At 41.1% G+C, this 72,089-nt stretch overlaps 1 long non-coding RNA gene across 1 annotated transcript; it reads left to right on the forward strand.

Moving 5' to 3' along the window:
• The first annotated feature begins 8,707 nt into the window (after positions 1 to 8,707).
• Positions 8,708 to 13,038, forward strand: LOC117244210. The gene is made up of 3 exons (XR_004496824.1): positions 8,708 to 8,813; positions 9,460 to 9,533; positions 13,000 to 13,038. It is a non-coding gene; the product is annotated as an uncharacterized LOC117244210 (long non-coding RNA).
• The last annotated feature ends 59,051 nt before the right edge of the window (positions 13,039 to 72,089 follow it).

Raw genomic sequence — 72,089 nt, forward strand, 5'->3', positions numbered from 1 at the left:
TCCATGTTTAGTTTTACTTGAGGAGGGTCTAGAAAACATCCTGTCTGGGTGGAGACAACGGAACAAGAGTGGGTGAGTACATGACAAGGGAAGGGCAAACAGAGAATCAGGGACTCTGGTGATGGTGAAACATCCAGGCAGCTTGAGCCAGCCTGTAGCAAACCTCTCTATAACAATGAACTCTCAGACAAAATAACTAACTCAGAAAAAATAGCTCCTTGGGCAGGTACCCCATTTTCAATCTGATGAGAATCTATTTAACAGGGCTGGATCTGAGCTGTTTTTTGTATGTGCTATGGTAGTTTGGTATCCAAATCTCTCTCAGATCACCTGAAAATTATGTCCCCTGAGTACAATTAAAAATTTCCACCTCAGAGCTGTATTGGCTGAAGGTGTAGATAACCTTTTCAAGGTCATAAAGAAAGACAGGAGTTAAACCTCCAGTGCTACTCTGAGCAGGGTGTCCTGCCACCCTGCCACAAGATAAAAGGAGATGACACTGAGGTTACCACACAGGTTGTTGCTGTTTTCAGGCTCTGTAAGGATTGTCAGCACCCAAAGCATAATGCATTCTACAGAGAATATCTGAGCAGTCCTTTTCCTTTGGCCATTTTACCTGGTGCACTGGATTAGCCAGGAGTTAAACTGTTTGCAAATAGCAGCTCCCTCACACTGCAGGGAGTTTCTTCTTTTTTTCCCGGGGACTTTGCCGCTTTAAAATAATCTGTCTATATTTCATCAGTGGACAAAGGAGAGAGAAGAGGAATGGACTGATGAGACCAGGGTGTTTTATACATCATGGACAGACACAAAGCAAAATAAAATGTAAATTTTAAGAGTCACTCAGACGAAACCTCAATCCCTGAGCTCACTCAGCTGGCAAAAGACAAACCCTTTGCTTTCCATCAACTCTTAGTTCACACCTGGAAAAACAAAATAAATAGGGTATTTCAGAACAGGTACTTCAAAGCTATTTTTACTTTTGAAATGTACCACTGAAAACAACACATTCTAAATAAAAGAAGAAAACAAATATTACCGTATTCACCAAGTTTTCAAGGAAGGAATATAACGAAATACTCAAATCTTGAAAGGTGTCTTGGTTTAACCTCGAGGAGCAAACAAATGCCATGCAGCTGGTTGTTCACTCCCCCACCAGAGGGACTGGGGGGAGAATCAGGAGAGTAAAACTCAGGAAACTTGTGGGTTGAGATAACAATAGTTTAAGAGGAAAAGCAAAAGACACACACACACACACGAACATGAGCAAAGCAAAAGAAAGAATTATTTCACAGTTTCCCATGGGCAGGCAGGTGTTCAGCCATCCCCAGGAGAGCAGGGCCCCATCACATACAACAGTGACTTGGGAAGACAAACACCATCACTCCAAATGTCTCTCCCTTCCTTCTTCTTCCCTCCTTATCTACTGAGCATGATGCCTTGTGTTCTGCAATATCCCTTGGGTCAGTTGGGGTCAGCTGTCCTGGCTGTGTCTCCTCCCAGTTTCCCATGCACCCCAAGACTTCTTGCCAGCGTGTCTGTACAAGAAGTAGAAAAGGCCTTGACATTGTGCAAACACTGCTCAGCAATAACAAAACCATCTCCATACTATCTACTCTGTTTTCAGCACAAGTCCAAATCACAGCCACATACCATTTCACTTTGAAGAAAATTTAACTCTACCCCTGTCAAAACCAGCAGGGACAGCAAGTCTAGTTTTAGGGTGAAAACATTTAAGTTTGATTTTTTTGTGACTTTGGTCAGCAGGTATCTTAGCAAGTCTGAAGTCAGAGGTTCTTTGTGGGCTCCAGACTGCTCTACCACCTAATCAGAGCCCTGGTCGCTTTGGAGGTCTAGTATGATGCCTTGTATATATACCTAAATTAGAGAAGCCATCAAAACAACCCAAAGCTTTGACTGGACACTGGAGCCTTTATATAAATGTCAAATAAGTAAATGATTCTTTCATTTGTGGCAAAAATCCTACTCTTTCAGTGTTTGATGTGCTAATTATAATCAGGCTGCTTACTGAATACATTTAGAGCAGGAATAGGGACAGAATGGAACTGGAAACATCATGTTTTCAGTAAATCATTTCTTGGAAACAGCTGTCTCCTTATCACCTAAAGATGCTCTCATCTTAAGTGCATCTGGCATTGTCAACAAATCCTGTGTCTTTTTGCTTGATTGATCATGGAGTTTAAAGAAGTGGTTATTTCCCTGATAAGTGAGATATCATATATATTCATCTGTTACAGAACTCCTGTAGATAATTAATCACTGCCATCAGCTTGTTACAACTTTTAAGGGTATGTGTGAATACTCTAACAGAACAAAAACTCCAGGTGGAAGGCTAATAGTACTTTTAAAATCAAAGTGACATTGTAGAATAAGTCAGCCTACTGCCTTTGTGGATTTGGTACTTGCCCCACAGGATCTCTCATGAGACACCATTCCCAGTAATGACAGGCTGAAGACACAACCAGTGGGAAGCAGAACAGTTGTGCTGAAATCTGGGAAACCATCCTGGCTGGAGATGCAAAGCTCTGTGGGTACTGCCACTGAGAAAGAGCCCTGTCTTGTCATTGCAAAGTGTGACACAAGGCTAAAAGCAGAACACAAAATGTGTCAAACACACACAGCATCCCACAGGCAAACTGCCTCTGGACCTCTGCAGTCAACAGTAGGTGTGATCATTTTATGCCTCCCATCATTCTTCCTAGCAGTGGGTAAGAGTGGACCTGCTCAACAGTGATAATAAATGTTCACTTTAGGAGAGGTGATTGTCACTCTGCCAGTTTGTCTGGTGCCTGTATTGTTTTCTTTCAAAGGTTTGTCTTTAAAAGCAGCAGCATAAGATCAACTCTCTCTTGCTGAGCTGTTGGGAAAGATGATAAGGAAATTTCTTATTTCTGCCAGCAGTGGCCACATCAGATAGCATGAAATCTCTCACCTGTATGTGCACAGCTCCTTGAGAAGTCACGGACCTCACACCTTGCTAACTGATGCTGTTCATCTTGATATATTACCTCCTACTGAATCCCTCTCTTCCAAAGCCTTTGGGGAAAAGTGCAGATAAATGGTGAAAGATTTGTTTTCTTCATCCATGCAGTTAATTCATTGGTTTGTACAAATACCTATGGGGTGTCTTGAGTCCAATTGGGCTATATTCATGCATAAAAAGTTTTGGAGGGACCAGTAGAAATGCCCAAATATGCTTCCTAAAGGATTTTATTCATAATCAGCTTCAAGGCTCTTGTTTGCAGTGTCTGTTCAAGATGTGGTAATAATAACTTCAACAGAAAAAGAAGTTTCAATATGAAACAGTCAGGAGAGCATTCTAGGAGAATAATTTTCAAAAAGAAAGGCTTGTTTTGCATGCTTCTCCAGATTTCTGAGTAGGATTAGAACTGTGTTTGTGGATAGAAAGGCTTTCTGGGTTTTTGTAGAGAACATTTACTTTTAGCAATGTATTTCTGAATTGCAACAAATTTGAAAACCATCTCATTCTGAAATTAGAGTGTTTTAGTTTTTGATTTAAAATTGTCGCAGCAGAACAAATAATAGGAATAAAAGCTTGGGGGAATAAAAAGCAAGGGCTACTCCCAGTCTTTTCAACAAAGACTGTTGAAAATGAGTTTAAGCATATGCACAATAAGTGGTTGAAGGGGGAAGAAGGTTATGGAAACAAGAAGATGGTGACAGTGGGACAAGTGGGACATTTGAGACAAGTTCTCCCTTGAATCACAAGAGGAGTTTTGCTTATGGTTTTCTCTGTCAATTGTACCTTCCACTAGTGAAACAGGAAAGAGCTCTGGCAGGGTCTTCAGATTGGAGCTCCTTCTCAGGAGAGCTCAGAACAGGCAATTCAGGCCTTGATGAAGTGAAGGATCTCAGCACATCTTTAATTTGACATTAATGAGTAATCACATCTTCAAACAAGAACAGTTTGCTCAAGTTTACCCTGCAAGATGGTTTTAAAGTGCCAAATGTCCTTTCTGTAACCTTGCTAAAAATTCAGACACGTGTTTTCAAAGGGAGCCCATTTGCAGCAGAGAGAACACTTGGAAATCATGAGAGAACAAAGATATTGGCTCCACTGCAGCTGAAGCCAGACAAGCAATGCACAGAGCTGTGAGGAAGAAGAAATAATGTAGGCAGCTCTGCTGGCCAATGATGTACCAAAAAGCCCCAAAGACTTGGATTTGTTTGAAAGCTGTTGAAGAATATGAACCCATACACATAAAAGGAGTTGCCTTTTTAGCAAAACAACAAAACCAAGCTGGCCCTGTCAAAGGAAGGAATAAAAGCAACTTAATATATTCTGACAGTGAAATTAGAAAGCAGACACGTATAAAAGCCAATGAGCAAACAGTGCAAGTCAAGAAATGTGATGTACCCTGTATTCTTTTAATAGTTTATTACTTAGAAGATTACATGATATTGACACTGGTGCTTGAAAAGTCTCCTGCTGTTTAACAGTACTCTGCAAAAAAATTCTGTAATCTGTTAATGCACCATATTGTCACTATAACCCAGAGTTTGTAGGGGAATGCTTCCCTTCCTTTCAGTATGTCTGTCATTTTGCTTAAAGAAAGAGAAGAAAGTGTGACTTCTCTCCACCCTTTTTTCACTGATTACATGCCCCTGCTCCCTGAGAGTTCCCTTCTGCCTGGGTTTTCCTCGCAGTTAGTCTTTCCTGGTGTTGCTCAGAGACTGCAGAGGGAATGTCAAGAATACACAGAAAATTGAAGCTGAAGCAGCAAAGCAGCAGTAGGTGGAGGGAAAGTTGCCATTTCCCATTCAGGCAAAGAGGTTCTGCCACAGCAGAGGGCAAAGGGCCCTCAGGCATGGGGAATGGCTCTTGTGCATGGGATTAGGGCTCCAGCTGAAGGGTGCTGAAGGGGGAATGATGTTGCTTCAAACAGCAGGCTGGAAAGATCATCCCTTGGCAGCATTTGGAGTTGGCAGTAAGGGATAGGGAATCGCTCCAGAAAAAGATGAACTCACCAGACAGACAGGAAATACCGGATCTTAGAAATGTTATCTAGTAAATGTCCAAGACATAGAAGTGGCTTTAGTTGGAGAGAAGGCCACATTAAGAAACAAGAATGAAATGAAGATAAAGAGTTTGGTGTTTTTGCTAAGTATCTGGATGCAGAACTGAATGGAAACATGGAGCAGAACTCTTTATTTTTTCATCATAAGAGTGCAAGCAGTCCCTGACAGTGCATTTCTTTAATATTTCTCTCCTTCAATAATTATAGCAGTAGCTGCTGGAATTAATTATGATTAATTTAATTATAGGTATAAACCAGGTCCTTTTCAAAGTGAATTATAGTTTCCTTCAATAGTATGTGGTGGTTAAGCACTGGTAATTAAGGGTTTGAAAGAGGGCTTGACAGTGCATTTTCCCATAATTGAAATTCCACTGCAAACCCCATAGTGTTTGCAATCCAGCACACAGCAAAGAGCTTTCTCTGTTTGTTTTTTTTGGTGGTATTATATATATATAATACATATATATATATATAGTAGGTTACCATGAAGGACTGCCTTTATGAACCTACGGCTGAATGCATAAGCTCTCTAATAATTCATTTAACATGTTTATCTCTGTAGTTCAGTCTGAATAGGGCAGGTAGGGAGATGATGGTGCTGTGAGTTTGAAACTCCAGTGTTGGAGGGGGGAGAGGATTTGCATTGAGCCTGAAGTGTCTGATTTTGACCCTCCAAGGGGAAATAGCTTTTTGAAGATTACTGGGAGAACATTCCTCAGGGATACCCAGTTATTTCATAGAAGATATGTTTGTGGATTGTGCACTTTTAAAAGCTCATATGCCAATTACACACTCTGCACAAAGCACAGACCCACCTCAGCACATGTTTCCCAGGAATACCTATCCTTCTTGGGCTGGCTGCAGGCATGCCCAGCCAAACCAGGCAGGTTTCTGTGGCTCTTTAACACTGTGAAAATGAGCAGGTTAACCAGCTGTTTAGGGAGCCATTAGTTTATTCAGCTTGAAGTTACCTATAATTTCCAAGTGTCTCCTTCTGTAGGTTTGAGGGCAATCCTCCATTTAGGTTCTATTCATAGCAAAATTTGTGACAGAGTGCACCAAGGAGAAAAAAGTGGTTTCTGGGGTTGTGACAGGACGTGGGTATTACTGGATACTCAATGACCAGCAGGGAATGGCTCAGGTCTCTCCAGCTTCCATGCAACAGCTCCATAATCCACAAAACTAGGGGAGGTTTGCATGCCACACTCCGTTGACTTAGTACTGGGCCAAGCAACCTGTTGTGTAAAAATATACATCCATTCCCTCCCATGGGATAAAATGACACCACTGGAAGCGTGTGAAGAAGGACCAGGGATGCAGTTCAGCTGATCACAAAAGTGGTGTCAATTAGGTATGAACTCAAAGGTGCAGGATCATGGGGGACACAGCAAATGCCAGTCCCTTCTCAAGTCTTCTCCAGGCTTTCCCCTCAGCCATGGAGGGAGGAAAAGTTTTCACATTGAATTTGTGGTATTTTGTCAGGTTGTCACAACCTTAACATTATTTAAATGTAATTTTTTAGTCTATGAATTTGAATTATCCATGGATTCGATTCATTACCAACACATGCCTAGTAGCCAGTTTCTAAATTACGTTGCTGCTGACTTGAATTATTATAAATAAGACTCTGCCAAATGTCAATTGATTATTCAGGAGTAATCAATAGAGAGAAAAGACAGCTTTTGTTGACTAACAGCAAATGATTTTTATTCCACAGTCCTGGAATTTAGAGTAAGGTGGTAAACCAGGCTGCATGCCAGACCCCCAGCAAGCAGATGTAAAAGAAAAGGGATGCTGGCCTCCTTACAAATTGACCCAGCAAGGCTGCAGTGGGAGCCATAAGCATAAATGCCTCTGAGAAAGGCTCACAACTGGTGAATCTGCAGATTTTCTTAGACTAGGTATGGTTTTTTTTGGTGGTGAGGTTTGTTGTGGTTTTGTTGTTGTTGGTTTTGGTTTTTTCCCCCCTAAAGAGAGCTCCTTCTGAATCCTCTCTGCAGCACTGTCATTGTGATGCTGGTGTGTCAAGCTGGCAGTGATTAGCTGCCAGGTACACACCTGGACACTCACTCCCCTCCCCAAAAGGATGGGGAATATGAAGTGAAAAATAGATTCATGGGTCAAGATAAAGAGAGAAGGATCACTTACAGTTAGCATCACTGACAAAACAGTCTTGACCTGGGAAAGTTTATGTGTTTTCCCAGAGGTGACATCACCTTGGCTGAAGAGCTCAAGAAAAAAAGGCAAGGAAAAATGCCTCAGCATAACTGAAAGCAAAGTTTTGTTGCCAGAATTTGTTCTTCTTTGCAAAAGACTTTCCTCTTGCTCACAGAGAGGAGGCTATCACCTCAAAACATGTCTGTCCTTTTGTCACCCCTCTCAGCATGAAAATCTGAATCCAAAGGGGAAAACAAATATATATGTATTTTGTGTGATTGGAAGGAAGGGTGCATTAGTTGTGTCCTTTTATATTTGCATACAGTTGCCAAAGGGAACATTTGCCACATGTCACAGTCATGTGTCTGGGTGGAGAGTTGTGTTTGCCAGAGCTTGGAACACAGACAGAGCTTTTTTTACTTGGGGATTGAGGTCCTGGAGCAGATTTTCTTCTGTTCCTGGGGGTTCGTGGGTTTTCCTTCAGCACAGGCCTCCAAAAGTGAAGATATTTAAACTGCAAAATCAAAATTCACCAGATAAATTCATCAAAATCCTCAGAGAGGCTTGAGGCAATAGCCAAAACCAGGGCAGATGAGGAAGTTCTCTTGTGGAAAGATCTGTTCTGTGCTCAGTAGGTCTTGCTGGTCATGCAGCATTGATGGAAAAGAGCAGCAACCCTGTCCCAGAGACATATCCAGCCCCTATGTCTACACACAACCAAATGTCCAGGCTTATTTTTAATGAGAAAATTAAAATACAGCAATAAAGTCCATCCCTTGTGTAACTTCATGAATTTTATTACAATCAAAGAGGAAAAACCTGTTATTGCTATGACAGATCTGCAGTCTTGTCAGTTCTCATTCTCACACTATCATGGTGCTTGCTGATTTCTGAAAGACAGTTGGAGTCCTACAACTTCAGGGTTCCCTGTGGAGGAATGAAGCACTCAAAATAAGCAAATAAACAGGAGACATGTTTCTAGATAATGTAGCTGCAAAGGGAAGCTTTAAAAATATGAACATAAGAGGCAAATTTTAGAGAATCCTTGAGAATTCTTAAACAGAGATGATATTCAGCCAGGGTAGTGTTTTTATATTTATTTGCAGTTGTTTTTATTTTTGTTTGTAGGGTTTGGTTTGGTATTTTGTTATTTTGGGATTTTATTTAAGTAAAAAAGTCCTCCCAATGAGAAAATGGTAGAGGTTTTTAGCTATTTTGCTGGGAAACATGAAAATCATGGTCTGAAGAAGTGTTACTAGGTCTGAGATCTTGGAAGCTTGTCTCAAATCATATCATAGGCAGTGAAAAATGTAAGCTTTGTGATTTTAAACTTGGGGCCAGATTGAAGTTTTAGGCCTCAGTGAGCTTTGGGCTCCCAGGTGCTTTGATGTTGGTAAGGGCTATAAAATCACCTCCACCAGTGTCAAAAATCTTGGAGTAGGTTGAGTGAGCTCCACCTGTGAAATGCAGACCTTGTTCTCACAGCAGAGGGTGGGAGCTTGGGAAAAGGTTGTGAGGACATAGGAAAAAAGAATGTTGGATTGGTGCTTTGGCTGTAAAGGAATAACCTGGATATTCCACTTTGAAGTGAAACAGGTATGTGCTTCTTGTGGGTGTCTACCAGCTGGTGTCTGCATTAAGAAAGGAATTAAACCTTCTTGGTTACTGTAGGTTAGTGGGAAAACCTGCATATTGCTGTGTTTGAAGTGAAATGGGGCAGTAGCAGCTGCTACAGAAGTCTGTCTTGCCCTTGCTTCAGCCTTCAGTGGGGCACTTGGGGGTGGCTCTGCAATAAGTCTGGAGCTGTGCTGCAGTGCCATGGGAGCTGCCCATGGCACTGCATGTGAGACATGCATGTGAGACATCACTGTATGTGAGACATGGGGAATTGCTTACTTGGGGTGGATGTGAAGAGACTGCAGGGGTTTTGGGGAGTTATTTTCTCCTGTACCCACAGTCCCTGTGTAGGGCAGGTGTGGAGCTGTACACCTCCCTATGCCCTGAGTTCCACCTTTATCCAGGAGGGCGGTGTGGATAGACCCCTGCTCATTTTTGGCAGTATCTGTGGGTTACTGTAGCTTTTGGCTTTACCCCAAAGTGAGCACAAAAAAATGCTCCAGCATCCCAAGCAAACCTGCAGCATATGGCATAGCAGGTCTGAAACCTCATCATAAAAACATTGTTTTCTTTGTGCCAGTACAGTCTGGGCCACTCTAACTAAGTATGCTACTGTTTTTTATAGCCAAGTCCTCATACCTGACCTCTTGGGAAGAATGTGTATGGCAAAAAAAAAGTCCAAGAGTGCCTTTGAACAAGGTGAGGGTACTTCTACTTTGTGCTGCTGCTGCTGATTTAAGCACAGATTGAAGAGGTGTGAAAAGCTCCTTGTAGAATTTAAATAAAGATACAGATTGGGATGTTTAGTAGGGAAAATTTTTGCAGATGGTGATGAGGAGAATGGCAGCCAAACCATTATAGAGAGCTGCAGGTTTCCTCCAGGCTACCAGCACATGCAAGCATCAGTATTTCAGCTGCCTTTAATTCTTCTTTTCTATGAGATTTTAACTGAATGGAAAAGAATGATCTTCCTGTATCTATGTGATCAAACAACCCCTTCTTATCTGGGCTACCTCTACACCCAGCGTGCTTATGGGACAGGTGAATAGGATGTGCTTTCAAACTGACTGCCAGCAAGTCTTTTGTGCTAGACATCCAAACACCACTGAAGTGACAAAATGTTCCAGACGTGTTGTAATTATGCGCACATGTGCTACAAAGGCTGCTAATATCAGAGTAGTTCAATCTGTGAAATATGTTGGCACATGAATGCTTAGCATCTTTCTGAGAGACTCATTTCTATAATGCTGTGTGCTGCACCAAAAAGTTTCTATGCGCTGGAAAGTTTTTTTTAAAAAAAGAAGAATTAATTGCTTGGCTTGAAATATAGTGGAATAACTCAAGAGAACTAGGCTTTTAAAAGTGACATAAATCAATGGGAGCCCTAACTTGGGATTTTCTGCAAGCAAGAGGCAATCAATGTGCTTGGAAGGGTTGTTTTCAAAAAGCACCTTGCTTCAAATTCTTGGAACAGCTTCCATGGCAATACTAGTGGTTTTAAAAGTTTTCTTTTCTTGTTGTTTATACCACACTTTCACTGAAGGTTTGTGGTGTGGGTGTTTCCAGAACTACCTGCTGATTATTCTGTTTTGTGGGCTATGGAGGGTGGGTTTAAAGCAGCAAATGCTTATTAAATTAACAGTGGCTTTCAGGGGAAAAACTACAGTGGATTGCTTTGTGCTTTGCAGTCCTGCAGTATAAGGCATGGCTTCATCTCATGAATTGATGGCTGGGAATATTGTACTGGAGGCTTCTGCAACCAGAGTGCAAGGACTCCCTGGTCCCAAGCAGCAATGCAAGTTTGCATTTTTGCAGCAGAGTCTAGACAGAGCACCAGGTGGCTTGGGGCAAAACTTTCCCAAATGGCTGCTGAACATTAACTGGTCTTTGTGATGCCAGGTAGTTCTGTTCCCCAAGCTGTGCAGCTGGCACTGGCTGTTGCTGCTTAGAAGTAGAGTGGCTTGAGTGACCTGAGCATGTTTGCCCTGAAATGGTGCAGGGTGGGTGCCTCTCTTGCACGTGTCATGTAAGGAATGTTGGAGAATAGTGACTTCATTGAGTGGCTTATAGAAGGAAGTACTTTGAAATGCGTTTGGGTACATTTTGTTTGGCAACTTCAACCTCTTCTTGCATCTTGATGGCTGCTTAAAGAAGTCTGCAGTGATTAAGATGCCCAGGTCTGTGGCAAATCTCACAGGGTGGCTACAAATAATTTTTCTCTGCCTGCTGTTCTTTCTAATCTTTTTAATCAGGGTGATAGTTTTTAGCCTGAGTGGTGCTTTTATCCTTTGGGGCATTTTGATATTGCAATGGGGAGCATTGTATAAAAGCAAAGCTAGTAAAACCCCAGTTTCTGTGCTAGTTGGTAAATGCTTTTTCAAGAAACTGAAGCTCTCCAATTCCAGGATGCTTTTCCCCTTTTCCCTTGTTTGTAAGTGCTTGGAGTACTGGCAATATAAGCACACATTCTCTATTTGAGCAGTGCAGGAAAATCCTATATGGATGAGATAAAATTAAATCTGTGCTGTCATGGCTGGTCAGTAAGAACAGCACATGCAGCACATCATCCCTCCTGTGCTGCCTGATAAAGTTTGCATGCAGTCATTACCAGTATCGGGGAGCTGAGCTGGAGCTGCTCAGTACTGCTGCAATTTGTAAATGGCTTCATTTAGATGTCACCAATGAACTAATTTATGGAAGGTGTAATTAGTGATGATGGGACTGCAGGTGGAAAACAGTAAGTGGTGACATTACTTAGTGACTTCATGAGGGATTTTGAATGTCCAGCAGTCGGCTGCTGCACGTAAGGGAAGAATGACAACAAATGAGGGAAAACAAAACAGCAACAACCAAAAAAACAACAAACAAACAAAAAGGCAAGCAACAGCAAAACACACAAAGAAATGGAAATGCATCAGGGAAGATGGATGGAAAATTAAAATCACCTGAGTGATGAATAACCTGATTTTAGGTGGTTACTTTCCAAACAGAGAGGCACAATGCAGCCATATACATCCTGTCACAAATGTACTGAGTCAAATAACTTCCTAGTGGTGCTATGCTTGCTACTCCCTCGAGGATGCTGGTTAATCTCTGGGAAAGTGGGCTCTCTGAGAAGGTGTGTACCCTAATCTAAAGCATTGCAGTGTAAATGGCCTGTCCTGAGCACCTCTAATAAAAGAAGTTGTGTGTGAAGCAGGGGATACAGAGTAGCCTGCCTTTAAAAACAGGGCTTAAGATGATTATTTGCTCCACCAGTAGATGCCTACCCTCTCATACCTGCAGCTTTGAGCACTGTGTTTCCTTGCTGTGTGATGCTCCCTGGGAGTGTGCAGGAAAATGCTCAACTATGGTGAAAAATGAGGGGGAGAAAGTTCTCTGCTGTGCTACCTGATCCTCACTGGAGGCTGTATTCAAAGGGATATAATTACTTGTATGTGGGTGCCAGGTTAGATCCCTGCAGAGACATCATATTGTGGTTATTGCACCATACCTGTCAGAAGCTGTTGGATTTAACCCTTGCTTGTGCTGCAGCACAATGAGGGGAAAAGAAACCCCCAAAATAAAGTGAAAAACTAGAGCAGAATTGCAGCCACTGTCTGCCAGTGGGGAGCTTTTCCAGCTTACTAAGGTTGTGTAAAATGACTTTCTGCCTTGTGAGTTGAGGTTCCTGTGACCCCCATAGAAATGTGTAAGAAATAGCTCTGTGTAGTGAGATAAGCACGTTGTGGGGGCATGAGAGGGAAACTGCCCAAAGGCAGCATTCTGAGCTGCTGGTGTGACTTGTCTCCTTATGTCTGCTGCAAGAGAAATGTGGTGAGTACCAATTCCATGCACATAGGAGCAGTGCGAAGAGGCAGTCTATAAAAAGTGATTCTGCAGTTGCTGTGGGTTGGTTTTTTTTTTCTGTGTTCTCTTGTGCTAGTGGCCTCTAATGAACTCTTGCAATATCCACAGTGTGTGGATGCATGAGAGATTGAACAAATGAACACTAATAATGTGCTCTTTGCACTTAGTGAAAAAAAAAGAATGCTTGAGGCAGAGTAAGACAAGTACCTTGAGGGGGGTTGAAGCAGAGGTGGCTTTTCACATAAAGGCCACCCACCACGAAACATCCACTGCAGCAACTGTTGGCTACTCTCCTAAGCTATTTTCTTTGTGGAAGGAGGGAATTGCAACACAAGCCTGATAGGAAACTCACATGGGACAGGCCAGAAAGAGGTAGGGAACCAAACATAACAAGTGTTCTTTTATCTGGGAGAATGGAACTACCTCAAATGCAAAAGGTTTACTTTCTGGAGGTGCTTTCTCCTCTTTGGGCCTGCACTGTTTGGCATTGGTAGTGACTTTTTCTCTGCCAGCTGGAGCCAATAGCTCTCCAATGCTTACTCCATTCTTTACCCTGCTATCAGGGTGGTGCATCTGTGGGTTGGGCTGTGTTACACTGCTCTTCTGGCACCAAGGGCATGAGGAAGCAAAATGTGCACCTTGAGGTACTTTGTGACTCCAAAGCTTGAGAAGCCCATCTATAGCCTCCCAACTGCTGAACTGGGCTGAAGGGGAAGGTGTTGTCTAAGTTGGCTTTGCAGTTTCAAGCACAGTAATTTCCCCCTTTCTTACATGCTAAATCAGCATTTTTATTTAATTTATTTATTTTTTTTTGCATACCGCTCCATTCCCTGGACTTGTGATTGATACTGAAATTGCTTTTCTATTCAATTAAAGAACTACCTTTTAAGTAAAAATGGTAGGAAGAAAGAAATGAAATAACAGTATCAGTCTTTTCTTGTTAGCAGCTTCATGTCCTAACTCAAATGCAATTAAGGGAAATTTCTGAGCGACTACCAATGTTTAAAATGCTGTGAATAGAGGAAACTCTATTTCAGCATATCTTTTGCCCTAATTGCAGACTGAAAATAATTGAATTATTTTCAATTAAATATTGAAATGCAACTTTCTGATTCTTTAAATCAAATTTCATACTTAGTTTTCCTGCAAAAGTATGAAATGTCACATTTTTGATGAGTTAAAAATTAAATCACCACTCATCTAAAATGCTGCTCTACCACAAAAATGAAACCAAGAAAACACATTTTGCTTCACACTTTCCTGAGCAAAAGTATTTTTACTTGTGTTTTGTAGAAATAATTTAACTGTAACAGAAGTCCTTAATAAGTTTTCTGTTAGTACCTTTGATTCAAGGCTGAACATTGGGCTTTTAACGCAGTGAAATTGCCCAAAGTGGGAAAATCAGACCTAACAAGGAGTTGATACAATTAAATCATGTTTTATCACAATAATAAGTCAGTATTTGTGCAGCCTAGGCAGTCTGAGAACTGCAAATTCTTCAAAATGAAACTGGAGATGGGATAGCTGCAAAATGGAGCAAAGCAGGATGTGCTGACCAAAGGAGCAGTGCTGGTATCTCAAAAACCCTTATCCTCAGAGGAAAGGGAGCAGTTCTGGTGGTTTGCAACCTGGCATGGCCATGCCTGTGTCCTGTCAGACAGAGTGAGAGAGAGCCCAGCACAAGCATAATCAGTTTAGCATTCCCCTTGGGTTGTTATAAACAAAATCAATATGTACTAATGACTGCAGCAATAAATTTCACCATGTTTCATATGGTAACATTCTGCACTTACCCAGTTGTTGGTTCGACAGAGAGCAATAGAATTTACCCTTTTAAAGTTGTAAATTACTATAAAAATGCTGAGCCTCATGATAAAATACATTCATGGATGATTTTAAGCTTAGGAAATATTGTAATACTTTCACTAAGCATACTATTAATATAAATAAATAGTATTTATTGCTTGGTTTCCTAGCTGCAGCTGGGTGAAGAAACATGGCATGCATGTTTATCATGCCACTTGTGGTTTCATAATGTTTATCTAAAATTGGTTCTCAAAGAGGCTATCTGAGAAGCTTATTTTTCCACATATTTGTCCAAAGAAAAATCTTCCCTTAACAGATTTCTAGCAAGCAAAATCTTATTTTTTTTTTCAAGTGCTGCTTAGTTTAGGAGATGCTTTTCTATTTAGACATTTCTTCTTGCCTGCATTTTTTATTTTTTCTTGCTGGCAAATAAGCACTTGGAAGTTGGATTAAATGTTTCAGCCCCAAATGAAACATTGCAGACTTTTTGCTCATATTATATTCCAAGCTTCAGCATTCAATGCTTTCTTCTGAATACAAATAGAGTGTTGAAATTACAGGAGTGTTTCTCAATGCAGAAATACAGATTTACTTTTGTCTACATGTCTGCTGCCATATCTTTTTCTCTTTTAAAATTTTGATCTTGTAGGGCAATGGAAAATCGAGGGGCTTTGGATTATACACTGAGGATTTCTCAGATAGACTGATTTAATAATGAGTGTTAATTTTGGATGTCCCTCAACTGTTTTTCAGTCACCTTCACAAACTCCACTGAACTGTGCACTCTGTTGGCCCTTGAAAGCAACTTTTAATCCACAGGTCTCAACAATGCTTTCAGAAAGGACCGAGATGAAGCACAGGAAAAGCAAAAGATAACACTTCTTTTAATAATTTAAGTTAAATGTCATTATTACTATAAAATTTGTAATTGTTTGTAATTGTATATCCAGGCAGGACTCTACCTCCCTCATCCTCAGGGAGGGGCAGATCCATCTGAGTGAACCCCTGCAACAGGCTCAGCTTCTGCATTAGTTTAGGAAGTTTTCATAAACTCATCCACTGCACTCCTAAAACAAGTCAGAGTTATCTGCATGTGAATAATCTGAATAATCCAAGCTTCCTATCCCTGAGGGCAAATGACATCTACTCCCCAAGTCTGCTTCTCTAGGATGATTTCTCATTGATCTGGAAATAAAGCAAGCTGCCAGAAGCCACAGTCTGAGTGTGTTATAGTTGAGAATAAATCAAACCTGCCATAGTATTGGCAAAGATCAAGTCTGCCCTGCTGACTTAAATTCTGTGCAGTATGGTTGCACAGCATTTGGTCAAAGAAAGCAATAACAAGTGCAGATTAATTCTTTGGCAGCTGCACCTCTGTGTGGGGAAGGGAGGAAATCTGGACTTGCTGCTGTGCTTCACAGCCAGCTGTTGCTAGATTTTGGCTCTGCAAAGCCAGACCTGCACCACCCCAAATGCAGTGGGTTTGCTGTAGTAGAGGGATTCTTTATTCATTTCCTCAGAATACCTGGTAAAAAGAAATATCAGTCTGCAACTTCACTGCCAGTGTCCCACACTGAGAGGACCTCTACAGTGCCCAGCAGTGAGCCTTTTGGATTTAAATCTCTCCATCCTGGAGAAGAGCAGTCACCAGGCTGCAGCAGAGCAGAGCCAGCAGCATCGTGTGGAAGGCGCTACTCAATGCACATGCTGCAGACACCTGATGGTTGATATCTCTGTTACAATACATTGCTCTGAGTTTTTTTCAAATTAAGCTCACTGGTATATACAAAAGGCCAAGCATGTAGACACAAAAATGTCTATTTTGTCTTATAGTGTCCTGGCTCTGAGATAATGAATAACTTGGATGACATACCATGCTCCAGTATCCCAAAAGAGTGGCAGTTCATCAGTACCACTCACCTTGCCCGGCTTCTCCTTATTTCTTTTGGGTGCTCTAGATAGGGTACAGCTTGAGAGATGTTGCTACCCCAGATCTATTTCCAGTACTACCTAGTAGCATTCTAGCAAGACTGTGGGGCTTTCCCTGTAAGTTCATTGCTTCATTAGACATAGCAGACAGCAGATGTGCATTCTCCAGGATGATTTCAGTATCTTTTCTTTTGTAAAAGTAACAATTATTACAGTTGAAAGAGCTACCATATCTGTGCAGAGAGAAAACATACTGAAAGCACTGCTGTCCTCAAAGGAAATGTTAGTGGCCCTGCACCATCCACTTAATGACAAATCCCTCCACTGCTGAGATTCTGAAATTGGGAATGTAGAGGCAGAAAGGGTGCAATGAAAGCAAATGTATAAACACGAGATTTACAGAAATCCAGGCTCTGCCCTGATTCTTTCCCCTTGTCATGCTGCACTGCACTGAGGTGTTTTCTTCTTTGGATTGGTCAGGGGTACCAGGGCAGGAAGTTGCCTGTGGGTGCCTGTCCTTGCTACAGTTTGCCCTGTCATCCCTTTCTGGGAATCCTTTAATCTCTCCTCATAAGAGCTCAGCCTCAAAGAAAGGAGGCAAATGAGCAGCATGAGTGCATTTGCCTGAGAGGGCAAAGGCTGCTTCTTCCCAAAATACATTCCCTGCTTCCATCACTGTACTCCTGAGCCCCTATTGACAAATGCTATAAGGTGCTATTAATGATAGGTGAATCTTCTTTGAGGTAGGGCTGGAGGTCTGTCATTTCTCTATTGGGGGGATGGAGGCATCCTCTGTGCTGGGATTTACACTGCAAAACATGTGCTGACATCTCAGCACTGCCCTTGAGCTGAGCTTTGCTGTTCCACCTGCAGCTGGATCACACACAGCAAAATGGTGACTTTTTACAGCTCTGTAGGCAAGCTGTCCATTTTCCATGTGAGCTGAGGCTCAGGCATGTGCAGAAAGTAAATACTGCCCAGTGTGGTGGCAGAGAAGCACCCCTTGCCAGAGCACAGCAGAAGTCTGGGCCAGACTGGTGCTGTCAGGGTGCTTGGGTGGGGCATGAAGCTCCTCACCTTCTGCTGGTCTGTACCTGAGGGATTTCCTAAACCACAGGAAGCACTGCTGTCCTTCCTAACTTGAGAAAGGGTTTTCTATTCATTAATTTCTCAAATTCACAGAAAGGTTTTGGCATTTATAATCTCCCATGGCTCAGCTGCAGAGCTCAGCCATACATCTTGTGAAAAGGTATCTCTTTTGGTCTGCTCTTGAGCTTAATGTGTTTTTTTATTTCATTTGATAACCTTGAGGTTTTGCATCAGAAAATTATGAGCAGTCATTCCCCACACTCTGCCATGCTGTTTGTGACTGTTATAGGCTTTTACCATATTATATTTTCCGTGCTGGAGTCCTATTCTTTTTAAGCCCCTCTCTGCATAAAAGCAATTTCAATCCCTCAACTCCTCTTGCTTCCCTTCTTTATACCTTGTCCAGATCTACTTTAATTTTTTTGGCAGGTGAGGTGGGCTCTCCTTGCAGTGTTCAAGGCACCATGGATTTGTATGGTAATACCAGGATGTCTCCTGTTTCATTCTCTGGCACTGTCAAACTGGGAAGACTGTGGGATTAAATAAAATGGTGCTGCAGGGTGTTAATGAGCTGGCCCTAATCCCAGGCTGTTACTTTCAGTGTCCTCTGCTGCAAGGTATGTTTTCTTGTATCAGAGTCCTGCTATTTTGGAATACTCAAACATGGGGCAGACCTGCCTGGGAGCTCAGCAGATTTCTTGGCATCGTGTTTTGGAATCAGCAAAAACATTCCTCTACTTTTCACATGTAAAATTAGGATGAGCAGTGATTTCCTGCTATACCAGGGGATTGAGTGGAAAAAAGAGCTGCTGTAAGTACATAAAACAGAAACATGATCTGTCCTGCCACTTTGTCTGTCCCTGCTGTCAGGACCTGAGTGGTATTTCCCTGGGAGGCAAGGAGCAGCTTGCATCTTTGCTCTTGCCCCCTACCTCCCAGACTCACCACCCTGCAGCCACAGCAATTCAAAGGCAAATTGCCATCTTCCACCCTGCTTCTTCAGCTAAAAATGTCCTTTGCTGGTGCAGTGTCAGCCCTGCTATATTTCATGTTTGAAAGCTATATTGGGAAGGGACGGGATCAGACAGCACATTACATTTCTAGTTTGTCAGCTGTCTCAAGGCTGTCTACAAAAATTAGTGTAATATCATAACTTGTCTGTATAGCATTACATCCCACGAAACAATAAATTGCATTTGAGTTAGGACATGAAGCTGCTATCAATGCCTATGTTAATTTTCCATGGTTTATTAAGAAAATCATAACAATGCATGCTATTTATGAAGGATGTATTCAGAGATTTATCTCCCTAGTTGCATATTGAATTAGAAGGGTAACATTAGGGACATACACTACAAATGCTAATACATTAATCTATCTTAGAGCCAGGATTGCATCACAAAAGGAATTAGTTTTGTGATCTCTTCATAGATCCGTTTTCAGGGCTATCCTTCACCAGCTCATTGACAATCACAGTCACCTGGACAGATTTGTGTTTGTGTCACTTTTCTTCTTGCTATTCTCTTTGCTATAAATAACAGGACACTGGGAATTTGAATGCTTACAGGGTCTGGGAAAATAGCTTGTTCTACTGCTTTAATCCTTACTTTTGGGAGTTAAAGAGCCAATAGTCCATGTTTCTTCCACATCTGTTGCAATAATCCTGATGGCGACATCATAGGGCACTGCAAAGGCCACATTCTCCTGCTGTGGCTGTCATTCACTGAATACATATGATAGAACAAAATCTTTACTTTTTGAACAGAGATGGGAGTAATTGGCCTCTCATATTTGAATAGTTACATTATCTGTGATCTCAATAAGGAAACAGAACATTTTTTAGGAAGTGATGTTGTGAAATGGCATGGAGAGGAACTTATGCTGTGTGCCTTTTGGGCTGGTTTTACAATAGGCTGCAGTGTAAGCACTTTAAGGCTGTCTCTTGTCTGTTTTGTTGCTAGAAAATCAGGAGATGTTTCCCACCGTGTTAGTTCTGATGCAGTTTTACAGTTTTGATGTAGGGAGTAACATATTGACAAAGTGCTTTGGAGTGTGCTTCATGAGCCCTACCTCTGGGTTGAGGTTTCAGTTTTCACACCATAAGCTAGGACTGCAAGTGAAATTCGGTTCTTTGATGAAAAACAGTGAGAGAAATCACCACGTATTTTCCCCCCCAGAGAACACACAGCATTCTCCAAAAATTAGCCTGAGATCAGGGAAATCTCTACAGCTGCTATTTGGTTACCATATGGGTAAAAAATTTTGTTTACTCTTCTTCCCAGACAAACTCAAATTGCTCATTTCCATCACTGAAACGGCAGTCCTCAGAAAATTGGCTTTTCTTTAGTACTGGCTGAACTCTGTGAAAGTGGCCTTCTCCTGTGCTCTACTCTGTCCTTGGGGAGACCTGAGCACGTGGGCTGAGCTGAGGGACAGAAAAATCTCCCAGGCTTTTCTGCATATGCATTTACAGCCTTTCCTGACATTTTCTGGATGCCTTAGCTGTCCTGAATATAAAGATGTTTAGGCAATGACTGTCCTTTGTGATGTTTACCTGCTGCTGATAGCAAGTGGTGCCCAGCTGCTGTCCACTGAGCCCCCCATAGCAAAAAATAAAATAAATAAAAAAAAAAAATTATTAAATTATGTTACTTCTTTCTCTGTTTTTATTTTTTTTCTTATTTTCCTCTTTACACAATGAAATGCTGCCAGTATGAAAGGATCTGATAGAAGCAGGAGGTGAATGATTTGACTTTGAAGCTCTGTGGCAATTTTTTATTCTGTAATTTCAATGAAGTTTTAAATGTCTAAATTAAAAGAAATGAATGATTTGGTTAGACATCACTAGGATTTTTCTTTCTCCATCTATTTTCCAAACAAATCCAATAAAACCAGACTAATAGTATGAAATATTTCTGACTCTTCTCTTCAGAATAGAAATATCTACTAAGAAAATGTTCTTGATCATCTTGCATATTCTGTCCTTAGTCACTTAATATTTCAGGCATATTTCACACACAAAAACTTTTGCTTCCAGTGAACTATTATAGGAATATGAAAAGTTAGTAAGTAATTATCAAATATTGTTGTGTGTGCTGGAAAGATTAGTACATGCCTTAGATGTACAGACAGTTGAAGCGCATCTTTTAAGAAAAAAATTACTTAAACGCATTAATCCTCATTTGACATTCTTGAGATGCAAATGTACATGTTAGACAATTCATGCGTGGGTGGGCTGGTCCTGGCTGGATGCCAGGTGCCCAAAAAAGCTGCTCTGTCACTGCTCTTGGACAGGGAAGAGAAAATATGTTGAAAGGCTCCCAGGTTGAGAAAAGGTTGAGGAAGAGTTCACTCAGCAATTTCCATCATGGGCAAAACAGGCCTGATGTGGGGAAAATTGATTAAATATATTATCAGTCAAATCAAAAGCGGATGTAGAGAAATAAAAATAAAACCTTAAGAAACCTTCCCCTCACCCATCCCTTCTTCCTGGCCTCAGTTTCACTCCTGGCTTTCTCTACCTTCTCCCTGCACTGGCACAAAGGAACAGACAGGAATGAGGGCTGTGGTCAGCTCATCACACATTGTGATTTTAAAACAGCTTTTCAAAAGAAGTCAACAAATATTCTAACAACTCACAAATTCCTGGAATTTTTCAGTCTTTCAGAGATTCCAATCTTGTTTCCACAGTAATGAAGTTTAGAGGTTACAAAATAACACAGCATGGAGCAAGTTTTTCCTCCTGCCTGCTCTCTGGCAGTGCTGTTGGGTCAGCTCTGGCACTCTGTTTGGTCAGGGTGAGACACTTTTGCTGCTTGCACAGGGGCAGGCTGGAGCTGAGGATGTAAAAGTAGCTGCTAGTGTTGTTTTAGTAGTTTTGAGCTCCATTTACCTGAGCTCTCTGGCCTTGCAGTGCCCACAGAGGCTTTCAGCAAATCTTGGGGCTCATCTGTGTTGCAATTTCATCTATGCTGCTGTGGAGGAGTGGCAGTAGATGGGTACCAGCAGCGCCTGAAGAGCTGGAGAAAAGGATATGAAGTCTTCAGAGTGCTTTTCCCAGGTAGTGAACCTCAATGAGGAAGGGTACACATCATTTCAGTAACTTTGGCACTGCTGTGAAGTGTTATTTATCTTAGTGTTTGACATTGCAGGAGACTTCAAACTGAGAACTGGCTTCCTGTGGTCCTGTGATTTTCAGATTTTGCTCTCTGCCGGAAGCTGATCCTTTGGAAAAGTTATAGATTAAAATTATTCAATCCTTTATAGAATCATGGTTTAGGAAAAAAGGAAGTCCCCTTTCTTGGACCCAAATACATTATGGGAATTTTCATTAAAAAAAGTAAATCAGAGAGAAGCTCTGTCCTCTACCTGTCATTTCATCTCTCCTTGGCAAGATGAGACAGCCTTAAGGTGAGAGTAAAAGTTTCTCATAGTCATTACCAGATTTTCTTTTCACATTATGCAGTGCCAGTCTCTGTGCAACCATTTTGTGCTCAGGGCTTATATGAAAGAAGCTGAAAATGAGCACCTAGCAATGTAAAAGGGCCCTTCTGCATTAAATACCCTTAGTACAGCAAGGAGCAGCGGGTGGAGGCGTGTGTCTGAAGTGGGGCAGCTTGGTGTAAGCCATTTTTCTCCCCACATATCAGTATTTTGGGACCCTGTAACACGCAGACACCGTTGTTTGACATCACTCACGCTTGTCTCCAAACTCTGTCACGTATTTCTGAGCGTGCAGCCACTCTTTAGGTGCCCTCTCCAGCCACAGTAAGCAGTGAAGCTGCAGTTGGCTGTACATGTTAATTCATGGCTTTGCAGGTTTGCCTCTGTAATCACATAACTTGCAAAGGAGATGGCTGCAGCTGACCTGTGAGCTTGAATGTGCAGGAGGAGGTGAGGCTGCATCCTGCCATCGTCACGGCCTGGGACAGCACAAGCATGCTGCCCAGGCTGCACCTTTGTGTAGTCAGATGAGATGGGGTCTGCAAGCCAAACAGCACATGTTGATGATCCTTGGGGGGTTTTCCCACTGAGATGTCTCTCTTTGTCTTGGGAAAAACATGGCTTCACTCACATATGTCTCAAAGTGTTCAAGCATGAGTGGAATGTTCTTTTGGAAGACTTGTCAACTATATATCTGCATAAATTTCTGCTCATTTCATCATTTATCTCTTCTGGCTAAATATCTCAGATTTTTCAAAGGTACATGCTTGACTAGAATTGGTTTGCAATTTAAATGGTTCTTACGTTAACATAAATATCATCAGACTCAGGTGGATTTATTTAGTGTGCATGAAATAGCGATCAAGCCAACGTGTCAAGTAGTTCATCCCAGACACCCCAGAGAGATAATGCTTCTGGCTGAGGGTTTATCTCATCTCTATTGGTTCAAGTTAGAGTTTTATTTCTTTTGTGTCAGATAAATTTGTTGATCAAAAATGCTGATTCATCTTTGTCTTCACTTTTCCTCATGCTTCAGAAGACTTCTGATTCAATGTAAAGAGTATTTTTAGTTTAGTTGGGGAGATCCAGGGAGAATTATGGATTGATTTATCCCTGCACTGGGTAGTGCTGGTAGAATAAACTTGAGTTTTCAGTGTTAACTCATTATTTTTGGATGCCTGAATCAGCACACTAAAAGAGGCCTGATCCTTATCATTGGTGCCCCTAAATTTGAGCCTTCTGAATTGGCATTCATATTTGAGGATGCCACAATTGCTAATTCCTGTATTAATTAGGAATCTGCTTCTGAAATTTGGAGTCAACCAGATAATTTTTGTTACTTTGAGCAGATGAAAGATGCCGAAAATGGTGCTTGTAGACTGCAGACCCTATTAATACTGGTGAATAGGCTAAATTGTAACACAACTTAGGGAGAAACCTTTCAGATTTTTGTCCATCCAGAAGTAGAATGGTCTCCTTTAAAGTTTATATTTTTATTTACACCTCTTCAGGCAACAAAGGCTGAAGTGCAATGCCACGTAGTCTAAAGAAGCAAGAGTGAGATTTAACTCATGAGACAGGGCAAGGAAGCAACCAAATTGATTGACTCTGCTGGCTCTCTGTGTGATCTTCTGAATGGGATGTCATTGTCTGTTTGAACCTTTGGATTGTGTAAGGGCATAAAAGCCTCAGGCTCAGATTTTATTTAGGATGGGTTTCTGATATGGGCATAAACAACCTGCAGATCACACAAATCAAATAAATGTATTTCTGAAGAGACTTAAGATGAGTCCAAATAATGCTGAGCTCTTGTGTGACACACACACAAGATGTGTGATTAAATCTCAAGACAAGGTTGGTAAAGCTTAGATCTACGATGGTGAATCTGTAACAGCAATTAGAGGACCGTGTACTTGGCAGCTGCAAGATAAATGGATAGTTTACCATACTTAAGGGACCTATGAGCATAATGTTTATTTTTTGAGGTTTCAGCAGTGCCTGATGCTCATCAGCAGGAAAACCTCATTGTTAAAATGAGGACAGTTTGAGGCTACTGGTTCTGACCTTTTGAGTTGGCATGAATAAAAGCCAGGTTAATGAAATGTGTTGCTCCTGTAACAAGTTAAGAAAAAAACCAAACTTGTCTGCTGCTGGGAAAGACAATAAATGCCACAGAGATTTATGCAGAGCTTTGGTGTAGCTCCATAGTCATGTGAGCTATCTGTACATAGATACTGGGGAAAAGAAGTCACTGCTTGGATCTAGTGCAGCACACAGCTCCTGATGTCCCAAGGTGACAGATAACAATAGTCATAATGATTGTGACTTGCTTGACACGATCCATTTAACATCCTTGCCCTTATCACTTGCCAGCTTCAAATCCACAGTCCTGAAGTGCAATCAGGAAAACCACATTTGACACGGCTTGTGAAAAAATGGCATGAATCCCTCAGCACCAAGCGCTTACATGTGTGTTAGGCTGACCACTAAGCACCCACTCACCGAGGAGCACCCAGAAAAATTGGCAGCTAATGAAAACCCTGGAGCTGGCACAGAACTGATAAGACTGTTGGGTCCCTGTTTGTGTTTTCTGGGATCACGCCAGTGTAACAACACAAACTCTTGGAAGCAGTAATTTTTAAGCTCAAAATATTAACATAAGGCAGGTATGAAATTGGCTAGGGACTTCAGTGTCAGTGCTGAACAAAGGAAGGTATTTCTTGCTAAGAATGACTGTTGTTTGTTGGATTACTTGCTCCGCGGTAGTGCTGAGGTGTTGGCTCTGCAGCCACACAAGCAGCTGGATGTCTCTCAGGAAGGCAGCGGGAGGTGCATCCCTCAGAGCTCCCAGGCTGTGTCTGTGAGGCGGCAGAGGCGCTCCGCAGCCCGTGTGTCTCAGCGTTGTGCCAATTGTGCACAAACCGCGGCCAGCGAGCCATTTATCACTGCTGTGCGAGCCAAAGCTTTGCTGTTGTTGCAGGCACAGCTTGCTGCTATGGGACTTGGGGGAGGTTAGTTTGCTGCTACACCTCTTTGCTCTTCCCGTTGCTTGTAGGGGTAAAATCCTCTTGGAGGAGCTAATATTCCCAGCGGGGAGCAGGACAGTTGGGATGTAACACCGACTGCCTTCAGGGTGACCTAGTGAGCTCCTGCTTTTAGTGCACAGCAAGAACTCCCAGGGCTTTAGGATTGGGTGGTTTCGGGATGGGATCTGGAATTGAAGAGATCCTCCTTGTCAGGCTCTCCAGCCCAGAAACTAAAACTGGCTTTGTAGTTAATAGAGGTACTGCTACATGGGACAGAAGGAAAATTATGGGGGAAATTCATACTTGGCTTGTGCCTCCCCACGTCCCTCCTAAACACAGGGAACAGAAATGCTGCAGCAAGGCCCATTTTAAAGGCACATCTGGTTGTTTTCTTTCTAGCCTCACCTTCCCTGGAGTAAAGTAAAATACATTTCTTTGGCTCAGTGCAGTCTAAAATAAGCTCTAGTTCCAATAGTGTTGTCCTGTGGCAACACTCCTGGCCTCCACCAGCTCGCCAAAAATGCAAAGCACTTCCATAGCTCCTTCCTTGTCTCTGTTGGCCCCACAGGGGAGTTTCGGCTCCACTACAGCATCCTGAATGACACTGGGTGCCCAGGCATTGACACAGAATCTATCCTTGTGTCTCTTTCCAGACTCAGCTGCTTGGAAGGATCATGGAATGAATGAAAGCCTGCAGATAAAATTTCATAGTGGGTGACTTCTTTTCAGGGCCATTAGTGAGACTGAAAAATCAGACTTTATAATATAAAGCAATCTTTCACCTGCACTCAGGACAGCTACTCTAGTTCCACAATATGTTATTTAAAGCCTGTTTTATAATAGAATTTGGTATTGCAGTATGTATAATTTATAATATATTAAAACCCATTTCATAATATGTTTTAATCTCTGATGATGAATAGCTGGGACAGTCTTGCAGGTTCTGTATTATCACTATGGCAACATTCTTTAAAAAAAGAAAAGTAGGACAATTGAGAGATACCAAGGACTGGTCAAGGAAAGAATAATGACACTTGTCAATTTGCGTTTTTTCCTATAGTTTGTTTTTGTCTTGGAAATGGCATCTATTCTGATATTTTTGCATATGTTTTCAAGAAAACACTTGCAGCATTACTGAAATGTTGCATTTCCTTTAACCTTTGAGGGCTCAACTGTGAAAATATTTGTTTTCCATCACAGTGCTAAATGACTTAGCCCATCTATGAGGATGAGCAGAGCTCAGCAGGTATTGGTGGACTGGAAATATATCTTCCGTTGGATTTCCAATGTTTCTCAAAAATCCAAATAGTATTTTGAGTCCAACCTAACATGCTTAATTTAGCAAAATGGGATTTGTCTTCCGTACTAAACGGTTGGCTGTTTTTAAAAATCAGGGTGCTTGCTTTGAAGGCTTGCATTTTGACAAAACCTCTTAATAGCAATTATTCTTTTCCTGAACAGTGCTCACCAAAGCATATTCATCATTCATTAGCAAAGAAAGAAGAAATCTCAATTTGCTTGCCTTTCCAAGCAGCAGTCGTGCATCTCTAAAAATATCACTGCAGTGTCTCAAGTGATAGGGATCAAAAAGCCTGGAGATCTATGGATCACTCTTTGCTTATCAGGTGACACAGGAATCATTCATGGAAGACTGGTTTTTGTCATTTACCCTCAATCAGGGAGTCTCTTCCTGAAGAGCAGACTTCTGAAGGTCCCAGATATCTGAGGGCCAAACACCAGCAGTGCACCAGGTAGCCTTTTGAGATGTTTCTGTTGCTGGGTGCTACTCTTAGTCTCATGCTTTCAAGCATGGCAAAGATACTTTTTGAGAATGAGAGTTTATGGTTCTAGTGTTTTCTGAGTGGGTCTTCTGTCAAATGTTCCAGGCATGAGTTCCATGTCCATGGGGAACACAGTAGTGGGAACTGAGCTATGTGGAGGTCCTGTGCCCTTTGTACTTCCTACGTGGTTTTCTTAAATACACCAGGCATCTATTTCAATCAATTCAACAAATAATGCTACTCTCTCTATTCTTTGTGATTCTCAGCACAACTGGTTTCCTTCAGCCTCCAAGCTCTTCTTTTCCAGGACTACCCCTTGCCATCACAGGTTTTAACACTTCCTTTTCCTTCTCCACCTTTTACAGAACAGACTCTGACTGTTCCTTCTCCTTCATGAGCTAAAGTTTTTCTAGTGCTTTTCTGCACCCAGCCATGTTTTGACTGGTGGCAGGTCATGAAAACCAAAGGCAGGTATTTAATAGCCCTGGTTATGTCTGCTGATATGAGGTTGAAGGTAAGACTACAGGTAAAATGTCTGGGGACATCTGGGCATTCATTTTTTCCCCTGTTTATCCCAAAGCAGAACACAGATGTTGACCTTTACCTTACTAATCCACCTGCTTACTCAGGCTTTTGCTTGAGGGGTGACAGCAAGTGAATTTCTGCCTATAGGGCAAATTCCAGGATGTATCCATTACTGTGCCATTGACATTTGCCAGACAATTCTTATGTTTTCAAAGCAATTTTGTTCATGTGCCCAGGGAAATTAGCAGTGAACTGTTACTGTGGTTTAAAAAGCATTTGTGGAATAAAATTTCTTTTAACTCTTCCTATTTAAGTCGTTGCTTGCATAAAGGTACTGATTAGAGAGGAGCTGGAATCCTCATGAGAAATAGGAATAGTGAACTTGATGAGTTTTTATTCTGACTTTTTTTTTTTTTTTTTTGGTTCTGCAGTTACAAGAAAGCCTTTTGCCATCGGCACCTCATCCATGACATGGATCACAGTCTACAAATAATGCTAGGATTTAATTTTTCCAGTTTCACTGCTCTTGTAAGACATCTTGTAAATGTGCAGCTCAAGCCTGTAACTAGATATCTAAACAGTGAGGAGACAGTAATTTTCCAGTGAAGGAAAACCTCTATAATGATGGGACTGGTGGCATAAAGATCCAGCTTTACATTAAGTCTGGTGCTCACACTGCAGCTCTTGTCTGTTACCTTAGAAGAAAATATAGCTTGTAAAAATCATGAGAGTGTATGAAAATGGACACATTGAGTCTCTTAGCAAACAAGATTATAAGTCATGAATCTTTCTGATTTGGATAACACTGCTGATGGGGTTTCTTGGGGTTTTCTCTTTTGTAATACACATTGCATTTGAGAATGAAAACCAGCTGAGAGCAGTATCACATAAACCTGTTTTCCTGTTCTTTATGGAAGATGAGTACTTTCTTATCCCAGAACCACTGGACCTATTCATAACTGAAACCTTCAAAGTTTATGAACTGTGAAATTAGGTGACTAATAGACAGGTGAATCATTAGGCTGGATGCATTCAGAAACCTCCTTGTTCCTGTTTCTTGTATCTCCCTGTAGGCAAACACATTTACTTCAGCACAGAAGAAAAACAACATTTAAAACTCCTCATGACACTGAGGTCCTACCTAATTGCAGGAGAATGGGATTTTTGCCAGGACACAGTGAATGCCTACTGTATCTGTCCATTTATTTTCTCAGGGTGTAATGCCTTGTGCCTCTCTGGGTCATCCACAGGCATGTAGGAAGTTTTACTGTTTTCTTTGGTTGTTTTATAATTTTGGTGGGTCTTTGTTCGGGGTATGTTTGGTGCTTTTTTTTTTTTTTTTTTTTGGAGGGAGTGATTTAGGTTTTGTTTTTTTGGGGGTGGTGGAGGGTTTGTTTTTTGGGGGTCTTGTTAGTTTTTTGTGGGGTTTTTGAGGCTGTTGGGTTTGTTGGATTTTTTCAATGTGTAGGGGAAAACCTTTGTAGCCTCTATCATTTTATTTCTTTTTTTACACCAGTCTGTCCTGTGCAAAGAGGTCTAAATGAGTAGAGAGCTAGCAGCAGATTTGTTTCAGGTACTCCTGCCACAGGAATATTCTGATAATAAAATCCTCCCAGCTGTTTGGAAAAGCTTCAGCATTCCCTGTAAGAAATGTCTGACACAGTCCCAGGAACAAAACAACTCAAACCAAGCCAGTCAATAGCACTTCATTTGCTTACTGGAATGAAATCTCCACAAGTGATTTTGGAGTGAAGAGGGGACTTTACATTGCAGTTTTGCACATGTCCTGGCTTTTAGATTTTATGTAGGGTGTGATTTAGGAGCATTGAAGTGGTCCCCATCTTTATCAAAACTCCCCTCCAACTTAGTTTCACCAGTTATTTATTGTCACATGTGGAACAAGAGTTGTAGCCAGGCTGTATATCTTAGTTAATTAAAAGGAACATCTGCTTACTGTAACGCATTATATAAATGGTATTTCCTTTGTATACCAGGCTGCATGAAATAATCTATTGGCTACTGACCCAAGTTCCTACGTGCCTATCAGATAACCCACAAAAAGCAAAAGATCTGACATCATGTGTGTCCCCTCCAGGCAACATATAGAATAAATACTGTAAGCTTACATAGGAGCAGGTGAGTCCAAGAGAGCAGGAGGAGATCTGCACATTCCCAAAGTACAAACTTAAGTGGTAACAGATGAATCCAGAAAGCGATTATGAACCCCAGAGCTGATTCATAAACTTCTCAGGCTGCAGCCTCTAATGTCTGAGGGCAAAACTGTCTGCAGTAAGCTGGTTTTCATATCTTTATTGCAGGAATAAGTTCAGTTCTTTATATACTTAGGGAATATGGATGAAGATTCTGATGTTGTTGAGTGGTCTGAATGCTCAGTAACAGTTAAATCAAAATACTACAGTTCAATGGTGAAATCATTAATGAATTAGATAATTTTTTTGGGTTTCATGCAGACTGAGCATTCTCATCTGACCTGCCATATTCTGTAGATCTTGTTTGCATAAGATATATTTCAGTACTTGCTTTTTTTTTGTTTGTTTGTTTACAGAGCCTGAATTTCATGTGGGACTTTGTAGGAGGAAGAGTTGGATCTAGAGTCAATAGTCCAGGGGATTTTTGGCTGTTGACTTGTCTGTTCTTTGCTAGAAGTTATTGCCTGAGGTCTTTTGTTGCTGGGTAAATTCTGGGGGTAGGAGGGGTGTTGGGTGCTTTCTGTTCTGCACTGGTACTTTGATGCATAGCTTGCAAGCTGAGAAGAGGATGTTCTGCAGTGCTCTGGCACTTTGGTACTTGACTCATATTGGTTAGAAATGGAAACAGGGGGAGACCTCACTGTGCTGATTCCTAATGCACTTTCATCATGTCCCTTCCCTGTCTTTCGCCTTTGCTTTGGCTGCCAAAATGGAGATGTGCTAGAGCTAGACATGGCTAGAGGCAAACCATGCTGACATTGTGAGAGCTTTTGGAATGCATAAGAGAGGCCAAGACTACAGAGGAGTTTATTTGCGAACCTCTCTGTCTAGATGGCTCATATAATTATTTTTTGTGCTTATCCCACTTTACTCAACACACAGCTCAGAAGAGAAGCCAAGCCATTTTAGATGGCTTTGTTCCCTCAGACGTGGGAGCACAGGATGCTACCTCAGTAGGCTGGGCTGTGTTTGCTGTTGTGATGCTGAAAACATCATCTTTGCTCTCAGGACAAAACATTTCCAACTGCCTGACTTTGGGATTCCACTTTAATCCTATGTGCTAATGTGCTGGTTTACTGTATTAATGCAGATTAGCTGAAAATAACTTGGCACATCAGGATTTTCTGCTCTTCTTACACTTTATAATCGCTTTGCTTTGGATGATGTTTATTACATACTGAAATAATGGATTTAGTGCTTTCATGACCTCTGTAACATGTTCTTTTTGTGATTTCACTCAGAACTGCTCTTGCTTAGCAAACCTTCCAGCCAGGAATCAGTCCAGCACAGTTACCCTGGGCACACTGGCAGCCATTTTCAGGACTCTCTTGGGTTGAGTCCCACTGCAGATCTGCTGCAAACAAAACAGGCATTTCAACTTATTAATTCTGGCTTATTAATTTCGTTCATTGCAGCTGCAACCAAACAAGAGCCTTCTTCAGCCCTCACCCTGGCTTCCTTCTCATCTGTCTTGTTTAGGATGCAGCATAAGATGTTTGGAGGCTCACTGGGCAAGGATGATAGAGAGCCTTCTTGGTTGCCAAAGCATTTAAGACCACCTTAGAAGGGCTGTCAGGGGGATTCTACAGGCACAGAACATATGGGGAGGATGGCCTGTATTTATTTTGGTTGCTAACAGACTGCTTCTACTGCATCCATATGTACTCATATTGAGCTCTGTGTATCTCAGTAATCTCTCTAATCTTCTGGCCAGATGTTTGACGGCATTGGGAGGCCAGAGGTGTTAAAACTTCAGAGGTCTACACAGACTCTGCTTGCTTAAATGCTATGTGTTAACAGATTTCTGGGGCCTTTCTTCTGGTCACCATCTGCACTCTTTCCAGCTCTTTGAGTCTGCTAATGCTGCTGTTTGCTCCCATCTTTGTTTTCCTTCCCTTGACTCCCTCCTTTCTGTATCTTCACAAGGATGTGTTCTTCACAGCCTCCATTATATTTTCCTCTTCTGCAGAGGGCATCTGAAGTTACACAGCCACAGCTGGCACTTCTGTTATTTTGGCAGTTTTGCCTGCCCTATGTTTTGGGTGTCGGAAGCTCTGTGGGAGCCTTGCTAGGCAGCTGAGGATGGTAGGCATTGCTGCTCTGCCCTATGTTGTGCCTGGCTGTGGTTTAGGCCCCTTCTCCCTGAAGAGCTGCTGTTTGTGTTGGCCTAACTCAGAGCAATTCCCTCAGCTCTTTGCAAAAATTCCACTCTTTCAGGGTGGAAGCTGGACATGTGTCTTTAATACAGAGCAGGAGCAAAGAGGGAGGGAGTCAGCCTTACTAAGGGCAATTAATTTTGCTGCTGACAGTGAGCCCCTGTGCTCCCTATTCTAACTTTCTCTTCTTTGAAGGTGACTTTTACAAATGGATGGAGATTGTCAAAGCCTGTAGCTTCAGGTACTATGCCACCTTTAATATTGAAGTGAAATGAGTCTCCACCATCTGTCATTGCCAGGAAAATGACAACATTACCATTGCCTCTGTCTTCACAGAATTAAAACGTGACATCAGAGGCTGTCTACATCTTCTCTCTGGTTTTTGTGCAAGGATTTTTCCCTCCTTTTTCAGTTTGCTCCTGTTTGGGAAATAATGAGGGCTACTATCTTCCATGTGCTTTTTATCAGGGAACAGTGCTCTTCAGCAGACTCATTAAAATAATGGATGGCTTCAGATGGTTAATTATCTCTGAAACTTTCTTGCTGTCCAGCAGCAGGGAAGCTTTCTTACACAGGGTATGGATATGAGGTAGAGTCTTACAATGGCAGTCCTTCTATGATATCTTTTAAGACATCTGACAGAAAAAGTATGTTGATACCACCAAACCCAGATGAAATAATTTGTGTCATTTAGGAATGTGGCATGATCAGTTTAACAGTTGGGAGTGGATGGACTTTGGATTGGGAGGGCAACAATAATTTGTCTGGTGGATGGGAGTTGCAGTGGAGTTTGGGAGCCATGTTGTAAAGCTGGATGAGAGAATTAGAAAGACATCTATCTCTTCTGGAGACCATCAAGATTGGGGGGATAAGAACTTGGGTTCACCAAGCCCTCTAAGCTGTCAAAGAAATGCACGTTCTGGTTAATCTATCTCTTTTGATGACAGATTTCATATGGAGAACTGAATGAAATGTGCTTCCTTTGTTCAGATTCTCATTCCTTAAAAGCTAGCTTTGAATGGTATTCATAACAGCTTTTGCAAAAATTAAAAAAAGCACAAGTCTATGAAATACATCTGTTTTGCTTAAGGGAGCTCATCTTGCCTTATATAATCTGGGTCAGAATTCTGGATTACATTTGGTGGTCCTGACAGCATCTGGCCATTTGGGAGCTCAGGTCTCATTTAGAGACAGATATTAGTGCTGCTGTGCTTCTGGCTCTTTGGACTTGTCGGGGGTTAGTGCTACTGTTGAGCAGTTGCAAAAACTCAGCTGTTTTGTTACCTTACTAAATGAGTATTCATAGTCAGGAACTATACAGTGGTTGGCACCCAGTTATGCTGTGTGATATTCAGTATAATTAAAATCAGGACTTGTCTTCAAATAACCATTAGTAATAGAAAATCACATTCAGATGGCACAGCAGGACGTGTGTGAACCAGGTGCTTTGGGAAATCCTATGCAGAATATCAGGGTTTTTTTGCCTTTTAGTTTACTTGACTGTTTCATTGGAGATGAGGTCCTTTGCACTTGTTTGATCTGTGAGTCTGTGACATATGAGATGAAGTCCATTTTGCTATGGAAACTGAACAAAAAAAAGAACAAACCCCTGTAGCTCACAGCTCTTGAAAAACCATTTTTTTGCATGTATATGTGTGCCTTATATATACCTTAGTAGAGGTGAGCCCCAATCTCTACCTGGCATCTGTATGTGCTGTTTTAATTCAAATAACAACAGGTGCCTGTTTATAGGTTGCATTATGAGTATCTGGAATTATTCACCTGGGTAACGTTAGAGATCAAAGCTGTAAGGAAGTGTATGTATGACCAGGGATCAAGGTTTGATGGGTGCTTATGAACTGTAAGGAACATCTGCTCTGAGTGGGCAGCAATTGCTTCTCTATATTGAATATTGAAGCGGGTTATCACACTGTGGAATAGGTTTCTTTCTTCCTTTCATCTCCATGGTATTTTTTTCTTCATGTTGTGATTTCATAAAGATTGAATGGTCACGATGAAAGAACAGTAGGCAAATGCATACAGAAACAATTTAACTTTCTGTGGTGTCAGATGCTGTTATAAGAAATAAAGTTTTGCAGGTTTCTACTTAAAATCATAACCAAAGTGCTCTGGCCTGGCAAATGTCAGCAGTTGCATAAAGTCCTCTGTCAGAAATGTCATTCAGCTGTCCTCTCAGATAAACATGGCCTGCTTGACGTGCTGACATGGCCAGCATGAAAAATCCAGAATTTTTTCAGAAATTAGCCTCTAACATTAATTTATTCTTAAGAACAGTAAATTCCTGGGCCTCGTGGTTGCAAGGAATGCCTTTAAGATGTAGCCCAAGAATAAAGGATACCTCTCAAAGCAAGTCCCCTCCTCTGACCCTTGGATGACTCAGAGTTGGTGATTATACCTTAAACTTAACTTTCAAAAATCTTAAAACTTTTAAAAACCACCTCTGGAGGCTCCAGGGATAGGAAGGAGGAAGTGCAGGATCTAGTGCAGGATTGGGGGGAGAGACTCAAATTTCACTTGGCACTTTACAGTTCCTCTGTCAATGGCCAGGTCATGTGCAGGTCCATGGTGTCAGTACCCACCTTGTGTGCCCTGCCACCTTTATTGCAGGTCAGTCAAACCCCATAGGTTCAAACCCATCTTCTGGATGGCCCTCCTCTGTCAGTCCACTGCCATCTTTCATGTGACAACTGACACATTTAGGTTTTGTGGCACACCATTGGATGTTTGAGAACACCTGGTCCCCTGTTCCTGCCTGTCCTTCCCTGCACCAGGTCTGCTCTAGGTCTTCTTGGCACCCCAGGAGCAAGAGATTTCTGTGAGTTGCAGGCCAGCCTGAAATAAGCTTGCAGGAGAATGAGACAGAAAGCATTCCTCTGGATCGGTGGGTGACATGTTCCTGTGTTTTGTGCAGTGAATTATTTCAGTGTCTAGTAAATAAGAATTTAGTGCAGATGAGACCTGCCTCTGTCCTGATGTTCCCCCCGCCCCTAGATAAACTGACTAAAGAGAGGAGAATGAAGCACTTAGCTTGACAACTGCATTTAGTTCCCATTCTGCATAGTCCCAAGTGCAAATATAAGAAACCATTGTTTTTTCAAGACACTGCTGACAACTCTTGCCAGGAAGGGCTGGATTGATTTTTTTACTGGCACCTTAGCATTTTTGATCAATAGCTTCACAAATGGGAGAGAATTAATACTCTGCCAACTGAGTTCTCTTTTTTATTTTTTTTAATGCTTTGTTTTAATATTTTTTTGTCTTATTAAGAAAAAGAGACATATAAATGATCAAGGATTAAAGGATCTCTCTCAGTCCAGCAATACAAATTTTTCACTTCAAAACCAGTTTCCTTTGAGGAACACAAACACTGGATTAAAGCTTTACCCCAGACTTATAATTAAAAGGCTAAATCCCATATATAACATTACAGCTGTAATGCAGCTGGAAGAGGATTGCTCATTACAGCCCATAGGGATTTCAATTATGGCTTTGGGGACTGATAGCCACCCATCTTGCTATGAATCCTCTTAGGGCAGACACCAAACCACAAAGCATTGTGTAACAGCTCTTCAGTGTCAAGGTTTTATGCAGACACCACCTTGCACCGAAGATCTGTGGATTCACGTTTTTCCCCTGCCAGACAAATGCTCATGAGGATGCACCTGCAATAAGCCCAAAAGAGATCCCCATCTGCCACAGAGCCATTATTCCTGTCTGTAGATCAGGTTCAGCATATGCTTTTAGAGGAGGAAAACCATACCAGTGCTCATGACAGCCTCTGGAGTGGGGTCAAATTACTCCTCGTTTCCCAGAACAGGCCAGCACGGAAACCTTATTGCCAATGGGATCTTGCTGGTGACTAGTGCCTCAGAGTCATGGAAAAACTGCTTCCCTTCCATTTGTTTTCATAAAGACCTTGGGACTTCACTGGGTGTGGTCTGTGAGGACAGGTCTCCTGTGGTTTGCAGCTACATGTACCAGAGGCACGTTATAATATTCATAATAAAATAATAGAAGTTTTAGTTATGTATTATGCATGCCTGTATATTGATAAAAGTCCACCAGCAATCACTTCTGTATCACACAAGGGCCATTTTAGGGCAAAAGTACAAATGGGCCCCAAGAGCTGGGACCCACTAGTAGGTTTGCTACCTAAAGTGGCAAGGCACCTTTGTATAGAAGGAAAAAAAAAAATAAAATCAGCAAAACAGGAAAAAACCTGGCAAAAATGGCAAGCTCTTGGTAAATTCTTTCTACTACTGCATTTTCCCTTTGAGAAAAGCTATTTTTACCTTCTAAGTGGACTCGGGCCCCAACCCTTCCTACCTTTGTCCTGCTGCAATAATTGCAGCTATTCTGAATCTGCCTTCCTGGGCTAATTACCAGTTAAAAGCAGGTGACATCCCCTCTAAGGGCAACAGGCAGGCTTTGACTAACCTTGATTTCTATTTACTAGACATGGAAATAGCTAGTTGCACAAAACACAGGAGCATGTCATTCACTGATCCAAAGCAATTTTTAAGGAATTCAAATGTGTGTTTTTTGTGATGTCAATACCACACATCACTGCAGAATGTGAGTATGGGTGTTCTTAAATGGATTTTTCTGCTTTAAGTCTGGCTTTTTAACTGCATTGTTCAGAATTTTGTGGTTTTGGTGTGTCTGCAGTTATTGGATTTTTCAAGGCAGCTTGACTTCAATGATTATACTTGACCACATTTTCAAGGAATTTAAATTATCTATTCTACAGCAAGTAAAATTACCTTGTTGGAAAAGCTGATTTGGGTACAATAGAAATGGTCATTTGGGAAAATTTCAGCAGTTTTCTTTTCTTACATGTTGCTTAAAGCAATCAGATACCCACATATTTCTGGAAGAACTTTAGTCCCTGTGAAACCAGAGTTTATGTACATGCAATCTGCTCTTCATCGGCTTGAACTGATTCAGATGAGATTCTGCCTTGCTAAAAGAGACAGGGCTCCAGTCCAACAAGGCTGGGACAGAATGGCTGACAGGGTGGCACTCTGTGCCAGTATATCAGAAATACATCTGTGCCTGGTTTGGTGGCATGGGGATGCATTTATCTGGGGCTACTGCTGCCTTTTGCTTTTTGTGATTTTAATGTGGCAAAGCAGTGAGTTTGAAACAAAAGCTTAATAGGAGCACACTCAAACTCTGCTCTCAAACATAGAAACCAATCATATTAAAAAAGGGCCTGTCCTCTGTTTGTTTCTGTTATTTATTGCTTCTTGTGCCCTCAGTTCCCTGAGAAACAAAAATGAACACAAAACCATAGCCTTCTGTGAACTAACAGAAATGGAAACACATCATGTAGCAAGCCAGTACATTGCTACAGCAGGTAAAGAAACAGCTTAAGGGCCACTGTTGTGTTATCATACCAAGATTTTCACTGATTTGAGACTTTTATGGAGAAAATTGCTGAAATTTCAAAATCATGATAGCGATATAAAGAGTCTGAAATATTTGAAGCCATCAAAACTGTTTTTCTGCTGAAGAATTACAGCCGAAAACTCTAGTTACTGTGTCTGGCAGCTGTCATGCAAAGTGGACCCCATAAGGCACTAGGTCTGTGTTTCAGCACTCGTGTTGCAAGGCAGAAGAGCTGCCTTTGGACTGGCTTTGTCTTGCCCCCACTCAAGCAATGTGTTTCACTAGGAGTCCTGCATCCTTCTTGGCTCTTGACCACAAAGTGACTTTTCAGTGCTGGTCATCTTGGGTCTATAAACGCCCTTGGGAACTTGCCATGTCAAACGATTGTAGGAAAAGGTCATGTCAGACTGACCAAATCATCTGACTCTTCATCTCATCTTTCTCCTGTGTTTATCAGGTCATTTGAAGCCGTCTATCTACTTACTTGTCACTACATTGACTCTTTGCTATTAAGGGTCATTAATATTGTAAGGACCATTTGCCTGTGTAGCCCAGCAAATCATAAAAGACAAAACAGGTGCCTCACAAGTCATGCACTCTGGAGGGAATAAACCAGAAGGCCCCTGTCAAAGCTGTAATTTAAAGTCAAGCACTGGAAGCTGCAATAACAAAGCACTTTGTGGCTGCTGTAGGCACGACTTGCTAAGTCACACTCAAAAAGGGCTTTTAAGTAAAAAATGTTAATTCTGCACAACCAGATTTGACTATGATTTCCCTAGAATTTTTGGAAATATAGATGGACCTGAAAATGGGATTGCAGTTTTATTGGTCTTTTTCTGGTCCCTTAGAAATAAGAAATACTGCAGCCCATTGAATCTGGTGGACTTGCTGGACTCCAGCTACTGCATACTCCTGCTGGATAGGTAACCTGAGCCCAATGGGCTACTCTGATGCTCTCAGAGATGAAGAAACTGCACTGTCCCAAAAATGGGTGATGGAAGTCACCACTGTCCCTCTGGCTTCCAAGAAGCCAGCTCTGTCCTTCAGGCAGGAAGTCAAGGACTGCAGGAAGTGTTGACTGTTTGGTCTGTAATTAAAAGAAAAGTACTTACAAGAACCTATTCATATCCTTTATGATCTCCCCCAGGATCATTTAACTGACTAATTTGGACAGCCTAGACAACAAATGAGGATCGGTCTCCTCTCTTTCTACAACTCTGTAAACATAATCCTTGATTGATTGGCCTCTAATACATCAGACCTAAATGAAAAATTAATTAGATTGGCTGCAACCCCGAAGTGAGCACTTTACCACTTTGTTGTTTTGTACATTTGATCCTTTCTTCTTTGATTTATGGGCAAAGGAGAAAGGGGACAGAAAAAAAGAGGAGGAGAAAAGAGGTTTGCTCTCAATGTCCCTTGAAGTCAAATGGGTTTATTGAAAACTGAGCTCTGCTTGGCCAAGAAGCAAAATGAGCAGCAGCAGCAGTTCCCTACTGGCACATACCATACAGGAAGGAACATCCAAAGGGAACTGCTCCTCTCCCAAAAACTGCCTTTAAGGAAAGCCCCCACCTTGGTTTTGGCAATCTAGATTTTCCCTGGCTGCGTCCATGATTCCAACATCCTGGTTTGCACGGCCCTTCCCTACAATGAATTTTTTTTCTCCCTGAAATAGTGAGGCCATTATTTGGATCTGCCTTTGGAAAGGCCAATAAAAATATGTTTTGTTGGAGATGGTAAGGGTCACCATTGCTGACTTTCACAAGAAATGCCGGAGGCTGGTGAGAGCCGGCCAATATGATGTTGGCTTGTCTTGGAAAAATCTTCTGCCTTTGCTGAATACTGCCACATCAAAACACTAGCTAAACACATGACAGTCACCATGTTTCACAATCTCATGGGGTGAAACATACCTCACAGTCAAAATTAAACCAAATGCTTTCTAGGTTTCAGAGCAGAGTTATATGATGCTAAATAAATTTTTAAAAAACCAACAACACAGTGAAGAGTGGAAAAAAAAAAACCTGAGCTTGATACATCCCGGGTGAAGAGCAAGGGCAAGTGAAGAGCATGTTGTTAATCACAGCTGAATTTTTGCCAAAGCCTGAGGCCCAGAAAGGCAGCTGAAAAGTAGCATTATATTAAACAAAACTGGTCTCATGACCAGGAGGAAATAATGCGACTCTAAAGTGAGGCACAGTTGAAATAAGAAACTTTTATGTTATTTGAAGAGTTATTAAAGGTAAGAGCAGAAATTAAATTGAATTCCAGAGAGAAGTTATATGGGCAGATATATAGAAAATTTTGCCTTAGTGTGTGTCTTTATCCTGAAATGGAAAACATTTGGGCCAGGTTTGACAAAGAATTTTTTTTTTTTTTTGTAAATAACAGAAAGAAAACTCCTATTTGAAAGAAAATTCTTTTATATAAATGGTGACCGATTTCAATAAAGCTTTTATTAAAGTAGAAAAAGCAAAATTAAGCAAAATTAAAGAAAAAAGAAAAAGCAAAATTAAAGTATCATGTGCATATGATGTTTCAAGACTTTGCTGCTTCCAGAGAGCTCTTCATCAGTTGTTCAGACACAGGAGATGAATAAATAGGGCACCCATGCTAGAGGCTTTACTTCCTGCTCAGAAAATGTGCTCTTTACCAGCCATCTCTTCTGCTTTCTTCCTCTCTGTTTTTCCTTTCTTGATTTGACAGAATTCAGTCCCTAAAAAACCCTGAAAACTAGTCTGTGTGGTTTTAAGGTAGAAACTTTATTGTGTCTGTGTGCATGGTTTGCTGTACAGCATTTTAAAAAAAAGGCTTGATTATTCCATGTTCACCTGACTGGAGGGGGAACCAACAGAATTCAGATTTTTTCCATTTCCAGGTCAAAACCTCCAGGATTAAGTCAGGCAGAGGGAGGACTTCTGCCAGGATTTCAACAATCCTTGCACTGATTAATTAGAAGACGAGTGGCAGCTCAGGGGGCTCTACCTCACATCTTGTAATGAAACCTTTCAAAAGAGCCCACTATTTTTAACTGCCACAAAAGCAGATTTACAGCCATGGTGCTTTTTCACTAAATGAATGTTTATCTCCAGCTGGTGCATGGTGCAAGCCAGACTGCAAGCTGGCTGCAAGTAAGACAAGCTAGAAAAAGCTCAAACTTCAAGAAGTGGTGGCATGTATGGGGCAGGTCTGCAACTGTGGGAAGAGAGGCTGCTTTAGCATGCCCAGGTTGAGGGAGTATGCATCCAGTGGTTTGGGAAGTGTTCATGGTATGGCTTGGATGACAAGGCCTGAGATTTCTAGTCCTAAAAGGAATTTTCCTGTGGGGGCAGGCACATGATGCTGTGTTCCATGTGTAACAAATAGCTTTGCCGATAGTTGGCTGGTTTGGTCACCTCAGAAAAGGATAATTTCTGCTCCTGTTACCCTGGTGAGATTCTTCCTTCTACTCTGGTGAAAACAAACAAGCAAACAAACAAACACAATCAGACTCCTGTCCCAACTTCTGTGCTCCTTTTCATCTGGGACTTTTTTTGCTCTACAATGCTGTGGTGAATTTCTTGGGACTATTTACAGGTTTTCTAAGGGCTTCTCCACTTTATTATCTTAATGGTGATCTTTGGCAGTTGTGAATGATACCAAACTGGGGAAACGTGGCTGTTTTGCCCAAAGCTATTTTTTGTGCTTGAGAAAGATACCTTACCTATAATGGTACAGTATGAATATGTTCCATGTGACCAAAAGACAAAAAAAAAGCATAAGCATGGGCATTACTGTGTATTTTCTCATTATAGATTTCAGATTCATATCCCCTTGACTTATATAAAAATTCTATTTCCAAGGAAACAATATCTGAACACCTCTGAGAAATTAATTACAGCAGGTTCTGCTCTGGACAGGAGCCTGCCTGTGGTAAGGATTTTAAATCCACAGCATGACTGGATCAGGAAAGCAAAATCTACACAGAACTTTGGGCACTAGAGATTTGGTGGCTGTGGGTCTGTGCTTATAATTGCTGTTGTGTTGGGTGGGATTTTTCAAGGAACTTTCGAGCTGTGTGTCTATGACATCTGGCCACTGAATGCCATTATTAAATTTTGCAGAAAAGCCCTTATTGTTCTTTGTGGCTGCAGTAATGATTCTGAAATTTGGCTGTATCACAAGCAAGAAAAGGTTATAGCAGATCTTCTTAACAGGGTAAATGTAAACCATTATGTATCTCTGGTCAGCTTTTCTCCAAAGATCTTCATCTGTTTCTGACGCAACCCTTCAGACTAGCTTTTATGTTTAAATTAGTGATATCTCAGTTGTTTGGAGCATGGAATTGATAACGTGAAAGTCATGGTTTGATTCTGTGTGGGTTATTCACTTAAGATTTTGACTCAATAATCCTTGTGGGTCCCTTCCAACTCAGCTTATTCACTGATGCTGTAATTTTGGTGATTTTTTTCCCTATGGAAATTCCATGGGAGATATTCTTTGGAGCAGAACAGAGAGCCCAACTAGCAGTATCCATGACTCCTGCTCTCCTTTTGCAGACTGTTACCACTGCTTTACTGTCTGAGACAGGAAGAGATACTGCTAAAAGACTCACTGAGTGAATAGCTTTAAATTTTAAATTTTCAGTGAAAACCACTGACATTTTAATTTTCTGCAGATGCTTTCTTTCTTTAAGCTTTCATTTTCTGCAGATTGTCTTGGGGGAAAAAAATGTTTTACATAATCTTTTTCTGCTTTTGGATGCTTGACCCTATCTATGGAGCAAATACAGGTAGGGAAAAGAAATTGTGATGCAACTTTTAAATACATTTAAGAATCTATCACTGAGACTTCTTTTATAAGTTTTGGATATCATCAAATGAAGCCATTGTTTTCTGAAAAGGATTAAAATGGAAAATCTTTGAAGTCAGAAAATTGTCCTGGTGAGTTAGCTCTGTGAGAATGGGATGCCTTGGATTTTTTTTTTAAATTTTTTTTTTATTTCCCTACAAATAGGAAAATGATATGTTGTAACTTTAACCTGATCAGATCAGTGTCTGAAAACTCAGGGTGAAATATTATCCCTCTTAAAGTCAGTGTCAAATTCCCTGCTGATTTCAGTAGAGTTATGATAAATCCTTGTGGAAAATGACACATTGCATTACAGTAGTCTCAACTTTTCTTTTTTTTTTTCCCCTAAGTAATATATCTCATGAGCCATATACCTGGTGCTTTCTCTCTTCTCAAAAAATAGAGCTTTTCCATGAGAAAACCAGATACGGTGATCCTTTCTGTCCTGTACTTGAAAGTACTTCTATAATTTTTAGCGTAACTACTACACAGTATAAGGTGTGGGAACAATTTCCTCACTTCCATCTCAGAAACACATTGGCATCAGGAATGTTTGTTCAAGTATTAATAATCAAAGGGTTGATTATTCAGCTGGCATTCATGTTGATGTTATTAAGTCCATTTCTGAGCTGGTGGTTTATTTCATGCTGGATGGAGCAAACGAAGTTGCTGCTTCAGGCTTAGAAAGGTCAGATGGAATAGTCCATAGATTTGGGTTAGAGGCACAAATGAGACAGGACCACATTAGTGGTGACAGCCTTCAAAAGGAACTTTATTCTTTCCTATTAGTTCCAACACAAGGAAATTATGACTGCCTCTCTGCCTTTTGTGCAGGGTGATACTGCACCCAAAGGACAGAGGGAAAAATATTAGTAGACTGCCATTTCCGACCTCTTTGGGTCTTCACAGGAGCTCAGCATCAATCAGTCACCATCATGAGCATCAGGACCTGTAAGGACCCAGTATTAAGATACACAAGCTTTAAAATAAGGACTGAGCTCATTTAGGAACCCTTCTCTGACTCCTGTTTTGACCTGGTTTAGAAATCTGTCCCTTTAACTGCAATTTTTTTTTGACATTGATCTGATTATTTCAAGCCTGTAAATAGCTTCTGTGATGCAGCTCAGTTACATTACTTGTTCCAGGTTTCCATTTTGCTTCTATCAGTTTATTTTATTACAGGGAATAATATAGCCCAGAGGATTTTTCTTCATATCAAAGTTGCCAGTATTTTCCTCATAAAATGTAGTATGTATGTGATGGAAGTAGGCTCAGCCTACAAGGGAAATATTATGGAGCAATATCAGCATTAAAAATCTCTCTCTGGTCTGGAATTATGTAGGACTCAATGGTGAAAACATCCTCATGAATAGTTTATACTTAATTTACCAAATTCTTCTCAATGTCTATGAAGCTGCTGTGATGTAATATGCCTAAGTTTTCAGGATGGGATTTTAGGGTTTTATTTGACATAGCACTTGAGCAGGTGCTTAAAATTAGGAAAAGGTTTGTGTTCAAGATGAAGCGCATAATTTTTGTTGCCAAACCAGGATGCTTTTTAGTCACTCTCCTGTTTCAGAGGCCTCTTTCCCAGTCAAGGCCAGGTATCTGGGCTTTTCTGCCTGTTGAAGCTTGCCTAAATTTAATAAGTCTCCTGGCAAGTGGGGCTTTAAGCTCAGGTTGTATAAATGTGAATTGTAGCTTGAAATTTGCAAATAACAACTGATGACAGTTATGAGAACAGAGTAAATAGTCAGTGCATTAACTTACTATTAGCTCATTTCATCAGTTTCAAGTCACTTTGTGTGACAGTGCTAAGGGCTGACTTTGACAAGCTATGTTTCTGGTCAGTGCCCAATGTGCTGCTTAAAATGGATTTTGGTATTCCATCCTGATTTTCCTCACCCTGTTAGTGGATTTGGGCTATCTGGGGCCTTATTGTTAATGATAATTTCTAGAAAATTCAAGGAATGGAAGATTTGAATTAGCAGCCTGACCTGCCAGTCAGATACCCCACGCTTTTTGCAGACTAGTCATGCATATGCACCCTTAACTCTCTTGCCTTTACTTGAAAATAAGGAGCTGGGGATGCCAGCTGGTAAAATGAAGTAATTTTGCCTTCTAAAGAAGCCAATAATGAGGGAGGGAAAGTAATCACTGAGGGACTGTGAAGGCTTAATCTACAAAACGTCCTGCTTCATTTTGATATCTTACCTGTTTTTAAAATGCTTAAATAATATCCCAAGTAATTTTCAGACAGGATTTTTTAAGTTGTAAAAAGTCAATTGCCTTGACCTACTGTTACTCTTGTTCATTGCCAACAATTCTTAGAGGAACCTCACCTGGATTATTTTTAAATTGTTGCCAAGATGCCAAGAATTGAATATCTTGCTGGGTTATTTCATAACCTGATCACTTGCCCTGTTCTGATAATTTCTGTTCCTGGTTCAGAGCAACTATCTTATGTAACATGTGAAGAAATTTGATTTTTATTTCTAGGATAGAAGAGATTTTGGGTTGTACAATGTTTTGAGCAAGGGGCACAGAAATGGGGAGCGCTTCCCTTGAGGGATGGCTAGCAGATGTTTCTCTCCAGCAGGCCTCTTTGTGGCCCATATGCTGGAATAAGATGCATCATCATGTAAACCATCAGTAAACCAGCCTTGTTCTGTCATCTCTTTTTACTACGAGACATCGCAGCCTTCCATCAGATAATGCTCAATGTATCCCCCATTCTTGATCCTAATTTTTAAGGGTGTTTTGTGGTTTTTTTAAAAGCAGTTTAGCCATTTTTCTGGACTTGTTGCCTGACCCTTGTCCCATGTGACAGCCAGAGGTGATCCGATGCACCTGGGAGAGGAAATGGAAGCATGGAAGCGCTGGGTTGGCCCCGTGCCTTGGTTGGTGAGCTTTTCTGTGGGCCTGCTGTGCTCAGCCCATGTGTGTGGGAGCACATGGCAGCTTGCACAGATGCAGGGCAGCACCAGTGCCAGGAGTTTGGGGCACCCAAAATATGGGTGAGAGGAAGGCAGCCAGTGCAAGCTGGGTACCAGCCCACTGACTTACCTAGAAGGACTAACAGATGAAAATAAATGCAAATCCTGAGTGTAATCACTGACCTGATATGTCATGTTTACTTAGTGGATAAGAAGAAAATATAGCACTAAGGACAACTGCAATATAGTCATTGAGTACTTCAGCTTGAGAGATTTTTCCAGTGGTAATTAACATATTTAACTTATTTCTAAAGATTTACAAACATTAAATGCCACTAAGCATTCCATGCCATGAATGTCAAAGAAGCTGATGTAACTTTGGGAGCATATATTTCATCCATCATAGCGCTCCTGTCACTTAAATGGCACTCAATCCACTTAAAATTGCAGTGATTATGGAAGAACATCAAGTTTCATCAGCAGTGATTACGCTGTGATTATCACACATGCACTTCTCTGGGCTTCTTCTGCTCTTACGCAGCTGCCAGTTTGCAAATACACATTGGGGAAGAGTCTTTGGGGCTCCCTAGATAAACCTGGTGTTTCCATTCCATCAGTCAGTCTTTTCAGCATGTTAATTTGCACTTTGGACTGAGAAATTTAACTCTTAACAGTTATTTGGAACAGGAAAGAGGTTAAAGTCTCAGTGAAGATCATCTCCACCTGTAGAGGACAATACTGTTTAAACTAAACAGAGGGAGGTTTTTATCAGCCACTTTGCTTGACTTTCATCAATCTACTGAGACCCTTCAGAGGTAGTGAACCACCTTTTCCATGCAAGGGGATGAAGATACAAGTAATTTTCTCTTTGTAGAAAAGCAGGGGAGAATCTTTTTGTTCCCTTGTTTACTACTCATATACCTGACTTAACCAAAAAAATTTACACTGTGAATTTCCTCGGGAAGAAAATAGCAGAGAGAGTTGAAAATGGAAGCCCAATCTAGACCCAAGTTGCTGTCAATGGAAAAATTTCTGCTGCTGCCACTGATCTTTAGATGTTAAGAGAAAGCATAGGGAGAAGAGAGGAAAAACAGTTCAATGAGGCCAAAATGTGTTTCCCATGAACTCAGTAATAAAGCTAAAGCACAGGAGAAAATATGTTTGTCTTTTTTTGTTGTTGTTTTGTTGGTTTTTTTAATATTACTGTAGCTTTAGGAGCCAAATTTCCAAAAGGACTCAGTTTCCTGCACTTCCTCCTGAGAAGAGCAGTGAAGCTCTTTTGAAAGTATGAATTTCATACAACATCTGGATCTGATGTATACCCTTCCATTTGCCTCTGTCTTTTTGTGTTTGCCTTCCATACTGTAGCAAACACTTTGAGTAGCAGGAATTATCTCTGAAAGAGTGGGAAGTAAGCAAATGCAACACATTTGCAAAAAGAAAACCATTAATTTTGAAATCCCACTGCTGCACAGTACAAGTACACAATATTTTGGCTGCTTGCTTACTAAGCCCTCCCTAATTTTTTCCCATCATTTTTAAGGAGCACAGGTCAGTTCTGTGGTTTGCAGCATGGTTGCTTGGTGGATTCCATTGGCAGCAGTCTGTGCTTTCTGAGCAGACTTTGCCACTTGGTCCAGCCCTGTAGGGGACAAGAGTCTGTGTCAGCTGTCAAATAAGTGAACTTATAAGGTGGTAATCTATGTGTGATGAGCACTCACTGATCTGTCTTGCTTTGATTATTTTTGCTATCCAGTATCTCCAGCTGCTTGCAAACAATCTGTGCATGCAAACTGAACCAATGAAGCCCTTCAAAAGTTATATATATGTACATATATATATATGTATACCTGCACATTAAACTAAAGTGAAGCAGGCTAATTTTTCTAGAAAAGATACTTTCTGGGAAAATATTTACTTGAACTGACACTTGATATATTGGAGGGAGACAAAAATAGGGGCTTATTCTCTAGTTTGCTCCTGAAAATATCACTGGTTGTATTCATTGCTGGTTTTTTAAAAATAAAGTTGTATAAATTAATAGCTGTTTTTCACATACATTCATATCTAGACTGTATCCTTGAAAGAAATGCATTTTGTTTCTTTAATGGAAAGAAGAAAAACTCTGCTCAGAGAGGCAGATTTTTCAATACATTCTTTGACTGCTGCAGATGTATGCACTGAGGCAGGTAGTAAATCCCTCTTAGTATTGATCCTGGGTTTAACCCAGGAGTGACTGAGAAGTTTTGACCTTGAGAAATGGCATACATGGAAATGATGGGTCACAAAATCCTAACCCATGCCATGGAGAAAAGCAGATTTCTCCTAGCCATCCCCAGGACTTAGCACTCCTAGGTAGCGCTGCCCTCTATACAGCAATGTAGTACATAGATGAATCTTCATACTGGGTCACAGCATTTCAAACTAAGCCAGGAAATGGGGGCTGTGCTGTATCTTAACATCCACATCTACTGCTGCACTCTTAGATGAATCTTATCTAAATGCATATGAGTGTGTATGCAGAAATGGAAGGAGAAATGGAAAGACTAGAGCCTTCCCTCTCTACAAACACCATGTACTATCTTCTGTGTCCTTGCATTTCAGAGTTGGTCCCCCTCTCCTGTTTCCTCTAGGCTATTATTGAAATGAGTAGGCACTCCTAGGTATTTTTTGTTTTGCTGCTTACTTTTTTAACATGCCTTTTGAATACTTGGGAAATGGAGAGTGTAATAAGTGGGATTATTTAATTCTGTGCCTTTGTAGCTTTTAATGGTGGAAATTTCGGAGCATTGCAAGTTACTGATAATTAATTTTCCTCTTCTAAGCTTGAAAACACAAAAGTGAGTGAAAGCTTGTGCTGCCCTTTGTCCTCCTGGCGTTCCTTGATTCTATGCAGATTCAGATCTATAAAATGGAAACAATCCCAAATTTCTGTTGTTGGTGGTATGTTTTTAAACATAAAATCTCCAGAATTTATTTGAAGGGTTTTTTTTAATAATAATAAGAAAATCTGACCATTCTGTCAAAAGTGACATTTTCTTGGATAGCAATGGATTTATTTATTTACTTATTTTGAAAGTCCATTTTTCATGAAGAAGGTTTGTTGAGTTGGAACATTTTACAGCTCCTCTGAAACTTGGTCATGAGGAAACTCACAAAATGTCTGGGGGAAATTTCATAAATAACAAGAAATGAAGCAACTCCTCTGTGATGAAGCAGGAAATGAATACTGGCATCCTAAGTTTCTGTTGTGCTAGATATCCTAGGAGGATTATTACTGTTTTATCCCTGTAAGTTGGAAAGCAAAACAAAGATCCCAAGAGTTGAAGTTCAAAACAGTAGGTTTAAGTTTTGCTGTTAGCTGTCTTGTTATTCATTTATTTTAAATTATGTTTAGGCAGACAGTGCTAGAGGAGTTGCTGTGCTCTGCAATGGAAAGAAGTAATTTTTGCTGTGAAAGCCTACCCAAACTACCATAAAAATGGTGATTAGAACTTCAAGACTTTTCCACTGAGCAGTTGTGCGTTTTATTGAGAAATGAGGAAATTCCAGTCATATTTTCCATCCTTGGCAGGATAACCTTACAAGTTTTTCAATTTGCTTATCCCAAGAGATCACCTTTTTCACCCTGAAAGTCTTGTTGTCCATCCTTTGTGATGGTCAGAGAGTGCTGGAAGCAAAAGCATCATCTTTTGTTAAACCAGCTAATATAGTTGAAAAATAATAGTATGTTTTGGGTAGCAGCTCTTTGCACAGTTAGAAGAAAGGATTTCTGAAAGTTGAAAGGATTTGCTGAAAGTCCACTTAGATGTGTACCAGTTAAAGTATCTTTGAAAGTAAATATTACACTATAGGCTGGTGTCCACAGCAAAGCAGAAGCATCAGCAAAGCGATAGTCAGGTGTCTTTATCTCCTGGAATAAAACAAGTGGTCCTTTATAGCTTGTGAAACAAAACAAGGTTAGAAAGGGCAAAGATTATACTGTTTCATAAGACTAATACTGAGTTGAGTTTCCCAGTTCTTGGTACAGCTGTCAGTCTTGTTCTCATGTTTGCTCTTGGATGGCATTTTGCAGGTGGCTCAGAACTGACAGAGCAACAATGGAGTGATGTTTTTGTGTGTCTTCCCCCATTAACATTGTGTTCCTTACCTTTGAATGGTTGTATAATCCATTTCCAGTGCTGGTTGCCTCAGCCATAATTGTATCAAGATAGTTATAGTAGCATATTCTTACTGATCCTTTCTGTTTCTTGACTGAAATATCCGAGTTTAAATATAGGAGAAAATATTTCTCTGTCTTTGAAGAGCATTAGTTTTAAACTGGCAATCATTTCTGTTTTTAAAAAAGTTTGGAGAAAATCATGTCACAATTTCACTGTACTTCAGTAATCTGAAGCACTGCTGATGGTTCCAATATTTTAAAGAAAATGAGGTGCTGCGGTAGGGAAAAGAAGATATATTTCTTGCTTTCCCAAGCTGCATATATTCCCTCCCCATTTACTCCTACTGCAAGGGTCTGATACCTCTCCTGTTCATAAATATCATGCTTTCAGACAAATTTATTTATAGCGAAGACAAATCTAGCCATGCTTATGTTAGTGCTGGTTTAAGTTGCCCCTTTGGATATTTCTGAGAAAGAAGGAGAAGCTGTGCGCCCTCTCAGCTTTTGTTTTGCAATGCAAAGCATGGCAATTTATTTTAGTTTCTTGTCCTAAATTGGACTGGCCACTAGCCTTTTTTAGGTAGCCCAAGTCCATATGTTCTTCTGTCTTGGCCACAAGAGATTGAAGTGGCACTTGAGCTTGCTCCTGCTTCCTAGCCTGTGCCCATCCCTTGGGAGTCCTGTCCATCATTCACTGTCACCTCCACAGGTTTGACTTTCTAACAGCACCTTCAGACTGGTGATTTGAAATAATTTTATGATCTGCCTGTCCTCCCAAGGCTTTTCCTGGCATCATCTCACACAGTGAAATCATTGAAGGTGTTATCACCAGTGATCCCAAATTACTGCCCCAAAACCTGCTCAGCCCTGCCCAGGGCCATTTTCCAGCTAAATTTGGCTGCAAAATGTGCCAGTTTAGCCATAGGATGGCAGCTCATTCCAACATCATATCATCAGCAAATCACATTGGTATGCTCCAGAAGTCACACAGAGGTTATTAATTTAAATAATAAAGAAAATTATTCCCCTGGCCAATTTTTACCTTCTAGACTGGTTCACCCTTCCCCAGTGCAATCTGTTACCTCTTAGGTGGTTTCATAACTGCTTTTAGTCCCCCTGATAATCCCCATTTTCTCAAATTTGAGTATTTCCCCTGTGGTATTATAACCAATGCTTTATTTGAAGTTTGAATAGTCTCCATCCTTGTGTGCCCTTTATCTAGAAAATGAGTTATCTTTTTAGAGGAAGCTACCAGCTAAGTCTTGTGTGATCTCTATTTGGTAAGCTCCCGGTACACCTTTTCCCCTTTTTCTGTTTGTCAGCTTTTTATTGTTCTTTCCTTCAAAAGTTGTGCCTCTGCTGTCAAATTAATATTTTGTAATTGCCTCCAACTCACACTTTTCCTCACTTCTATGCTCAGTAGATTGCCATTTTTCACTCTGTGACACTACTGTGAGTTGCCAGATTTAATAAAAACCCTTTCTATCAGCTTAGTGCTCTCATGAGATTTGTTAAAAAAAATAAAGAGGCAGTGAAGGTAGAGGGCAAGCTCATAGCAGCGCAGGAGATAGAGCCAAAAGAGGTCAAGGAAGTGGATTTGCACTCCCCGAGCTCAGAAAAAAAATCCCTCCCCTCTCTACCTACTACCACTTGGGGATATCTGCCTTGCTCTTTCAAAGTCCCCAGGTGAGGACCAGCTGATTCAGAATGTTCCCATTTTTGTGTCTGAAAGGACATAGATGCAGCAGGAATAGATAAGAAGTGTGGGGGAGAAGAAACATTACCTACCCTGCCAAAACCCAAACTGTGCTGGGCCCTGCTCCACACCTGGGCGAGAACACCCTCAGCAGAGGCAGCCAGGCTGTCCCCAGGCCAGCCCTGCACTGCAGCTGGCCAAGTGTCAAGTTTCACACTGGGCAAGGGTCAACCACTTGCAGCTGGGCTGGCAGGGTTCAGAGGGACACAGGCTTCTACACCCAGATATTTCCTGCCCTTACGGAGTACACTGTGCTGGAAATTATGCTTTTGTGAACAGTCCTGGGATCTTTTCCTTTGTGTTTGTTGATGCTCTGGGGAGGAGCTGCTGGGCACCTCCTTAGGCGTTTTTACCACTGGTTTTTCAGCTGTTGTCTTGAGAGGGCAGGGCACTGTAGTACTCTGTGCTGTATAAACACAACGAAGTGGTCCCTGCTCTGAGGGATTTCTAGTCTAAGGAGAGGTACTGGGAAAAAGGATTTATGGATAGTGCTCAGAAATGGTGGGTAGGAAGTATTTTGCAATAGTGACCCTGCACGGGGCAGAAGTGAAAACACAGCTCAGTAACCATGACTTCCAGTTCTGTACCTTGATTTATCTATAGTGGAGCTTGTACTTTAATTTTGTATCCCTTTCTCCCTTTTCTTTTTCAGATTGATGATTTAAAATCTCCATAAATTAACATACATCAGTAAAAATTAATGTGACTTAATTATCTTCCCTGCTTTTGCAAATTGATTTTGGTCCCTGTGACCATCTTTAAATGATCTCTGCCTTTCTGACTCGTTCCGTGAGGAGCCGAAGTCCAGTGGTGCCAAGTCACATCCAAAAATTATAATAGACTACTAATGTGGAGAAAGTTTTGAAAATCCATCCCACAGAAAATTACTAGCTGGGAAGCAGCAAAATTCACGTGTGTCTTGGTTTATGTCTTGCCTATTCCACAATGGGCATGAAAAAGAAGAAAGCGTTAGAAGCTGAATTTGAGATATAGTGGAAAAAGTTATAATTGGAAAACTACATTGCATCTCTTCCATCAGCTGATCAACCATGCCTCTGAGCCCTCGAATCATCATTATTTCGGTAGTAAATAATTTTAGGATTTTTTTTTTAATTTTCTGCGCTCAAAAATAGTAGTATATTTTAGCTTTGGCAAGTGTGGATCTTGTGCTAATATCCATAAAGGAATTTTGTTGCCAGGCTTTGTTGAACAAAAAATAAAAGAATAATAATAAAAAACCCAATTTTTTTTATCAGCTAGCTTTTGCCATCTGTGCTTAGACAAGAGCTGTTTGGGGAACTTTTCAGAATGGTTGTATTCTTCCTCTGCAAAGTAGTGATTTGTCAAGACAACTTTTTTACTGCAATGTATTGGTCTGATATAATGTTCTGTGCAAAGACACTGCCTAGACATCAGATGAGATGAAATTGTGTGACCCTCATTACATCCCAGAGCAATCACCAGCCCTGTGTTTGAGGCACACAGCATTCAGACTGCCTGCTAAAACCCAGGCTGTCCTAGATTTGATCTGCCTCCCCTCCTCACTACATTGCCATGTTTTGTTTCTTTCCCCAGACCATGTCTCCTGTAGCTCATGGTGGCCTAGGACACTGGCCCAGATTCTTCTCCAAATGATATGTTATCTGTTGGATGAATACAAGACTCTGGAACAGGCTGTCTTTCCTGGTGAAAAAAAGAGGGAGCTGGTATCCAGTAATTTTTAATGAAATGTCTGATCCTTTGCAAATGTCAGTAGGGTTCTTCATGAATCCTCTGGTTGAGTGACTCTGGGAGGGCTGGGAATCTAAACCAGTAAGAGAAAAGTAAAAGGTAGCATGATACTGTGCTGTGTCTACTTTATATACACTTTACTAGAGGGAAAGCTAGTGAAGTTTGGGAACTAAATGAGAAGTTTTTGGTAGCCAGGAACTATATAACAAGAGCCAGGAGCTGGAAGCTGAAACTGGAGAAATCCATTCTCAAAACAAGATATACCTTTTTTTTTTTAAATAAAAATAAAAATCTAACAACCTCCTCCCCCCCAAAAAAATAAACCTAGACATTCATCATCATGACAGCTTCCCAGAAGATGTAGTGGATCTTTATGAACTTCAAATTTGAGACAACTTGTTACTTTGAAAATAATTGGTCTAGGTCTGTACAAGTTTTAGAGGAAGATGGGAGAGCTGCTGTTTGACATCTTCTACCCATGATAGAGATAAAATTAAGGGTTCATTCCTGACTGCCACTTTATCTCTAAACTTTCAGTTACTTGATCTCCTGTTAGTGTGTAAGTCCTGGTAATGAAGTTTTATTGATGTCTTTTAGATTTTATCAGGGCATATTTATTCTGCGTGCAGTGCTGAGGAATCTAAGCTCTCCATATCTGCAAAAATTGCAAAATGCAGGCCTGAGAGTAAATGTGTTTTGCATGGTCAGTTTGCCTTAATTTGCTTTTTGATATTTTTTTCTTAACTTTTGTTTTGCTTGAATCTGATTTAAATGCCCAATGCTAGATATAGAATTGAAACATTTTGTTCTCAAACAGTGGGAACAGAGAATTTTATGTTTTAACACAGTCTCTGCTGCTCCCTTTATCTCCTTGCTCACATAGATGCTGCTTACTCGTGTCATGCAACACAGAGCACACCCTGTGCTGTCACTGTGGGGATGGAACACAGAAGGGACTCCTCTCCAGGGGAAACAGGAGCCAGGGGGTGCGGAGTGCGCTTCCCTTGCTGGTCACAACACTGTAACTTGGCACAGTGATGCCACCAGTGCAGCCCCTGCAACCAGATGGCAGGTGGGCTTTGAAAGATGGAGCTAAGCAGTAATAGCTTGTATCATTACCAAAGATCTCTGCATAGGGAGGATGATGGTTTGCAAAGGGAGGGCTTGCACTGGTCCTTCCTTACATGGCAGTTTTGTGTTAGCAGTCAAAGAAAAGAACCTACAGATTTATTTTGTTTGGGTCCTCTTTGTATTTAGTATGGAGCCCATCCCTACCACAATTTAGGAGGGAAAAAGTCCAAACCTTAAAAGATTGAACTAAAAGTTTTATCGGTGTGCTGGGAAAGCAAATTTGTATTATGTATGAAGTTAGCACAGTCATGCAATTAATTTCGTAGAGGACTTGGAAAGTCCCTGCCCTCCCCTCCACCCCCAGGGTTTGAAAAATACTTTTATTTCTATCTGAGGCATACAGATAGAATAGGTTCACCCGTAACCTATATCACTGTAGCAAGTGACATATGGGAGCCCTGGCTTTCTCCCTGACTTTGAGCTTTGTGCCTCCTTGTGATGTGCCTCCTCCTCACTTGAAGCAACAGTCACCCAGGGCAACGAGGTTTTTGGCCTGTTCATGGTTTGTGGGTTGTAAATTTCAGAAGGAGAGACAGTTTAAGTGAACCTCAGTGCTGTCACAAAGGCTGGCTGTGAATACCCCACTTTCATAAGATAATAAGCACTTTTGCTTTGTGGTAGCAGTTCACCCTCCCTTTCCATCTCCCACTTGTTCTTTTTGCCTTGACCTGAATCCAGACACCCCCAACTGCTCTTCAAGCTGCCTTGTGAATGTCAGATCCCATGACTTCTCCAACAGGAGGGACGTACAGGAAACCAGCTTTGCTGGGAAGCTTCAGATATGTCACTACATCATAGCCAGGCTGCTTTCCACCTAGCAGCTACACAAGAAATGGGGGACAGAAGCAGGCTCAGCACAAGCCTGGACTTAGCAGTAGGTGTTCTGGGTGAGAAGACATGTGGAAGAGCAGTCTGCTGCTCACTTGATGCTTTGGAGACCTTTCCCAACTGCAGCTACAGGGTCCAATTTCAGTAGTGATAGAGAATTGGAGCAGGAAAAAGAAAGGCATTTACATATCTAAAGTAGGAGGATTGGTGATGACTATGAAGTAATTTCTGCATGGCATGTTTTCATAAAGCTAAAATTCTGAGTTTCCTAAAAGATAGAATCTTTGGAAAAAGGAGTTTTGACTAATTATTTCAAGATAATTAAAGCTACCAATGGTACAATATCCCTTCTGCACAAAGGAAGTACCAGGTATTGTTCAATTTCTAATTTAAAAAAAGAGTTATCCAAAACTAACTTTAACACTCTGAGAGCTGCTGCTAAACTCAGTGAGAGTAAGATGATAATCTGCTCTTTTGAATGTTAAATCAAACCAGTGGGACAAGAGAAATTGGGAATTAGATGCATGCTGTCAGCAAACTTGACTGTGAAGAGTTTGTCCTGTCTGCATGATATACAGTTTGTTGTTCGTTTTAATAAAGAAATTTGTAAGAATTTGTTACGTGACGGTGTAGACTTGATACCACAGTTCAGATTAAGTATTCGGCTGAGTTATGTTAAATATGGAAGATATGGTAGAAACAAGATTTTCACTAGTACATTTTTATTAATAGCTTCTGATGGAAGGATAAGTTCAGGCAAATACTGAACAGGGGAAGGAAAAGCAATAGTCTTATTTCCTCAGGCTATTGCAGTGGAAAGCCAGGATAGCGAGGAACTGTTGGAGGGAGGTTCAATAGTAGACTGGAAGGAGTTTTTCTCCAATGTGCTGAGCTTATATTCCTTTGGTTTTACTTCTATGTATGTTGCAAGTCTTTATTAGTTAAATAAGGAAAGAAATTAAATTTTATAATTTTCCTATCACTTGAACTAGTTGTTTTGGTATTGTTTCTGATGCTACTGACAGTGTGCCCCTTTGAATAGGGTTAATACTTCTATTTATGTTTTATTGTGATCTAAATTACCCCACATTCTGAAGATGAGGCAGCTTGTAATGATGCAAGGAAACCAAAGTGCAGACTTATCATCTGTGCCATTTCTGTGCTTTGTGTTTTTGCCATGTATCCACATGGGTCTCAGCCAGTATGAGTCTGTGCTCAGCTCTGCTTAAGCCAAGCTTCACTTCAGCCTGTCTGCTCAGTATTGGCTTCCTTGAATTTTGTATAGAACATCGTACAGAATAGACAAAGTGTTTAGGTAAGAGAACTCTTGGGGGCCACTGCATAGCCAGAAACATGAACTGGTTCAGGAGATGGCTTTTGTTAAAAAGAGAGAAACAGAGGAATTTCCACAAGGTTCTGATATGATCCTGTTTTGATATTTATCCTGTTCTTAGTGTTTTCTGGGCATTTGCTCAGGGTCCCTGTTGGAGACAGTTTGCAGGGTTAGATGGAGCCTTGGACTATTTCCTGATCCTACAGTAATCTCTGCATTTGAGCATGGGAGGGTTCAAACCTACCTAGGGCTGTGCAGGAGATTTATCTGGGCTCCACAGGTTGTGGCCATCTGCTCCAGAGCAGGAACACTGAGCTGAGTAAACTGGACGAGAGGAGGTTGCTGCGTTCTGCTGGTGGTACCACTATGAAATGACCCGGCTCCCTGCCCAAGCATGGCTCAGCTCCTGGCACACACACCAGCTCCAAGAGGGACTTGTGCAGTGCAGGTGACACATGGGAAGGAGATGGGTGCTCCCTGACCATGGGGGATGTCACCCTCAGGAATCCTGGGGTGGCTCTGTTTGGTGGAATTGAAAGGGATTCAAGAGAGCAGACATCAGCTTAGACATTGCTGACTGGGAGCGCTGGTTTAATGAGCATCTCTTGGTTTCTGCTCAAAACATTTTGGTCTGGAATTTTAGTTTCTGCATACATTGAAAAACGGGTATTTGAACATTCAGATGACTCGATTTACTGTATAAGACAGTTGGCAAGTGAACTTGCCAACACCATTTGGATTTGATTTTTATTTTAAAATGTCTGTAAAGTCACCATTATTGTACAAAAAAAAGGACAGATTTTACAAACTATAAACCCTTCCTATATTGTCTATGCCCAGAGAGGAAGATGATGTGACTATTTTCTCAAAAAAAATTAGATTATGCATTTGTCACTTCTGTGCTACTGGATGTTAGTAGATTATTGCATTCTTTCCAATTATCTGAGCAGCCCTCAGGTCTTTTAAAATAAATAAGATGCCAGGGTTTGCTGACTCCATCAGGAAAGTCTGTCCATTTTTAGTTTTAACTATAAAAATATTCACCTTAATCTTAAATATCATATAAGTTGCCATTATTATCTCGAAATCAATAGTACCATTAAAATTTTCTCATCTTTCGAATGAGAAAATAGTTTAATTTTTCTCCTTGCTGTTTCGGTCTATACGGGAGTCATGCAAGGCTGAGAAAACGTCCTCCATTGAGCAATGTGTTCAATGTGCGGTAGAGCTAAAGGGCTTGGACTGTTATAGGAGCTCAGCTCCCACCAGCCACACTTCTCATCTCATTAAACACCTCAATGTGGTAAGAAACACTGTCCCATTTGATAGGACAGCTGTTTAAATAGCTGAAATCAAAAGAAACTATCTGCCGTGTCAGTCTCTATGGTATTGTATCCTTTTGGTATTTGTACATGGCATGTCTGGTTTGCACACAGCTACCCAGGTAACTTCTGCACAGTCTCCCTCTGAGCTAAACCTGAAATCTTCCCAGTTTGAACTATCTTCTTTCCTTTTTCTGAAATGGACTTGGTTTTTCAGTCTGCCTTTTCTTGTTATGTAAAAACTGACATGTTGTGAGGAGGTTTTAAATCAGGACTAGCCAATCCTAATTTTATTAGGAAAGAGGAAAGAAATTAAATCAGATTGATGTCACAAAGACATGCAGGACAGAAATGGCCTTGGCACATCTGCATTATACTGTGGTACTCTATGCTGGCTCCAAAGTCAGCTGCTCTTTTTCGTGGTGAAACATCACACATTTTTTCTTGTGCTCCTATAATATCATGATTACTTTACTCACTATAAATCTTAGAGAGACTTTTGGATTTTGAAAGAGAGAGATATTTTCAAAAGGTACCTGATTTCTTCTGATTATGTGAGGCGAGTGTCATACCATAAATTATCCTGCCTGATATATCAATGGCAAACATTGATTCCAACTGCAAGGGCATGTGCTGCTTATACAAATGTCTGACACTGGATGCAAGCCACCTTTTTACCATGTTAATTGAAGATGGATAGCGAGGACCTGAGATCAACAAATGGGCCTGTTTATCATGTTGTTAAAACTCAATCTGTCTGACACTGAAATGTTTTTCAGCTCCTTAAAATGAAAGGGAAACTGTCAGGCTGAAAATCACATGTCTAACGGAGCTGTCATCTTTTCCTTTTCACAATACTCTTGAATAAGAGCTCAAACACTGTAGCTGGGGAAAAAAAAAAAAAAAAAAGGCTAGAAAATACAAACTTGCTTTTTTTTTGAGATGTGGAAAATATTGTCCAGGTTGGATTGTGGTGGAGCAGATCCATAAGCACTGACCATGCCCTGTTGCAGTGTTCCTATGCCAGCTGTGGCAGTGCCTTTGGGGAAGGGCAAAGGCTGGGTTTTGGGGAGACTTGGGACAAGACAGACAAGTGTACGCAGAGCTATGAGCATTATCCCTCCAGAAGTCCCAGAGAAGTGCCTCAATTTTCATTAGTGTTGATAGCACAGTGTCATTTCATGTGATCTTTTGTTAGCAAGGGTCCCAGGCAGTGCTGCTTCCCATCCTGAAGATTTTATTGTTAGATGCTACGCAAATGTCTGTGAATTATGAATAGCTCCCTTCCTCCACAGGACTGATGTTGCATTCCCTGCTGTATTAAGGTCTGGTATCTAGGTTGTTGGACTCTTGTTTGCTACCACAAGTAGCCCATTTATTTCTGTCACTATGAGTATTAAAAAGTCATCCCTGAGTTGCTTCTCCTTGCAATACTGTGGAGGAAACTCGACTTTTCAATTTATAAAGGCTTATGAATGAACTAAAAAAAAATCTCTACAATGAGTAGCCCAAGGGGATGCAAGCTAATTGCTCACTAGTAGCTGATGGTGAGTTACTGAAAATACAATTATTTGGAAAATAATTTGTAAAACACTGACTTTTTCTTCTCCCCACCCCTATCTTCATGGGTGTCCAAGGGGAAAAAAATCCCTTATGCTTTAAGTGCTAAGGAATGGACTTCTGCACAGTGTTTGTCTTCTCTTGACTACTTCTGCTTGGCATTGTCTCCCTTGAGCGGGTACATGAGCTCTTCACAGGCATGACTGTGCGTGCTCTCTGGGCTTCCTGAGCTATGGGTTCGTTTTTATCTAGACATGCAAAAATAGGATTACTTCTCTTAAGCTGATTTATCCCCCTCAAGCATAGTGTTTCTTTAAATCAAGTGAGCACAGTTAAGAATATCTTAAACTGTGAGATTTTAACATATGTGTTCATTAATTTTAATGGCTTTTAGTCAAAGTCTGAGATGTTTCCAATTCATGCTGGTGCTTCCCTCTTGCAGCATTACACTGAGATATGAAGTGGTGGAAGAGATCCCAAGACGTGTATGAACGTGGATAAGTTGCTGTAGGTCTGGTAATTTGAGAAGGTGTCTGATTTACACTGGTCATAGGTCTGCCTTCACTTCCCATTTACATTAATGGGCATCTGGCTCCCCTGATATACCATGAGGAAAATTGGTCCTACAAAGATTAACAGTAGGGTGATCATAATATCCACTGGTTGTTACAATAAATCTGTTTATCAATAGACTCTAGACACATTCAATATTGGTGTGTTTCCTAACAAATTACTGTAAGTTGCTGTTCTGTTTTATTCCCTTATTGCACTTTCACAGCACATTATAGGAGTGATAAAATTCTGTGAGCCATAACTCCTGATGGCAGAGATGATCAATTTGACTTCCAGTTTGGGAAAAAAAGCCCCATTCACAGTATACACTCTGCCCTAATGCAGAATAACAGTTCTGCTTGTCTTTCTGGCAACATTGGGACATTAACAATAATGATTCACAGTTATAGCTTTTAATTTTTTAATTTATTTCTAGGTATGGAAATGTATTTAATTAATTTAATTAATAGCTCTTGGAACTAATGCCAAAAATATCATACAAGCATGTGGGAATGTGATTTTTGAATACATCTATACTTCAGAGCATCCCTGACATCTTTTTAAGGCACAAGAAGTTGCGCACAAATAGATGAACTTCTGCCTGTGGTTTGTTCTACCACTGCCAGGTAACCCATGGCAGTCTATGTGAAGGGTGGCTGCAAATCTGCAGAAAGAAAATTAATGACTTAATTTCAAAGTTGAGCTTGCACTGCTCACTGCATCATCATAGTTCTCAATTGATAAGGGGGATTTTTTTTCTTTTTCTTTCTTTCTTAAAATTTTCATTGAGAACTTGTTTAAAGGCTGATGGGCCACCAGTGAGCTGGAAGCTCTCTGGAGCAAAGATTAGGAGTGCTTGGATGTTTCCCTTTTTGCCAAGTAAGCAAAGCAAAAGCTACATTGAAACTTTCCAGTGACTCTTCCTTAGCACTTAAAAGTGAATTTCCCATTTGCAATCTATTGTCTATTCAAATCTATTTAATTTACAATTAACAAGACACCTCTTACTCTTTCAACTTAATTAAAGAGCTACTGACTCTTAGAAGGATTGAAATGCAATAAAGAAGATAACCTAGTTAGGGTATAATTAAGGAAATTTACGTAAGTAATAAACATAGTATTGCTGCCTTCTAAAAAAAATTACCCTGAACTTGTGTTAATTTCTAGAAAAGCTTATCTTAAAATAAGCGTTGAGACATTTAATTAGAATAAGGCAAGGTAGCTATTGCGAATTAATTATATGTAATTTCCTTTAAGTAACCATTGAAAGCATGGCATACCAAATGGCCTCTGTGTGATCTGTCAGCAAGCCAGGGTTTTAACCTCTGTGTCTTGGATTAACCCCTTCTGCACGGCCGCTGCTTTTAACTAAACCCTACAGCTGCCTACTTCATGCTCTCCAAAGAGAAAAATTGAAAAGTGATTGGAAGTATGAAATAAAAATTATCTCCTTGTTTAAACACTCACTTGACCTTGGGTTAAAAACAAAGTGTTCATTTTTCAGGACTCTGACTGGAGCAAGAAGTAAGGGACAAAATATTGTTGCTGCACACTGATGGCTGGTACTTATTTTGCCCAGTAAGCACAGCTGCATGGGTTTCTACGAAACCAGAAAATATTCTTATTTAGGAAGATGATTTTGTTGCCAGTCCTAGCCAGGGGTATCTGCCATGAGTTTCAAGGTGAAACCCCACCTTACTTTGAAAATTGCTCAGCTTTTGAGTAGGGGAGAAAGAGTCCAAGCATTGGTAAGCGAATACTTGGTGCAGAGGCGAGCCTGACACGTGCTCACCCGTGCTGTGGGAGAGCACGGTGGCTCCTTACGGACCACCATGGTTACAGCTTGTGTGGAACAAATCCCTAAAGCACCGCAGTTGGGTTTCTTGTAGCTCAGCTTCTCTTCGACCCAGTGAGCTTGCAGCTGTCTGCTTGGCCAGTGGTGTGTGAAAGTACAGTCCTGAAGCTGCCTCACCACCGCCAATAGTAATTGCTTCACTCCCACATGTGCCTTGCTGAATGCAGGCTGCTCACAGGGACTACAGAGAGAAAGACTCCTTGTTTTGGGTCCCAAGCCATTAGGCTGGGGATGAAGGTAGCACAGCCACACATTTGAGTGATGTGACTGTGGCAGCTAGTGCTGGTGACAGAATGGCAGATGCTTTCTGATTGAAAACAAAAAAATCTCCCCCACAAATTACATTAAGCCCTCTTTGCATTTTGAAAGGCAATATGTGCTTTTACACCTGCCATAACTGTCAGCTGGCATGTGCTGACTCTAACCAAGCTGACTTCTGCAAATTCATGATCTGGGCTGGTGCTTCCACATACAGCCATGCTTTTCCCTGCGCTGAAAAGCTCTTGCCTTGTTTGCTGGTTGTGCTACATGCAGGTTCAGTCTGAGGGGGAAATTAGGACTTTCCCAGGAAGTTTATGGTTTTCATCCACTTTCAGGGACTTCAGAGATGCCTGGTTTTAATTTTGGAGTTTTTTCATTCTTATTAAAGAGGCTATTATAGCTATCTATATTTGAGCTGAGTGTGTAATGTTTCTATTTCTACTCTAAACCATGGTCAGAGTGTAATTCATCTATTTCTCTGCATTGTCACCTAAAAAACCTCCTGAAGAACAAATGCTTTGTTGCTGCAATCAAACTAATCTTGTCTGGACCTCCCATTTTGATTGGTGGCTGAAGTGCCTTGAATCAAAACAGATATTTGGAGACCATCAGGCTAAGTCTTCCATCAGTGCAGTGACACTGTTCTGTCAGATGTGGGACTCAGAATATATTTATATGCCGGGTAGCAATGTAACGAAAGATGACAGATTAATTACTGTTGGAGATGTGCCAAGTGGAAGACGTGGTACTCTAGCAGGAGCCCCATTCCCTGTGTGATAGATCATGTTTGTTCAAGCACTCAGAAACTCATTAGGTTCAACCTCAGTTATTTGGTAGAAACTGTTATTTAGGTAATTGCTGCTGTGTTGTTTGGGTGAGCTTGTGTTCACAAGACATTTGCAGGAGGTGTATTGGGGTCTGGAGGTCTGTGGGGCTGCAAAAGTTGTTCATTTGAAGGGGGTTAATCCAACTGGAAGTGGAAGAGTTACAAAACCCACTTGGAGAGGTGTTCTTGGCTTGAGTTTCTATAAACAGCCATTTGGTTCCTTTGCTGTTACAAACTTCCAAAGAGGAAAAGTTTGCAGGGGTAATTTATTTAGGTTCAAGTCTTTTAGAGAAAGGAAAAGAAGAAAACCAAGAAAAAAGAGAAAGGAAGATCTTTCCTTGTCCCAGTGCATTTGGAGCACAAGCTGGAACCTGTGTGGGAATGTGTTGGTATGGAATTTGTTCTGGAGCTGCCTTTGACAAAGGGACATGAGCACTTTTCCTCCATACTGTGGCATGAAGGACAAAGGCTGGGGTTTTTTTTTTGGTGGTATAAAAGGGTAGGAGGTGCTGCTCGGACCACCTTTCCACTCTCTATCATCCTCTTGGGGGATTTCAGTATTTCTTACTCGGGCTCAGATGCTTGTTCTGCTCTTTTTCCTGCTTTACCTTTGTCATGGTGCCTGCCCACTGCAATGGAAATTGTCACTGGTAGGCAAAGTTTACGGGAAGGAGCAGAATAATTTATTACAAAAAAAAAAAAAAAAAAAAAAAAAGAGAGAGAGAACATTGTTCCTCCAGTCAGATGTTTATGTAGTGGCTGCATATCAATTATCTGTTTGAACAGGTTTCATTACAGAAAGTGCAAAACCCCTGAGCACGTTTTAAAATATGCTAATCCTTACTTAGGCAGGAAATGGAAAAGGCTCATTTACAGTTTAATTTCTAATCCATGTGGGTTGCCATGTTGTATGCTGGGACATAAATAGAAAAGTTGGAGAGGACAGCTCACTCACAATAAACAGGTGCTGTTGCTTTACTTTTCTGCTTACCCACTCTAATCATGTGTCATAGCACAAGCCACAAAATGTTGGGCTCAAACTGTGCCAAAACCATTCTATTCTGTGCTTTTCCTTTTGAGGGATAACATATGGGCAAGAGCTTGCAAATCAACACTGATGAGGAGGGAATGAACAGGTTCCTATCTGATGTGGTGAGGACCTGCATAAAGAGCTGCTACAGCCTTTCTCTTTAGCTGGCCATATTAATGGAACAGGATCAGCACACTGACCCACAGAATACTGAAAAAAGCAAAACCACATTTCCAGCTCAGGTTCCTGCTGCTGCTGCAAATGCGCTGACACAAAGAAAGTTCTTCCTTTCTCTCTTTTCTTGGCTTTCATTCTCTAAAAAAGTCATGTGCACTAATGACCCCTCCCCCAGATTTTCCCCTTTAGTAGTTTATAACATTAATGAAACCAACTAATCCCTCTGATAAAATATTTATTCAGGCAAGGCTACCAATTTTGCTGTCAGGCCTCCCATATTAGTGTTTAATCAGTTGCCCAATGCTGTTGTTTTCAGGGTGACACAAATATGATCCCCTCCCATTTCAGAGGCTCCCCTGGCTGTGGGCTCCTTCCCTTCAGGATTTCTGTAAAGAAGACAGAATCAGCAAACTTTCAAGTGCAAATCTTTCTTGAAATACCTGTCTCTGTAGTTATTTAACAATCAAGACTGGAAGGCATGTTAGGAGCCTGGGAGGGAAAATCCAGCTGTAGCAGGAGATGCAGTGGCAGTCCTGGGCCCAAGTGGTGAACCAAAAAGGGACATTATTTTTTCAGGACCCAAGCTAACACTGCTTCAGTCAAGGCAGTGACAGATATTTGAAGTGATGGGACACAGGGTATATTTGATATAGAGCAGCAGAGTTTAATTATGGACAAGAATCAAATTGATATTCATAGGGTGATAAATAAATAATGTGTATGCACTCACACAGAAGGACAAGAACATTTTTCTCAAGTGAAAGAAATAAAATCAGCAAAACAGAAATTAAAAATGGATCTATTTAGCAGAGTTTCTGGCTGTGTGATGAATGCATCAGTTGGTGGGCTCAATCCTTCTGTTTCTCAAGGAGTCACGTCTTAGCTAAAGGCTACAAAATGGTTCTTGGGTCACATTCTCTGATCTCTGCTCTGAGATTTCCAGCTAGCATTTTTTCTCCTCAGGGGGTGAATTGAGCCTCAGGAGGCTTAGCAGCAGCCAAGAGCTAAAAGAACTAGAGGGGAACTGGAGGAGTTGATTTGATGGTGATGGAGAGAGAAAGGAAAGTGGAACAGTATTCTCCCTGGCTGGCTGAGCCGGGGGTAGAAGCTAGCATACACCTATTCTGCAGGAGGCTCTTTAATATGGGCTAGCTTTTAGTTTGACCTTTTCAAAAAGAGCTGGGCAGTTCACATAGGAGGATCAATGTATCAGTGCTACAGGTGCTTTTTTATTTTCCTAATTTTAGGAAATGTCTCTTAAGCAGTTGGTACTTCTGACAAAGTTCCTATCTGAAACATGCATTTCTTCAAGATAAGGTTTCAGCTTTCACATATAACCTGATGTTTCTTGTACTTGTAGCCACAAACCTAAGCTTAAAAACAGGAAGAAAATTACATGAAATGAAAAAATGAGTGAGAAACTCAGCATGTTATGCTTTCAACAACATTATTTAAGTTTTACTCTTGGATTTGGGGAGTGGATTTGAGGCCTCACCTCACAGTGATTTCAATATATGGTGCTATCAGTATTGTGTTACAAAAAATGAGGGAACTAACAAAGACTGACAGAAAATGGCAGCTTGGATGCATCAGTGACTTGGGTGGCTTTCATTTGTCCACTGAGCACCTTTGCATGTTTCAAAAGCACTTATTCCCAGCTATGTCTAAGTTGGTGCTCTGCTAAGGACCAAGTAGTGTTTATTTCTAGATATAAGATAGGACAAAGATCACACCAAAATGAGTGTGTGTATCCATATATATGTATAAGCTTAAAAAAACATATAAAGGGGGCCCGAAGTCATGTTTATTGCACCCATAGCTCCATGGGGCTATTGATGTTCCTTCACTTCTCTTATCCCCTGAACTCAGCAGCCACCTCCCCCAGCGTCTGGGGGAAAATGTGAGAAATGCTGCCTTGGCAGAGGAGATCTTGACAAGCATGGAAAAATTCATTTTTAATTAATTTTCTTCTTGTTTAAAGAAGACACAGAGAATGTAGTATGGAAGAACAAGGTCTGAAACAAATTGCTAACTGTAGTAATAATAATTTTTCTCTTGGTTATAAGTTTGGTTTTTTTGACTGTCTGATGGACCTACACAAAAGTCCTGTAGCAAGCATTGAAACAGCAAGCAAAAGTGTGATGGAGATATTGCTTTATTTTCAAGTGACCTTGGAGATTTTTCAAAGTTTCCCAGGAGGTGTCAGCAGTACTTTAAACCTTCAATTTTCCGTGATGGAGAGTTCTGACAAAGTTCTTTTTCTAAGTTAAATAAAGGGAAGAATCTCATGCTAAGGAAATAGTAAATATCATCATCCAGTCCCGCCCCTGAAGAGATGGGTCCTTGCTGCTGGCTCAGGCTAGGTTTGCAAGCTTCTGGGCACTGCATGTTTTGGCAGGGCTTGTTACCACCAGACTCTTGGCTAGTGGGCTGTGCTGGCATTGTTTGCCTTCCTGTGTTCTTGGTAAGCGTCAGCCCTGCAGCTGACTCTGGAAACCTTCTTGTTAAGCTGTGAGACTTGGCAACTTTCAAGTCCTGCTGAACCTGAGCTTTCATGATCATAAAGCAAGTTTTTGCCCAGGTCATGTGAAAAAAATCTTGAAAAATATAACCCTGTGTGCATACATCAAAAGATAATGAAAGTGGTTTTTTTCTTTAAAAAAGAAACCAACCCTCACTTTGGGATTGGAAGGACTGCTTTTTTGGATGAGAGGAGAAACAGCTCTACTTATACTTCTTTCATTGTCCATAGCTGGCTTTCATAGGAGCTGTTAGGATTATTTGGTCCAGGTTCTCAGCTGGTATGAACTGGCAGAGCTCAGCAGAGCTTCACAGAAGCTGCCCCAAGTTACACTGTTTTAGAAGCCAGAAAAATAATCATGACAGAGAGAACATTTTCCACCTGAGGATCAGAAAGGAGACAGGAAAAGCCCATGGAACCTGCAAGGGACAGGATTACTGGAAGTGGCACTCAGTTCAGCATCATGCATCTTCTTGTAATAATAAAAAAAAAAGGGGTGGGGGGGGTGGGGGATGTGCAGCCATAATCTGGTGCAACTGGGAACAAAAAATGCTGTGCTTTAAATCATGCTGTTGGTTGATGCAGCAATGTTAGTGAGATACAGATGATTTTGCCAGTCTCATTGTTTTGAATCTCTTTTTACATGGCTAATTAGTAAAGAGAAAGGTAATCAGTGAAATAAAAACTTGACAACATTTCATTTCAGAGCTTGCTGTGAGAAGGCCTTTAAAAAAAGCACAGGCATTGCAAGGAGATAGGGCTTTTTTATTTCAAAATCCAGCAGAGTCCAATAAAATCAGGCGGATTGACAGGCACAAAGAATTACAGTCAATTTACTTTTGAAAATGAGTACCATTGCATGGATAGTGGGTAGATTCACTTACTAAGGTCTGCTTTGGGACTATTTGATCCAACTCTTCTATGTGATCATAGATATCATCTCAAAGTATCATCATACTGACGCATGATTTTTCACATTGCCATAATTAAATGCTGGGATGCTCAATAAATGCTGGGGAGAGCTTGGGCTGATCACAGCAAGTACTGAGCTAAGAAAGCCACACTGCTGTGACATATGTTTTCTTAACCTCTTGTACTTGGTTCTGGCAGGATATTTTATGAAATTATTTTTTAAAATAGGTCAGTTGTGTAAATATAATCAAGACGTTTGCCTATGAGTTAGAGTGGCTTATTAAAAAAAAAGCAGTGCACTGTTCAAACCATTAGTGGCCAGCAGAGTTAGAGATGAAAAAGAAGATAAATCTGTTGCGTAGGATTGTGTGAGATGGAAGGTCTTCTGCAGAGTGTCTGCCTGAGTCTTACCCCATGCTAGCAAGTTTGGAAAAACAAGTTGCATCACCCTGAGCTAGTGGAGCCTAGCCAAGTCCAGCTCACTCTCATGTGGGCTTTGTCATGTGTAATAAACTTGCCCTTGGTAGAGAGACACTGATAAGGTCTCTCCTGTCAATGCCAGCTTGCAGGAAACTTGTAGGAAGCACAAAACAGAAATGGTAAACCAAAACTGGACAGTGGGCTCAGTACATGATCACTGCACACATAGAAGCTTTGTTTCCCCAGAAACTCAAATTCTTTAGGTGTCAATCTCTCAGCTGAGTTGTCTGAAAGGAGGAAGAGGAGAAGACAGTGAAGGATAAAACCCAACATTAAGAGGTACCTTAACAGGTTCATAAGGGTAAACAGAGTAATTGTGTGAGAGCAGAAGTGCAAGGGGAGTTTTTTGGGGAGATTGCAGGAGCCTGGTCTCTTTGCATCATCCCTGTCCAGCCTTTAATCCTGCTTGACAATTGCACTCTGCCATGCTTGTCCTGGGGTATTAGAGAAGAGGTGATATTTTATTCCAATTTTTTCTCAGTAATGTTTTTTTTTTCTTTTTTTTTTCCCCCCTTTTCTGGACATTCCTTTTGGAGCATCTCCTCTCTGCCTGTCTCAGCCCCGCCTGGCAGCAGTGCGCCTGCGTGCTGCAATGCCCTGAGCCGTGCTTAACGTGTCCCCAGGAAACCTGGCCCCACGTCCACTGGGACCGAATTTCAAGGCATATCCCTATTAGCTTATTGTGATGTTTTTATCTTTCCGTGATCGGGAACCATTCTCTGCAGCCAAAACAGACACTTTCCCGATGGCATCGAGTGAATTTTTAGCTCTCCTCTGAGGAGAGGCCTTCAATAAAAGATGAGCCGCTTGCCACGCTGAGTGGCTGGAGCTCTGTGGCGTCTCCGGCGGATCCTGCCTTTTGCTGTAAGTTTACACTTGTATGAACATCGGCTCGGCTGCCCTGTGTTGCTGTAAGAGGAGGTTTGCACGCAAACATGGCCTCCACAAAAGCCACCTCAGGCAAAAGCACTTCCCAACGCAGCGTTCCCCGGGATCTCCAGCGGGTAACTCTGCCAGCGGTTTGGCAGCGGGGCATGTTTTAGTCATGAGGGATGGGGGTCCCTTCCCTCCCACCTCCCCCCTGACCAGGGAGCGTGGCAGGTTTGCTCAAAGGCATTTGAGAGCAGATTGCCCGTGATTTCTGAGCAGGGGCACTTCACCACAAGGAAGTTTGACTCAGCTGTGGGAGTGTTTGTTGAAGGTTTGATACACGCAAACCTTGTGCTCTCATGAGACACCATGAAAACCTCGTCCCCCTCCTTTAACTCCTGAGCTCCCACCTTCAGTTACTTCATCAAATAAACCCACCAGTTTTATTCTGCAGCCTAGGATCTGCAGGTCTGTGAGTCATCCAACTTCCTCTTCAACTGAAGCTGAAATGACTGAAAATCCATGGGAAATTCCAAAATGGGGGGCACACACACGCACACGCACACACACACACACACACACACACACACACACACACACAATAAATTAGGTTAGATTTTGCACCTGCTGAAATCTCCTGGGTTTCTTTTTCTCATGAGGCTAATGCTTCTGTCTTGCTGCCCTTAATTACAGACTGGGAAGCTCCCTGTTGCTTCAGGGCTACCCCTGCACTGTGGCACCGATTAAATACTGGAAATGTCCCTGGGGTGTAGCAGTTCCCACCAGCATATGGCTTTTTTGCCCAGAATCTGTAAAATACAGGTGAAAAGATGGGGATCCTGCCTGCAATAAAACCTACAACTTCTGGTCTCACCCAGGTTACATTGTTTAACGGGAACTGTGTGCAGAAGTGAGGAGGCTCCACAGGAGGCTTGGGGCAGAGGCACATTTGAAGAGGGCATGGAGAAGAGAAAAACCACTGTCCTGGCAAAGTTCTGTGAAGATGGTAGAACTATACCCTGAGCTCTTTCAGTACTGTTGTACACAAAATGTAATTAGATCTGTGTGCCACTTACTAGGTCTTAAGAGTTTCTATGACTGCTTTATAGGAATTTCAAAAGCAGGCTGAGACTGTCCTACATCCCAGGTAGAGCTTTGCGGGATAATGGGTTCCATGGGGTGTCCTGCTTGTTTCCCTGTGCCATGCAGCCATCTGCATCCAAGTCCTGGGGGAGGTATATTTGAAGGTAATGCTGAACCAGGTTACCAAAGGAGAAACACTGGAAGTTTTGAGGAGATGAGACCTCTGGGGTGTTTTAGGAGGCTGCAGGGCAGGGGAGCCACTGGAGGGGAGAGGGATACTTGCAGCAAAGATGCTGAAGCTACTTAGCTTAAGGGGAGATGATTTGCTTTGCAATATTATTTGTAGGAGGGCTGACTTTTTTGTCAAATATTTAATTTTTCTGTAGCAGCTTATCCTTCCACAACTGTCAACACTGCTGCAAAGCATGTGGGAAAATGCTGCAGCTGAAAATGGGAGTCGATAAGGGGAAACTTTTCACAAGCAGGTGGCTCCTTTTGGTCCCGGGACCCACTGCGTTTCAGTCAAGTTTATTCAGTTACTCAGGAGCTTTTCAAAACTTACTGAAGGTCTTTTCCTTCTCATTATTGTGAGCTCCCCAGCAGGTAGTTCAGGCTTCTATAATCCTTAAATCAAATATGACAGCTTCTCTCCTGTATTGGTTTTTGTTTTCACACCAACTTTAGGATGGATATTTCTCTTATTCCTTATTGCCAGTGGACTGATGTTAACCATTTTAAAAGAAGCAACAAATATTATCTGTTTTTGTATTCAGGCTTGCCAGCTAAAGCCAATTGCTGCAGCTTTGGATAATTCTGGAGATTAAAAAGGTAGTGCTCTAAAAGGAAAGCCAGATCCATGCTTAATGCAGTACTATTATTTATGACTGTGTTTGCTTTCTGTTTCCCAAAATCTCCTCCATAAAGTCAGCACTTGGCATTAAAATCTATCTCAAGATATCAGGCTGAAGTGCGTGAAGAAAGAAACAATAACTTCCAGCAGCACATTTTCATTACCCTGGAACTAAAATGTCCACTAAGAAATAGTGGAATGCTTCCTTGAAGCCTTTTTTTTAACCTTTCCATACATATTTTCTCAAGCAGTTTAATCAGGCAAAAGCTTACTTTATCATTTGACTTTTTTTTTTGCTTGTTTATTCCTACAGTGGTTCCTGACCTTTTGGGAAATTGCTTATTTAAAATGTTGCAAAGAAGGTGTTGTCAGTTATTTATTGGGTTTTATGTCATGATTTGGGAAAACCAACCTTGATTTACTTGTGCCATTAGAAACTATATGAAAGAAATAAATGAACGTTTTTAAATAGCATTGCTAAGTAAAACCAGCAAAGTCTGTCAGTTGCTTTTTCCAGGTTGTGTACTTGAAAAAGTAAGCAAAAATATTAATTGGCTTGTTGATTATATTGATAGATCCAAAGTGACTTTAAATGCCTTGATCTGTTTAGTGAACATTTCCTCACTACGACAGATATTTAAAATTCTTTTCTATACAGTCCAAACTGCATAACCAGGAATGGGAATGGAGAGGTGCTCAGAGCCTGGTGCTGTGGGAAGAGGTACAGTGAGGGATTGAAATGAAAAGGCAATTATTTCGTTTTTAAACCATTCTTTAAATAAGTACACAGCTCTGCAGGACGCAGTGAGAATCACCTTTTGGGGTCTGGGAGGGCAAACGCTGCCACCAAATATTTCTTTGCTTGCTTAATCCCTTTGGGAATTCTCATGTGCTTAAAATGAGGTGCCTGCTTGAGTACCTTCCCCAGTCAGAGCCACGGCCAAGGAATAACAATGATGTCGATAGCTAATGCAGCAGGAAATAAGCTGAAGATCAGGAGTGTTCGGCACCCTGTGGCTACCTGTGTTACTGGGCATTTGCACATAATTTTTAAGACTTCCTCCTGCTCCCCGCATTCTCCTTCCACACAAAAGCTTTGGGCAGAATCCTACTTCCTAAATAATTGTTCCAGCATATGTGGTGAATTTTTTAAGCAGGAAAAAAACTCCCTATAAATACATCTAGCACCCGCTTCTCCATCGCTCCATCCATTCCTCATTGATTAGGAACAGGAGAGGCTCAAGAGGTGCTCACAAAGGACTGATTACAAAGTCAAGGGAAATGAGACATTCTCCAAAAGGGCTTCTCATCTGCTGCTGTTTGTGCTGCCATGCTTTTCCTGCAACTCTGGACCTTGCCTCTAATGGCTTTGCACCTTTTTCTTTTTTCTTTTTTTTTTCTTTTTTTTTCTTTTTTTTTTTTTTCAGAAGAATTCTGGGAAGCTCCTTTGAGAGGCTTGGAGGGTTTTTTTAAGAGTCACTCCCTACGTGTTTAACATGAGCAAATATTTTAGAGCTCCACTTTGACAGTTTTAAGTAAATATAACTGGTTTTACTGTGCAGAAAGAATCTGGACATTTCACCTGTAGAATAAAAGAAGTGGTTTTCTTCTAGGCATTTATAAGCCCTATTCTCTGTAAGCAAAGCCTCTTTGCATTTTGATTTTAAAAAGAGTTTACAGAAAGTGTTTACAAATTGCATCGTGTGCAGTCTGAGGTAGAATGTAGGCTGGCTGTATTTTGTGGGCATGATAAATACAGCTTTTGATAAGAGTCCTGGCTGTAGATGTTAAGTGAAGCAGAACAATAACACCAAAAACTTAAAATTCGTGTACTTTTCGCCTTCCCTCCAGATTCTCACTTGAGAATGAAAAATCAGCAGTAAGGGCAGACAACTGGACTGTGTTTTGCAATAGCAAAAGATAATGTGGAATCTTCTCATTCGGGCAAAAACAGGTTAAAAAATACCAGATTGTGGCATAATTACCAAATTACGACATCTAATTTGTAGGTTTAACTTGC

Source organism: Parus major, chromosome 4, assembly GCF_001522545.3.
Source record: "Parus major isolate Abel chromosome 4, Parus_major1.1, whole genome shotgun sequence".
Classification (NCBI taxonomy): domain Eukaryota; kingdom Metazoa; phylum Chordata; class Aves; order Passeriformes; family Paridae; genus Parus; species Parus major.